We start from the raw sequence: 72,089 nt of genomic DNA, 5'->3' as shown, positions 1-72,089 counted from the left end.
GGAAACAGGTGTGTGTGAGCTGTGGGTGTTTGTCTCTTTCTGCGCGTGCGAGTGTCTTCTGGAACACCCCATCCAGGTCTTCTATGGAGTGCTCATCAGTTGAACGCTAAACCACCAATAGTGAGACCGGGGCACTTGTCCTCTGAATTTTTCTCAAAGTACTTTCACCTACTGGGAAAGAGCTTCAACAAACATTTATCAAGTACCTCCTTGGTGCCTGGGGCTGTGCTGGGGAATAGAAGGAATGTATGGCTAGTTTAGTAAACACGTGGCCTGACCCTCAGGGAGGAGTGAGGCTGCGGTGGGGTCAGGAACTGGGAATGCACTTCTGCGGGCAGTGCAGGCAAAGGGCAAAGCAAACCAGAGGAGGGTCCTGGCAGGAAGTCAGGCTATCTGGGCCAGTTATGTTATTTTGGCTCTTTAGGGAGGTAAGGAAGCGACATGGCCAGGTTACCAGCACTGTCCCTGAGTGGCACAGAAGCCCATGCCCCCAACATTGCAGTCATTCTGGTCCCCGTGTGGGTAGGAGGTGAGGGTAGGAGAGGGTTCATCACTCTTCATGGAAACCTAGGTTCCGATTTAAGGCCAATAGTTTCACCCTCTTTCTAAATGTCTAGAATTTATTCTAGTAGAGACAGGATCTAGTTATATCAATTTGCACCCTCACCCCCAAATGGAGCTCTCCTAGTGACCAGAAGTAGAAGATTTTTGTTGTTTTTGCCTGGCCAGCTTACTGCCCTCCACCCCCCACCCCCCATTTCCTGGAAATAAAACTGCTCTCTCCTCTGGGGAACCCATTCTATGTGGTTCAGGTGGGGCTGACCTCACCTTCCCCAACACAGGGAGGGTACCTATCCTCAGTCTGGCTAATGAGAATAGACCTCTCACCCTTGACACCAGTGACTGGCACAGAGTTGGGCACGTGATTCAAGCACAGCCAGTCAGAATCTGCTCCAGGCACTGATATGGAAGCAAGGGGAGAGCGGCTCTGCCCTCCTCTTGGATAACGATTCCCACCAGCAATTCTGGAGCTCCATTTAGCCATCTCTGCCAGTGCACAGGGGGCGCAGAGGAAAGCTCAACCTGGAGAAAACAAAGCCAGCAAGCAAAGAGAAACACAGCTGAGAGATGTAAAGCTAAAGGGAGCCTTAAAGACAGAGTTTCAGCCCCTGAATCCATCTCTTCACAGGAGCCAATAAATCTCCTACTCTGCTTATGCTCCTTTGAGGTGGGTTTCTGCCGCTTGCAGTAGGAAGAAAATCCTGCCTGTTGTAACAGGATTTGTACCAAGCCTCCTTGGAGATAGTCAGCCTTTCTCATGCTCAGCCTATCATGTTTTCCCCTGGCTGGAGCCCTGATTCTCGTAAAACTAATTATGGGCAGAGTATGGGGACCAAAATCACTCAGGGATTATCTCGCCAGTGACAATAACAGTTTACTTTTGGGTTTGGTTTGGGACTGGAGCTCAAGATCCACTGAGGGGAATGGCTTTTCCTCCAATTTTTGCTTTTGTTTAGGTTTGCAAAAATGAGAGCCTGTTCTGACTCCAAGGCCTTAATGAAGCTTTTCTAACTCAATTTTCAGAGGTAATAAACGGAGTCACTCCCTGAACATCTGATCTGCAGTCTCCTGTTTCCTTTTGGACAAGATATTTAAATTGTTTCTCCTCTGCTATGTAAGCCTGACAGTTTGGGTTTCTCTCCCTGCTGTGTGACACAGCATGAGGGTTTGGACAAGAGTCTGACGACGATTCTTTCTTTACTGTTTTTGTTTGTGTGGCTGTCAAATTGCACCGTCTTAAAGGTTGCTTCTTGTGCTTTGAAGCAGATGAAAAAAAAAAGTGGCTATGTGTCTTATGCCCTATCTGTATAAAGAGACCTTTATTATTAATGAAGGTATCTTATTCCAGGAGACTCACTGGCTTATTCAGGTCAAGAAATGGGCACCTTTCTCAAGGCCGTGTTAAGCCTCTAGTCCCACAGCGATGTGAATACAAAGCAATCTTCACTCCAAGTGTTTTGGTACACAGGCCTTACCCCAAGTGCAGCGTATCGTGTGCAAGGAGATGAGGTCTACTTTCTGCTTTAGTTCTGGGATGCTCGTTGACCCAGGGCAGGAACACCAGAAAAGGACCCAGACTAGTAACCCCTACATTCTACCCTCTTGTTCCTCCTAAGATTGATGATGATTATGACTTGCTGCGGATCTGATAATGTGCCAGGTTCTTTAAGTAAGTGCTTGGCATATGTTATCTCAAAAACAAACAAACAGAAAAACACCCCCAAAAGAATTGTATGGGGTAGAGAGTACCAGGGAGTATTGTTCTCATTTTGTTAAGTTAACAAGCTCAGAGATGTTGAGAGAGTACCTGAAAGAAATTAAAAGGCTGTTCTGAAGCCAGAGGTGGACCTGGGGTTTTGAGAGCTGGCAGGTGGCCAGCACACAGGTGGGACCTGCTGGGTGGCCGGCAGACCCCCAGCAGTTACGAGACAGAGATCCTGGGACAGGTTCCAGGAAGGTGGCCTGTGTGAACTTCCCTAATTCCCAGCTCCCACCCACAAAGCTGGACTCATTCCCCAGTGGGGTGGCAGGTGAGTGGCTGTATCACTTTCCTGAAACACCTGCTAAGTAACGTTAGATTTCATCATTTTTGTTGATTACTTTTGTTAATATCATCTCGTGCCCATGGGTCTTATAAGATGTGGGCCTGAGGTAAAACTATCAGTTGGCTCATTGTAATAGCTATTCCCAGGCATTACACATACTAAACAAAGCAAAATGTTTATAAAATCCTTAATCTGAGCCCCTTGGGCAGGTAAGCAGAGGTTACAGTTATTTCCTGGTCCTACTGGTGAGTTAAATTCTTAAAGACCTCTGAGTTATCAGCATGCCAATAAAATGTGGGTCAGCCGGGGGAGACGCATGTTGTAGTATTGACTCCTAAAGAGAAAAAAAAAAGTTGATCCTAAAGCCAAAGCCCTTTTTAATTGTTTTGCCAGGTATAGGGAAGCCAGTAAGTAGGGAGGGATCAGGTACGGGAGGGCCAGGGATTGCCACCGATCTTTATTTTTCAGCTTTGAGAGTCTTGTAGCCTTGCAGAATCCTTTTCCCATTCTCTTCACCCACAGAATTCATACCAGATTCAGAAACAGGAATGTGCAAAGGGAAATATCCAAGAAAACACCATAGCCCCAGGCTTACCTGGGTGGTGTGCTGGTCCGGCAGGGCCAGTGCTCAGCCACAGGCATTTGCAGTGTAAATATATTTGTGTGAACTAGTGATGCTGACTCTTCAACGTGGGGGAAGGGGAAGGTGCTGCCTTTCTTTTGTAAGCATGTGCTTTACCTGATGAGGTTCTTCAGTGTAGTGTAGAAATGAGGCCAGTGCAAGATAGTGCGGTCTGTGTTCTTGGAAATCGTTTACTTTCTCCCTGGAGTGACAATGGTTACCCTTTCTCTTTGTTTTAGCCCATGGATGTGTCTTGGATGTATTTATGGCTGTCTTTTTCCTGGGGGACACACTTGGGCAAGGATTTGAACACGTCTGCCCTTGGGGGCTTTCACGTCTTAATAACCTGGTGCCTTTTGTCCTCAGCCTTTTTTCTCTCCTTCTCTTTCATTCTACTTTTAAAAAAATTTTACTTTGTTGACTTTTTCTTTTTGGAATAGAAGTATAGTCAGTTACAATGTGTCGGTTTGTGGTGTATAGCACAGTGTCCCAGTCATGCATATACATACATATATTCGTTTTCATATTCTTTTTCATTAAAGATTATTACAAGATATTGAATATAGTTCCCTGTGCTATACAGTATAAACTTGTTTTTTCTATCTATTTTTATATATAGTGGGTAACATTTGTAAATCTCAAACTCCCAAATTTATCCCTTCCCACCTTTCCCCAGTAACCATAAGACTGTTTACTATGTCTATGAGTTTGTTTCTGTTTTGTGGATGAGTTCATTAGGGTCCTCATTTTTCTTTTCTTTTCTTTTTTTTTTTTTTTCAGATTCCACACATGAGTGATATCATATGGTATTTTTCTTTCTCTTTCTGCCTTACTTCACTTAGAAAGACGATCTCTAGGTCCATCCTTGTTGCCTCAAATGGCATTATTTTATTCTTTTTTATGGCTGAGTAGTATTCCATTGTATAAATATACCACAACTTCTTTATCCAGTCACCTGTTGATGGACATTTAGGTTGTTTCCATGTCTTGGCTATTGTATATAGTGCTGCTATGAACACTGGGGTGCATGTATGTTTTCGAATTAGAGTTCCCTCCGGATATATGCCCAGGGCTGGATCATATGGTAAGTCTATTTTTAATTTTTTGAGGAATCTCCATACTGTTTTCCATAATGGCTGCACAAAACTACATTCCCACCAGCAGTGTAGGATGGTTACCTTTTCTTCACACCCTCTCCAGTGTTTATCTTTTGTGGACTTTTTAATTATGGCCATTCTGACTGGTGTAAGGTGATACTTCATGGTAGTTTTGCTTTGCATTTCTCTGATAACTAGTGACATTGAGCATTTTTTCATGTGCCTTTTGGCCATTTGTATTAGATTTTATTTTTAATGTAGAATTTTTGTTTAATGGTTAGATTAAGATTTTTTCCTCTGTACTTTTATTTAAGATATAAGGTAATCTTCTGTACTTTTTGTTAGTTTCCAAGTTTTTTTTTTTTTATTGAATTGTCAGTTTACAGTGTTGTGTCAACTTCTGGTGTACAGCATAATGTTTCAGTCATACATATACATACAAATATTTGTTTTCATATTTTTTTCATTAGAGGTTACTGCAAGATAATAAATATAGTTCCCTGTGCTCTACAGTCAGTCCTTGTTGTTCGTATATTTTATATATACTCATCTCCCCCGGTACATGGGAGACTTTGTGCACACTAGAAAAAGAAGCCTTCTCTGGGCAGGTGTAGCCTGTGCGAGGCTGCATGGCTTAGAGAGTAGATAATGAGCTTCATCTCAGCCCCCAGTGTCCCCTACAGTGGGTGCTTTTGTGCCGTGAACACCCTGCACAGCTGGACATGGTGGCCTATTGATGCTGGCCATGTTCTTGCCTCTTTGTTAGCTGCAGAAACCCTTTCCAGGCAAGCCCAGGTGTAAAATGAATGAATGAACGAATGAGACATATCTGAGTAGGCTAGTCCCCCAGGGCTGGGTTGAGAGGAGAAGGGGCTGGTATGAGAGTGTCCTGTACACCTGGCGGAGGTAGGGCTATGTGATTGTGGAGGAGGCTGCTCAATTAGTGCGAATGTATTGAGCAGGGTGGGCTGAATGGAAACTGCAGACCAGGCGCCCGGGTGAGGGTGAGCCCAGGCCTAGGCAGGAATTCAGATTAGATTTTGAGAGGCCTGGATGTGACGATTTTGGTGCAGCACAGTGCAATAATTTGATGCTGCCAAATAGCAGCTGAATTAGACAGCAAAAGCTGTCATTTCCTGACCAGAGCCAGTGCCTTAGGAAAGGCAGGAGGGAGAGGAGAGGAGAGTAGAGGGTGATAGTGGTGTGTTTCCCAAGGTCTGGGGCATCAATTTTATCTATGCTGACTTTATTACCATTGCTTCCCACCTCTGTCGGGTAAATATTTGCAGAGCTGCTCCTACGTGCCAGGTGCTATGATATAGAGATCATCACGGAGAACACAAACGTGTAAAGCAACAATTACTGCGTGTCTGATCAGTGGTGTTATGGCAGCGCAGGGTGGGCTTAGTTCATAAGGAGTTAATCACGAGGAAAAGTGAGGAATGACACCATTCTTCTGTTTTAATTAACTACAGGCATAAGAGTGCTTTTTGCCAAGTCATGGGACACAGGCGCCACTAACTGAGAGGAAAAATACAAAAGAAGCGAGGCTGTGGATGTGAGAATATGAGTTTCACGTTGGATGGGTTGCACTGAGGTGGGACACCAAGAGATTAGCAGTAGACAGACGTGTCACGAGAAGCCCAGCTTTGTCTGACTCTGCAGCCCCAGGTCCTACAAGAGCACCTGGCACATAAATGTTTGTGGGGCAGGTGTATAACTCAGATGGGGGGACCCCCACGGAAGGCCTTGACACTGCTCCACACCCCTTGAGATGCTGCACCCAGCACTTTATCGCCCCCTCTGCCACCCTCACCCCCCAAACAGAGCCCACTCCGCAGTGCTTTAATTACCTGCCTGTCACATCGGAGTGCTCAATAAATGTTCGTTGATGATAAATAGTTATGTTAATGCATTAATGCATTCATTAATCTAGTAGATACTGTATTCATGGAAAATTGACATGATATATAGATTAATAGATAATATGCCAAATATTCCAAGGGCTTTAGGGTATAATAACGACACTGCCCACCGGATAGTGGAAACATAAATATTTCTTCATTCCTACCTCCTCTTTCTCTTTCCCCACGAGACCTCTGAATTCTCCCGTTAATGGAGGTATTCATTTTGGCTCTCAGGCTGCATCTCCTGCTGAGTATAACAGAAGCCTGGCAGTCCACCCAGCAGTGGTCTTCAAGACTTGTCTCTGTGGGACGCAGTTCATCCTGCCACATAGGGAGCTTGGGCTGAGGGAGGTCTGGGCTGGAAATAAAGATTCAAGCCAGGGGAGGATGTGGAGGGAGGGAGGGAAGGAGCCGAGGTGGAGCCCCTGCAGAACCCAGAGGGTTAAGGAGGGAGAAAGAGGAGCTTTTGAAAACAGAGAGCTTATATATTGGCCTTCTGGTCAGCTCACCTCCTGGCTTCACAGACTGTGTGTTGGGCCCATCACTGCAGTCCTAGGTAGCAGCATAGTATCAGGAACAAAATATGAAAGTTTTTGAATGAATAAAATCCCTGCAACTCCCATCAAAATGGATCCCCTGCTCTAGTAATCCCAAAGTAAGTTCAGTTCCCAGAACATACCATATTATTATTATTATTTTTTCAATGGAGGTGCTGGGGATTGAACCCAGGACCTCATGCATGCTCAGCATGTGCTCTACCACTAAGCTATACCCTCCACCATGTTCTTTTTTATCTATTTTCATCTATCCATCCACCCACCTGCTTGTTCACTCAACAGTCCCAGGGCCAAATCCATTCCCACATTTTAGGTTTTGGTTGTGGCAACACTCCGCTCCCAGGTACTAAAACTATGTGGACAAATTTTGAAGTCAACACGTGCCCCTCCAGACTGAAAGCCCCTGGAGCGCATAGGCTGAGTTTGGCGTCTGTCTTGGCCTGGAGGCCCCACCCCGGCTGGAGGCTGCGCCTGCCTGGGGCACAGCAGCCACAGCTTGCACCAGCTCGTCAGGCCTCCGCTTCCGTCCTGGTATCACGATACAGTTGTGGACCACATACCAGCCAAATCGGCAGCTAAAGAGGAGGCACTGCTGCAAAGAGGCAAAGATTGGAAACAATGGCTCCCGGCAAGCCTTGCAGGGAGTTTAAAAGGCTGCAGGAAACAGTTTCAGGGAAGACTGAACAGTGATTACAGAACCAAGTGCAGGATTCTCACCTGGATGGAGACTTAAAGATAATTAATTACTTTTTATTGCAGTATAGTTGCTGTACAATATTATATAAGTTATAGGTATACACTACAGTGATTCACAATTTTTAAAGGCTATACTCCATGCATAGTTATTATAAAATATTGGGTGTATTCCCCCATGTTGTACCATATATCTTTGTAGCTTATTTGATACCTCATAGTTTGTACCTCTTGATCCCCTACCCCTATAATGCCCCTCCTCCCTCTCCACTGATAAACTAGTTTGTTCTCTATATCTCTGTTTATTTTTTGTTTTATTCACTAGTCTGTTGTACTTTTAAGATTCCACATATAAGTGATATCATAATATTTGTCTTTCTCAATCTGACTTATTTCACTTAGCAGAATACTCTCCAAGTCCACCCATGTTGCTGCAAATGGCAAAATTTCATTCTTTTTGATAGCTGAGTAATATTCCACTGTCTGTATATACCACATCTTCTTTATCCGTTCATCTATTGATGGACACTTAGGTTGCTTTCATATCTTGGCTATTGTAAATAATGCTGCTATGAACATTGGGGTGCATGTATCTTTTTGAATTAGAGTTTTTGGTTTTTTTGAATATATACCTAGGAGTGGAATTACTGGGTCATATGGTAGTTCTATTGTTAGTTTTTTGAGGAACCTCCATACTGTTTTCCACAGTGGCTGCACCAGTTTACATTCCCACCTACAGTGCAAGAGGACTCCCTTTTCTGAGCAGAGACTTTTAAAGGACAAATTTCACTGCCCACCAAATGTAATTTCAGGGTCTCCATAGGGAAGACATTCCTTGCCTCCCCCTGTTCTCGTACTTTCTCTCAGATTACCTAACCCATCGCCTCCATAGACTTCACAGTTATAAATTCATTCCTTACTTGGTAGACTTTTTGGCTCTTGGAAAATATAAATATCTCTGGGAGGGGCACACACTAGGCCTTGTCAGCGTCAGGGGTTATTCATCTATGAAGCCCTCTGCTGGGGCAGGTTTACAGAAGAAAAGAAGAAGCCACTGTGAGGATAGTGGGAAAGATGCTGGCTGGAAGGGACAGCAGCACCGAGGGATGAAGGCAGCCAGGAATTGGGGAATTTCAGAAAAGCCAGCATTTTGTCCTTCACGACTCTGGGGGAGGCTGGCTGAGCACTGGCGCCTGCTCTGGGGCTTCTTGGCAGGTACTTTGCCTGTTGTGCTGTTTCCTGTCAGCAAAGTCGTGGCTGTTTCACAAGTTCAGCAAGGACTGTGGCTAGGGCAGGCAGCACCAGGGGCCACGGACACTCAGACCCAGAGGAAAGGACCAAACATCTGTCACTGCAGAGATCCAGGTCAAGCTCAAAGCCCCCCTCACCCCAGGCCCAATTGGGGAAGTACACAGGCTTTGTAGTGGGATAAAGCTGAGAAAAACCCAGACCTGCTCCTCTCTAGCTTTGTGGCACTGCACCAGTTTATCACCCACTCTGTGCCATGGCGTCTCCACTTGAAAAGTGAGGATCATCATCAGTAACCCAGAGGCTGCTATAAGAATAAATAAGAAAAGATTTGTAATATTCCTCAAACAGGGTCTTTGATGCTGTAGATGCTTCAGGACAGCTGTCTCCTCTGCCTTCCCTTTGGCTCTGACTTCTTGCACTGCATTCATCAGACCCTTGCTGTTTTCCGAGAACATCCCTGACTATACACCATTCACTACTGAAAATCCCCAAGGAGGGGTAAAATGTGTCATGGGGAATTTCTAGGGACATGAAAGTTCTATCATTTTTGTGTGCTCATGAAACTATCAACCAGCTTTAGTGAAAAGCAGGCTTGCATAGCTGAGCAGACACCACCAGCTTTCTGCTGCTTCTCCAGATTGAATTTCATTTTGATTAAGAGCAGAACAATGAGTCTGATTTTCCTCCTTCGATGCTAAAGAAGACAAATTAGCCCAAAGGAAACTCTTCTGAAACTGTAGTTAGTACTTGAGATCCTGAGCCCTAAGATGGAGCCTTGTCTGTGTGACCTTGAGAAGCCATCGACATGCTCACAGCTGGATCCCTGCCTGATGCCGTCACAGCTGGGTCAGCAGCATGGGTGCCCCAAGGCCACTCTGGGGTTTGGTCAGCAGAGCAGCCAAGCAGCGCTTGTAAAATTAGAGTGACCCTGGGCCTTGATGGCAGACATGCCGCCTTCCGGAGCAGCACGTGCTGCTTGGGGTCCCAATGCCACAACTGGTTGTGGGGAGTCACCCACGCTGGCCCAGTTCAAATCAGCAAACAGGCACTGAGAGCCGGGCGGGGTGCTGAGCAGTGTCACACGTGGAGGGCAAGAAGAGGACTGTGGCATGGTCTCCACCCTCCTGAATCATTAAACACAATCTGGAACAAGGATTCATCACTTTTTGTGCCTTTGGAAATCAGAGGAGGTATGGTCCTCTTCTTGGAATAATGTTTTAAAATATGTAAAGTGAAATAGAATATAAGAAGATCGATTTGATCAAAACATAGGCAGTCTCGAAAAAGAATATGAAAACAAATATATGTATGCATATGTATGACTGAGACATTGTGCTGTACACCAGAGATTGACACATTATAACTGACTATACTTCAATAATAATAAAACATATGCAGTCTCATGCACACATGGATGAATGTTCCGTTGCTGATATAGAAGGGTGAGCAGATCACAATGGTGGTAGGTGTCTAGAAACTTGTGGAGGAGGTGTTACGAGTTTCCAAGGACAGAGATGGAGGAGAGGCATTCCGTGCATTGGAAAGAGCATGAACCAACGCTTGGCGACAAAGGTATGCAGGTGTGTTAAGGAAACAATACTCAGGTGAGGCTGGGGCGTGATGGGAAACACAGAGCCCTTGTAACTGGGTCCTTTCTCTTAGAATCCTAGCCAGTAACGATTGTGGACCAAGTTTGCAGTAAATCGCCCGTCCTAGTAACAGGAAAATGAGCCCTTAGTATCTTTCCCGTAGCAGTGATCTTCTTGGGAAGTTCAGAGAAGCAGATGGAGGTGAGGGAGGCAGGGAAGATCTGGGAAGAGGGTCCCTTGCAACAGCTCCCTCTGCCCCAGGAGGACACATGCCGGGAGCTCCCACGTGCAGGGCTAGAAGGAGCCCACCACTGGCAGCTGACGGCACCCCTGGGAGATGCTGCTTCACTAGCCAGCCACTGTCACTCTGTTGGAACAAGTTTCTAACAGAACTGTCAGAAGGAAAGGTTCAATTCAACATTGAGTCTATGAGCATATTAGCCCTGTGTTATTTTAGGCTCTTGAGGAGACCGGAGTCTGTGCCCAGATTAGGCTTGTGCAGAAATTGGGGCCATCCTAGAATCCAGGCGAGCCTGGAATGACTGCAGACCTGGTGAGAGGGTGGACCTGCCACGGCTTACGCAGCTGCCTGCGGAAAAATATATCCCAGTGCAGGGGTCAAGCGCACAAGTTTGGTTCAAACCCAAAAGCCTGGTCAGCAAGAAGGGGTGATTTGGAGATCTGCCACGACACAGGCCTGAGAGACTAGGACGAGGGGCTGCAACCAACAAGGCAGGTGAGAGGAACAGCAGCCGCTCATATTGTGAAGCCCTTGGGCAGCGCCAGGCACCAGCCAAGCACTTTGCATGCATTGCGAGTGTGAAAGATCATCCTTTGCAGGTCTGGAAACAGGCTTAGAGCACACAGCTAGAAACAGGCAGAGCTGGCCGGTGCCTGGGCCTCTCTGCCAGACTCTGCCCCTGGGCACTAGGCATAAGTACTGGCAAGGAAAACAGAAGGAACCAGAACACCAAACAGCTGCTAGTGGTCAGATTCCACAGCGAGGGAAGCCGGGACTCCAGCAGCCTTGGGTGCCCGGGCAGAGGATGCCCGGGCAGAAGTTGCCCACTGTGGGCTCTGAGCATGCGCAGTGGTAACTGGACACTCCCCCAGTGAGAGTGAGCATGAGGAGGGGGTGTGGATGCCTCGGACCAGCTAAGGGGAAGCATCTCTAGCTGGCAGACCATTGCAGACACCAGCGAAGGACTTCCAGGACCACCTAGGAAACATCATAGAAGATGGATACGTTGGGGAAAGTTCATGGGTGCAGCGGAAGGGTCATGCACGGGTGCCTGAAGCAGGTGGGCGTGATGTCCGGCACAGTATTTAATTTCTCAGAGCCTGCTCTCTCATCCGTAAATTGAGGATGGTAATACTGACTTCACCTCTTGGCTCCAAGGATTAAATGAGGTGACATACATAAAGCAGTCCAACAGAGGTCTTGACAAATGGTAGGTGCTCAAGAAACACACATTTTTCTCCCTTTTCTCCTTCAGAAGAAGTTTTAAAGGCTGTATAGATTTTTGCAGCCTTACGTAAATTTATGTGAAGTGACATTCAATGAAATTGCTCATCTGTATGATCCCTTTAATTCTACCTACAGCTTCAGTAAAATTGAAATTTAAATCATACATTTTACTTAATGGTACAACTTAGATGTCAGGGAAAAAAGGAGAGAGGAAAAAAACCCCACTCTGTATTAAGAAGAAAAGACCTTGGCACTAAAAATAACTATTTAAGTGATGAAAGAGCTTTTGTTCAATGGACTCTCATCCTTAAAAAAAAAAAAAGGCCAAATTTTAATCCAAAGATTTAGATTCAAATCAGATTTTAAAGAGCAAATGGCCTCTATGTGGGTCCTGCCATTTCATATTAAAATTTTTTGTCTTATGATTTTTTTCCCCCACTATTTCTCAAGTATCTTATTTTTTTCAGTTGGTCTTATTTTACTACATGAGTTTATTAAAGGTCAAGGGTAATGATTAATATTATAAAACAGAACCATTGGACAATTTTGGAAAAATTATTTTGGGTTTTAGAGTTACATTTTTAAAAAGATGTCCATCTATATTTTTAATATGTATTTTTCAAACTGATATTTAACTTAATCTGTTAAAACTACTTACTGTAAAAAAAATACAGAAAACTATAAAGAAGAGGTAAAAATTGTCCTCAATCCTTTTATTGCTTTATAAAAGCATTTTGTATATTGAGGGCATTAACCTTATGTGGGACATATAAATTGTCCTCTAGGACTCAACCTTTTAAATACACATTTCTTTTTGGTGAGATTTAAATCTCATATTGCAAAATCTACCAATACTTTCTATTTTTTAATGTTAAACTTATATAAGTCTCTTCATCCCCAAATTATGAAAAATTTGATTCATTTTTCTACTATTTTATGATTTCCTTTCTTATATGAACTTTTGATGATATTTTGGGATTTTATTTTGATATAAAAAAATGAGGTTTGGATCCAGGCATATTTTTTTCCAAATGGCCAGCCAGTGTTTCTCACCACCCTTTATTGAATAATCCATCTTCTCTTGATTTGAAAAATGGCACTTTTATAATGTACTTAATCCCAATACATACTTAGAACTATATATGAGTTTTATAGTCTTGATCTGTCTGTGATTAAGTCCATCTAATCTCATTGCTTTAATGTCTGGAACTTTTTAAATATCTGATTAAGTCAGTTTTGCATACTATTTTAAAATATGTATACATATAGGATCAATGCCTTCTATGAACAAAGCACTTTACCTAATAATATTTTTAAAAAGATGCTGTCTATAGGAAGGAAGAAAGGAAGAGCAGGAGGGAGGGAAGAAAGAGGAAGAGAGAAGAGAGAAGAGATGAAGAAAGGGGAAGGATTTCTTTTTCTATAATTAAAGCAGTGAGTGTAGAAAGTACTGCCTTTAGCTATTCTATATCAGAATTACTAACTAAAGCTGACTTAAAGAAAAATGAAAACAAGAGAAGGCAGACAGATGTCCTTTAAGATGCAATATAATGTTGAAAAAGAACTGGCACAATTCTTCCCCAAAGAAAATTGGCCTTTCTGAAAATAAAGGAGCTAAGTTCTATGTAAGAGTGGCAGAGGAAAAAAACAGGATTATACCAAAAAGAGAGTCACCTTAGAGGTCAGTCTCTTCCCAGGAGCACATGCCTGAGAATCTCTGGACCAACTGCAGTTCCGTTACTCCTTGGCCAGCCCTGAGTATTTGGATGGAAATGTCAATCAGCAGACAAGTGGCTGGGTAGAGCCTCACTGCACCGTGGGCCACACACCTAGATCCTCACCTCCGGTGGACACCATGGAGACCCAAGCTTGCCCGAGCGCTAGGAGGTTAATTGTGTGCAGCCATGAGCCCAGGGGTATGGGAGTGAGCCAAGAGTTGGGAGAGGCCCACAGTTCTATTAGTGCAGCCAAACAGAACTGAGCTCCATGTTTGAATAATTTGCTCAGCAAGCAACCTCACAAGTCACTCCCTGAACACTGTTTTATCTTCTGAAATAATGAAGGGCAATCTTTCCTCTCTCGCTTCTGGACTTCTAACTCAAAAATGTCCAAATGCATTTCCCCTCCATGTGAAATGGGGACTTCGTGGGGTAGGTTGGACACAGTTAAGTCTCCAGTTGGTGACATGGTCATGATTCTCTAGCAGTCTTTTAGGGGAAGATGTACTTGGATGGAAAGAGCTCCTGATTTGGAATTAAAAGACCTGGGTTTGAGTCTAATCTCCACAATTTTTTTTTGAAGTATAGTTGATTTACAATCTTGTGTTAGTTTCTGGTGCACAGCATAGTAATTCAATTATATATGTATATATTCTTTATCATTATAGGTTATTACAAGTTATTAAATATAGTTCCCTGTGCTATACAGTAGGACCTTGGTTGTTTATTCTGTATATAGTAGTTTGTATCTACTAATCCCAAACTCCTAATTTATCCCTCCCCACTTCCCCTTTGGTAACCATGAGTTTGTTTTCTATGTCTGTGCGTCTCTTTCTGTTTCATAAGTAAGTGAAAACTACTAGAGCTGATAGAAGAATTCAGCAAGGTAGCAGGTTACCAGATTAACCTACAGAAATCTGCTGTATTTCTTTACACAATGAAATATCAGAAAAGGAAAGTAAAGAATCCCTTTTAAAATCACATTAAAAAATACCTAGGAATAAAGCTAATCAAGGAGGTGAAAAACTTACATGCTAAGAACTATAAAACATTGATAAAGGAAATTAAAAGTTATTTAAAGAAATGGAAAGATATCCTATGCTCTTGGATTGGAAGAATTAATATTGTTAAAATGGCCATACTACCCAAAGTAATCTACAGATTTAATGTGATCCCTATCAAATACCCAGGACATTTGTCACAGAAATAGAACAAATAATCCTAAAATTATATGGAATCACAAAAGACTGAGAATTGCCAGCTCCACCATTTAATAGCTGCGACTGTGGACAAGTCATGAATTGTTTCTGAGTCTGTTTCCTAAGCAGCAAAAAAGCATCCTAGAGCTTTTTCTACCTGCTTCCCATGGCCAGAGTGAGACCATTCATTTAGCAAATTTAAATCGAGTGCCAACTTTGTGCCAGGAGTGGTGGTAGACACTGGGGCTGCAACAGCTCAATAAGACAAACAGGGTCTAGTTCCTCAAGGAGATTACAGTCTGGCAGGAGAGGCATGTTAAATGAGTAGCCAGCAGTAAAATGAGAGTAATTACTATGGGAAGTACAGAATGCACTAAAGCATGAAGTTTTACATAAATGAAGAAGTGTATGAACAATGAAAAATTCTGGAAGTTATATCAAATTGTTAATAATTTTCTATGAGGTGTGCTGACAAAAATCTTTAACTTTCTAATTATGTATTTATATATTATTTAAATGTTTCATAAGCAGGCTATATTACTTTTTAAATTGACATATAGTCGTTTACAATGTTGTGTTAATTTCTGTTGTACAGCATAGTGATTCAGTTATACATACATATATATTCCTTTTCATATTCTTTTCCATTATAGGCTATTACAAGATATTGAATATAGTTCCCTGTGTTATACAGTAGGACCTTGTTGTTTATCTGTTTTATATATAGTAGTTTGTATCTGCAACTCCTGAACTCCCAATTTATCCCACCACCCTATTCTTACCCCCAGTAACCATAAGTTTGTTTTCTATGTCTGTAAGTCTGTTTCTGTTTTGTAAATATAAGCTCATTTGTGTAATTTTTTAAGATTTCACATAGAAGTGATATCATATGATATTTTTCTTTCTCTTTCTGGCTTACTTCACTTCGTATGTGCAGGTCCATCACATATTGCTGCAAATGGCATTATTTTATTCTTTTTTTATGGCTGAGTAGCATTCCATTTTGTGTGTATGTGTGTGTGTGTGTGTGTGTGTGAGTGTATACACATGCACACCCTACAACTTCTTTATTCAGTCATGTGTCAATGGACATGTAGGTTGCTTTCATGTCTTGGCTATTGTATACAGTGATGCTATAAACATTGGGGTGCATGTATCTTTTTGAATTAGAGATTCCTCAGATATACACCCAGGAGTGTGATTGCTAGGTCATAGGGTAAGTCTATTTTTAGTTTTTTAAGGAATCTCCATACTGTTTTCCATAATGGCTGCACCAAACTACATTCCCACCAATAGTGTAGGGGGGTTCCCTTTTCTCCACACTCTCTCCAGCATCACTTTTGTATTTATAAAAACAGACATTAAAGTTAAATTGGAAAAAAAGAATAGTATTTAAATGTTCTCAAGGGTATGAAAATACTGATTTTGGACCTGGGCTTTCATGCTGTGATTTATTTTTTGCTGTGGTGACTTAAGGAAGGTAAAGAATGAAGTATTTCAGTGGAAACCAGGAGGAGGCAGCCCCTTAGCTTAAGATCTGGCAGCAACAACAAGCGTGAGGGTGCCCTTCGGCAGCAAAGGTAGCCCCATGGATGGAAGGAAGTGTTTTCTGAAGACCTCACAGCATCCTTCCATGACAGCCCTGCACCAAGACTGGCAAAACTGACACAACAGGCATAACAATGAGTGAAATAGAACCAGTAGAAGGGATGGCAATGATGCTATGGGCAGTAGACCACAAAGCCAATGGCCATTTTCCATAGAGAACTGGCACGGGCTCAGAGGGCCAGACTTGGAGCCTTCTTCCCTGTTCATTTAGCATCTTCTTTATTAGTAGCAAAGAAAGTTCTGCAAGGCCACCATCACAATGCAGATCTCCTCACACCCTGTGTTCCCAGTTGGCACACACTGCCCTGTGGTCCCTTTGTCAAAGGCAGAGAGCTCACAAGCCACAGCTCTTTGTTTTAAAATGAGTAAGCAGGGCTTTCCCCCGCCTTCATTTTCTTTTTCTGGCTCTGAATACGTCTGTGCGTACACAGCAGATGGCTTTCTGACGAGGCTCAAATTCATCCCGTCTTTGGGGAAAAAACTACAGCAAGAAGGACTGTTATTGCAATCTGATAAAGTTTTCTTTCTATTTTCAGCTAGAAAAATGAGTGTCTGTAAATAGAAAGGGAAAAAAAGTAACAGGAAAGTGGAAGGAACAAAAGCAGTCAATACTTTACCTGAGAGATGGATCTGGGGACTTTTCAATGATGTAGACCCTTTCCACCTCCACACACGGTTCTCACTGGGGGCTCAGAACAGAAGATAATTCCAAATAGAAAATATACACTCAAAGGTGGGTGTGCATCAGCCTCAGGACAGTGGTTACGTGTGAGGATGGCTGGAAGGGATCTGAACTAGAAACGATCAAAAAAGGAACTTCAACTTTCTATAATTTTTTTCCTTAAGATATTTTTTCCTTTAAAAAAATAAATATGCCCTTCTTCCACTCTCTCTCCCCACTGGCATTCACTAGTTTGTTTTCTATATCTGTGAGTCTGTTTCTTTTTTGTTATATTCACTAAGCTGTTTTATTGTTTAGATTCCACATGTAAGTGATACCATATAGTATTTGTCTTTCTCTGTCTGACTTATTTCACTTAGCAGAACACCCTCCAGGTCCATCCATGTTGCTGAAAATGGCAAAATTTCATTCTTTTTTTAATAGCTGAGTAGCGTTCCATTGTGTATGTGTGTGTGTATATATGTATGTATGTGTGTGTGTGTCTCTCTATATATACACACACACACATTACATCCACTCATCTGTTGATGGACGCTTAGCTTGTTTCCATATCTTGGCAATTGTAAATAATACTGCTATGAACATTGAGGTGCGTGTATCTTTTCAAATTAGTATTTTTGTTTTTTTTTCAGATATATGCCCAGGAGTAGAATTGCTGGATCATATAGTAGTTCTATTTTGAGTTTTTTGAGAAACCTCCATACTGTTTTCCAAGTGGCTGCACCAATTTACATTCCCACCCGCAGTGTATGAGGGTTCCCTTTTCTCTACATTCTAGCCAAAAATTCGATACTTGTGTTCTTTTTGATGGTAGCCATTCTGACAGGTGTCAGGTGAGAGCCCATTGTGGTTTTAATTTGCATTTTTCTGATGATTAGCAATGTTGAACATCTTTTCACGTGCCTGTTGGCCATCTGTATGTCCTCTTTGGAAAAATGTCTATTCAAATCTTCTGCACTGCCCTGCAAGATATGTGTAGGGGATTAAGAGGTACAAACTCTTATGTATAAAATTAATAAGCTACAAGGATATATTGTACAACACAGGGAATATAGCCAATATTTTATAATGACTATAAATGGAGTATAACCTTTAAAAATTGTGAATCACTATGTTGTATACCTGTAGCATATAGTATTGTACACCAACTATACCTCAATAAAACAAAACAAACAAAAACATACAAAAAATTCATGTTCATGCTAAAAAAAATTAAAAAATAATAAAAAATAAATGTGGATGGTGGGTACCTGAGCATTGTTAGTTCTTGAGGACAAGGACTATGGAACCAGACTGCTGGAGTTCGGATACCAGCTTTCCCACTTACAAATTCTGTACCCTTAGCAAGTTACCTAACTGCTCTGTGCCTTGGTTTTCTCACCTTTAAAATGGGGACAATAAAAACAGATATCTTATGGGATTCTGGTGAAGATGAAATGAGTTTGTTTATCCATTCAACAGGTATTGCGGGCCAGCTATCTCCCAGGTACTGTCCTAGGTGCTGGGATATATAGCAATGATCAAAGCCCATACAAACCTTTGTCCTCAGGGAGCATACATTGTATAGAGAGAGAAGTCTGAAGCTAGATAATAAAAAATATAGTATATTAGACAGGGATGAACACTAAGGAGGAAAAATAAAGCAAGAATGACTTGGAAAGGTCAAGGTGGATGACATCTTAGGTAGTGTGGCCAGAGAAGAACTCTCTGAGAGGGGACATTTGAACAAAGCTCAAAGGAGGTGATTACTGCAAAGTGTCTAGAGGAGTGCCTGGTAATGTTAATAAATGTTAGCTTTTTTAAAAAAAAATCTATATTTGAAATAGATCTTATTTTTATGTTAATAATGAGACTTTTTAGATGACCAAGAAGAAGGACATACGGACATATAGAAATGACTGGAATAAATAGCAGAAACTGCATAACATTTTGGAAACGTTGCTCAGGAAATGCTTAGTTGTATCAAAAAATTTTATCAACAGGTAATACTAACCCAAAGAGGGGAAAAAATTCAGCCAAAACCCAAATTATTTAAAAGTAATTTATATTTTAAAGAGAAAGACATAGAAAGACTTCAGTCATCTTCCTTGAAAATTGGGAACAGAAAACAATTGAATATAGAACTAGAAATGGACAACTATTCAATATTACAGAGCAAAAATGTACATGGTAGAAGAATTCTATTATAACCTGTTAAAGAAGAGGGAAAGAAGGGTGGAAAAACTAATGGGAGAGAGAAAATGAAAAGGAGAGTGAAACTGGTGTGTAGAGTGAACAACACAAATGGACAGGCTGACACACACCTGGAAACAGGCAGAGAAGAGGAAATGTGAAATGACAGAAACACTCAGAAAAAGAGCAAGGAAAAGGCATAGAGAGTTTCATGGAGTCTATTCCCCATCTTTTAGCTTTTGTGGTGTTATCACTAAAAACTAAAATTAGTGCTGTGTTTCTGTGACTTCAGGTAGTAAATGGTACAGTATTGGTGGTACTTCCTTTACTGGAAGAATAAACGGAATTCGGGGCACAGGAGCCCCCACTTCAGAGGAAGACTCTCTGGCTTATTCAGATTCAGGCTTTAAATGTGCTAGAATGTCCTTGAGGATTCCACATGTGTCTGAAACCAGGAGAGGGTGAGCCCAGTACTGCCCAAGGACCTTGTCTCCCTGCCCCCAAAATTACTCAGATCAGTAAACTTACTCAAATAGACAGTGAAAAATATAGCAGCTTGAACACTTTCCTCTGCAAATTTTTGGCGAGAAAGATTATATTTATACACAGAACTCATCTAAGTTTTTAAGCACGCTCTCTTTTTACTGAGAGTAGACCAACAAAATCATAGGCAGATTTAGTCATGCAATTGCCTAAGAGATTCTGAGATACAGACTAATAAGACAACGGCCCCAAAACTCATCCCACCAAGAAGATGAACAGAGAGAACAGCACAGCGTAAGCTGCAGAGGTAAAAGGGCTGAGGAGCAGCATCCTGATGAATCTTACTATACAGAGGAGCCAAAATGGAAATTCAGGCAAAATGCAAAACGCAAAACACTATTGGAAGAGAGCCCTGCAGAGTGTTTCAGGAGTACATTCTGATCCTGGTTAGGTAAGCTTGGAGCAAGAAGCTGATTCCCTGAGGCCCAGAGGAGCTACGTGTAGGAAACAGCAGCCACACAGAAGGAAAATCAAACAGAACTGAGGCCCGCTCTTCAAGGAGAAGCGATGGAAGAGAAAGTGGAGCATCAGGGGAGAGAGCAGGCTGGCGGGGACAGAGAAGAGAGCACTTCCATACACCTCTGCTGGAATATAAGCGGACAACCTTTCTGTGTGAGGAAGTCCCTGCAGAGGGTCTTCACGTTGCTCTTTTTCCTGGGTCCAACAGGTCCACATGTAGTGTTTTATCTTCAGGAATAATATAGGCAAACATGTACCGGTAAGGCAAGGTTAAATAAATTACTGCACATGTATCACAAAATTAGGGGGAGGGTATAGCTCAGGGGCAAAGTGCGTGCTTAGCATGCACAAGGACCTGGGTTCAAACCTCAGCACCTCCATTAAAATAAATAACTAAATAAACATAACTCCCCCTCCAACAAATGTTAAAGAAAAATAGTAACATGTTTTAAACAGAACACGGGCACTCCTAGTCAACGATGGCAAGTTGAACCTCTACTCCCTTGGAAAGCCCTACAAAGTCACATTAAAAGGATCAAAAGACAAGCACATAAGGGTGAAGAACAGGAGGAGGTAACACGTTAGAGGTGTTGACAACATTTTAGAAGCTTGAAAGCAAACAGGAGAGGATTGACTGACTTGACATACGAAACAGATGACCGCTAAGTGCCCAGGGGGCCCTAGAAGCAGCCAGGCCCCTCCTCAGAACCCCAGAAAATGAGGGAGGTGGCGGCGGGGATGGGTGAAGCTGAAAATGTGGACTGGTTGACAGATTAAACAAATTATCTAGACCCTAAGTTACCTTTTCCCAGCCACAGGTCCATCCTTTCTTTTCCCTCCCACCCCGAGGAACCCGGAGGGTCCTTCCTGGGAGGTGCTGAGCAGAGTTCACTGTTGACTATGGCTGACCAGGTACAGCCAAGGGCAGGAATGGCTTTGAGTTTCTGCTTTTCACTTTTCTCTATTTTACAAATTACCTACAGTAAACATCCACTATTTGTAATCACAAACATTTTTTTTAATTACAGAAGTAATATATTCTTTTTAAAATTAGTTAATTTTTTTAATCATAGTATAGTCAGTTTACAATGTGTCAGTTTCTGGTGTACAGCATTATACATACATATATTCCTTTTCATTATAGATTGCTGCAAGATATTGAATATAGTTCCCTGTGCTATATAGTAGAAACTTGTTTATCTAATTTACATGTAATAGTATCTGCAAGTCTTGAACTTATCCCTTTTCTCTCTGGTAACTGTAAGTTTGTTTTCTATGTCTGTGAGTCTGTTTCTATTTTGTAAATAAGTTCATTTGTGTATGAGTGTGTGTGTATTTAGATTCCATGTATGAGTGATACCATATGGTATTTTTCTTTCTCTTTCTGGCTTACTTCACTTAGAATGACAATCTCCAGGTCCATCCATGTTGCTGCAAATGGTATTATTTTATTCTTTTTTTATAGCTGAGTAGTATTCCATATATATATATATATATATATATATATATATATATATATATATATATATATATACCACAGCTTCTTTATCAGTCATCTGTTATGGACATTTAGGTTGTTTCCATGTCTTAGCTATTGTAAACAGTGCTTCTGTGAACACTGGGGTACATGTATCTTTTCAAATTAGAGTTCTCTCCGGATATATATATGCCCAGTGGTATTCTCATTTCATAGCAAAACAAAATTTTAAGAGTGCCAAAGGGAGCAAAGTTAAAGGTCCCCTCTTGCCCATCCCTATTTCCACAGAGAAAAACCTCAATTTATTGTTGCTTTGTGTATCCTTACAGAAAAAAAAAATGTTTAAAAAAAACCAAAATGAAAGCAAGACAGAAAAAAAAAATGGTGGGGTGAAGACCAGGAGATTTTGGTTTTATTAAAACTCAGAAAAGGGGCAGAGATGAAGACTTCCTTAGAGATTCCAAGAGGCTCCACAGCATGAAGGAAGAGAGTAGGGGGAAGGAGACAAGAAATGAATTCTGTCTTGTCTTCAAAGATATTGGCCAAGGTGAGGGGGCCTAAGATCTCTTAATTTAACAACATTGTTCTATCATTAAAGAAACAACCTTTGGCACAAAAATAAAATTAAAGAAATCGTGTACAGCTCATTTCTTCCCTGTGATTCATACGTTCACCCATAAGCTTTTGACTTACTTAGATTTTTAATAAAAACTCCAAATGTTTCAGCAGAACCATTTTTGTTGTTGTTAACAATTTGGGAACAATAGAGCCAGAGTTAAAAAAAAAAAGAAGATTCTAAAACCGAGACTCTTTACAGATTTCTAATTCATGGTGGGAAGGTTGCTCTCTGTCTCTCCGTCTAATAATTAAGTTTTGGGATTGCACCCAGGCCTGGTTCTGCCTCCGCAGTAAAATCATAGCTCTTCTCGCCTTATGCAAATACACAGATTTGGTTTCATCTGCCACTGCTGGCTCCCTTGCCAAGGTGAATAATCTTGATTAATAATTTCCAAGGTCTTCTGTGCACTTCAGGAAATGCACCACATATGAAGTGGAGGTTTGATGTGTCTTCTACGTAGGTTACCCAGGCTACTTCTTATATCAAATTAGCAAATCCAAAATGCTTTCATTTGCCAAGGGGTTCCCAGGGACTTTTGTACTGAATCATGACATTTTGTTAAAAGGAACTATGGAACAGACATAGAAAAAAAAATCCTATTGTATAGTGAGCTGTACTTTAGAAGACCATTTTTCTTAGAATGTTCCTGGGAAGTGTTTTTAATACACTCAAGAACCTTGAGAGACTGTAGGAGACAGAGAATGCGAGACTTACCAGATATATCGTTCTTGACTTTGCTCTTGAACATAAAACAGATCTAGCTGGGGGAGTTTGGGGGCCTGGTAAACGTGTTTTTACTTTACCAGAAAGCAGCAAATCCACTCGTAGGGAATCTGCACAGACATCACTAGACTGCGCCCTGGTTGGTTTGGGGGGTTTTGCCTCAGAGTTTCTGAGGCCAGGGCTTATTTCTGCCCGACACACTGAATTTTAAAGCTCTTCTCTTTAGAACTTGTTGCACATGAACGTGCTTCTGAGAGTCCACACACTCTCACATGAGCTTTAGGGAGTGAGGGAGAATCTTCCGTGGGGGGCCTTGGGGGTGGGGGCAGTGGGCACTGCCCTTCCTCTGCAGAATCGCGATTTATTTTGAGAGAAAGGGTGCACCGCATGGCTCACGCCTCCTGCACACGTGAGAGGCCTTCGCTCTTCACCCCCAAAGTTTTCTTTTTTACTTCTTTTTACCCAAGTCTGGTGGAATTTCCTTTCCACCTCTTTTTGTGGTCCCTAAGAGAAGGTCACTTTTTGTAAAATAATCCAAGTTTGGAAAGGAGATAAGACATTCTTTGATCTAACAAGGTGTGAAAGAAATCAGAATGAGGTTACATTTAGCAATGAGATAGGTCCACTGGTCTTCTAAACGCTCCATTCTGAGGCCAGACCTCTGCAAGAGCCTCTACCCTGCCTTCTTCCAGCCTCAGGGTCTGAAGCTCCACATTCTTTCTCCCTGTCCAGCTGCACGATTAAAATTTGCTGAAATGACCAGTAACTGGTGCTAGAGCCGGGTGGGGGAGGGGTGTTGGAGACAAAGAGACCACAGATGGCCAAGGGAGTCGGAGGAGGGAACTGAGAGAGGGTGGGAATGAGGGGGTGTTGTCAGAGATGGGGTGGTCGCTGTGACTGAGGGATGATGATCTTGTGGTACCGCCAGGAATCTGGGACTAGCTTCGTGCACCAGCGGAGGGTCAAGACTGAGATGCAGGTGAGTCACTATTAGTGCCCCAGCTACCGCTGTGTAAAGACTGTGCCTGTCGGAGAGAAGTATAGGCCTGACTGAATGTTCCCTGAGTGTTCACACAGCTAAAAGTTAGGCCTTTTATTTACTTATTTATTTTTAATGGACTGTATGCCCTCCTCCCTCTTTCTCTGATAAGGGACATAAAGATGGCATAACAAAATAGGAAGTGCGGGTAAATGAAAAAATTATCACATATTCTGAAATCTCAGCATCCTATAAAAGTCCACAGTTTAAAATTTTGGAATATAGACAACATATGTATTTTCCCATCCAAGTGGTGCAAAATCAGCCTAGAGCACACCAAATTCATATTGGAGCTGGCAGAGAGTCCCAGGAGAGACGTCACCAAGAGAAAAACAGAGCTGGGGTTTCCTAATGTATTTGACCACAGTTTTGACAGTCTGGGAAGAACCGGAAGTAGGTAAATAGCAAATCAAAGCAAACAAAACGTGAGGCAATTTTTAAATCTAGAGGGAAAAAAAAAGTCACACAAGAAAGGAAATGTAATCATAACACACTATGTGTCTCAGTTATGAGCTCTATTTAGACTTTATGATGTAAACAGTAAATACTATTTTTTAAATGTTTATTTTAAAATAATTATAGATGCACAAGAAGTTGCAAAGATAGTGCAGAGAGGTACCACCAACCCTTCACCCAGTTTTCCCAAATGGTTACATTCACATAACTATAATACAATATTAATCAGGAAAGTGACTTTGGTGCAATGTGTATGTGTATTTCTATACCATTTTATCACAGATGTAGATTCATGTGACCACCACTGCAATCAAGATACAGAACTATTTCATCATCCCAAATTGTCCGTCATGCTACTCCTTTATATTCGGTTGCATACCCCACTCCCATCATCCCTAACATTACCCTGACAACCATGAGTCTGTGCTCTATTTCTGTGATTTTATCATTTCAAGAATATTTTGTAAAGAAAATCATACAGTATGTGGCCCTGTGAGACAACAGAGTGAATCATTAGGCAATGATCATCAGTGGTGTCTGACATTATAAAAGGCTCAACCATGCATTCTGTACTTCCAGCGCCACTCATGAAAGGTTCCCAAAAGAGGAACTGAAATCTGACTAAACCTCTAGATCTAATGACCAATATATAGGAGATAAAAAGAACAGAGTAACATGTTAAATAAATCATAGGATGTAATCAGCAAAATCCAGCCTGTGGGAAATTCTACAGGATAAAAAAATCTAGTTTCTTGAACAGAAAAATTGTAAGAAAAAAAAAAAAGACTTGGAGAGAGATTCTATGAATTAAAAGTCACTTAAAAGACATATTAAGAAATAGCAATTTGGATCTCCATTCAAATGAATAAACCATTAAAAAAACAAGGCTATTTATTGGGCAGTTGGGGAAATGTGAAAACTGATGAGACATGTGATGCTATTAAGGAATTGTTGATTTTGGGGGAAGTGCAAGCAATAGAATGGAGGTTCTGATTTTAAGAAGGAAGTCTTTAGAGACACACATTATAATTGATGTGATGACTGGGATTTACTTCTTTATAACTATAAGTTTGTACCTCTAATCCTCTTCATCTATTTCACGCATCTCCCCACCCCATCCCCTCTGGCAACCACTAGTTTGTTCTTGTATCAATGAATCTGTTTCTATCTTGTTGTGTTTGTTCTTTTGTTTTTCAGTTTCCACACATAAGTAAAATCATAAGGTATTTGTCTTTCTCTTTCTGACTTATTTTGCTTAGTATAATACCCTCTAGGTCCATCCATGTTGTCACAAATAGCAAGATTTCTTTCTTTTTTTTTTATAGCTGGGTATATTCTTTTTTATGGATGAGTAATATCTCATCTTCTGTATCCATTCATTGATGGACACTTAGGTTGCTTCCATATCCTGCTATTGTAAATAATGCTGCAATGAACATTGGGGGTGCATATATCTTCTCAAATTAGTGTTTTTGTTTTCTTTGAATGAATACCCAGAAGTGAAATTGCTGAATCGTAAGGTAGTTCTATTTTTAGTTTTTTGAGAAAACTCCATACTCCATGTTTCCCATAGTGGCTGTACGAGTTTACATTCCCACCAACAGTGTACAAGTGATTCTGACAGGTGTGAAATGTAACTTACAGCAAAGGGAATGTAGTCAGTAATGTTGTAATAACTGTGTGTGGTGACAGATGGTAACTAGACTCATAGTGGTGCTCATTTTGGGATTTATAAAAGTATCGAATCACTACGTTGTACACCTGAAACTAATATGTTGCAAGTCAACTATACTTCAATAAAAAAAAATAAATAAGAAGAATATATGTATCAAGAAAACCCCCACAAAACCCAAAATAATCTATGAGAGGAGGAGAGTAAGCGGGGGCCTAGGACAGACAAGAAGCCATGAGATGATCATTGCTGAAGCTTGGCGATAGACGCGTGGGGCTTCATTGCACTATTTTCTCTTTTATGCATGATTGAAAGCTTTCATAACAAATGTTTAAAAATGTGAGAGTAGCCATGAAGGAAGGAAGAAGAGAAAACACAGGGGAAGTATAATATCCAGGATCCAAGAAAAGAAATGCTTCAGGAAGGAATATCAGGTGGGCCAGGTGCTCCTGGAGGTCAGGTGGCTGATCACTGAGGATGGTGCCAGGTGTCTCCAGGAAGGAGCCCACACACCTCTGTCCACTGTCATGCTGGGGTGACTTCCGGGCCACTCAGGACGGTGCCCCAGGAGCAGGGGTTTCCTCAGTCTCCTCACTTGCCAGCCTCAAACTTGTTTACCCAGAACACTTAGCAATCCTCCTGCAAATGGAGCTTTCGGAGTCCCTGAGGCAGATGTGTAGGTGACACTGCCCTCCCCTCCAATTTCTGTCATGCCAGGGGGTCAGTGTTCAAAGATCTGTTGACACAGGGGTCAAGGGGGAATTAGTGAACCCACCGTGAGCATGCCAATTTAGTTTCCTGAATCTAGACCAAAGGTTACTGACTTATTAATTATGAGCTTGTGAGACCCTCTTATTTGTTTCCTAAAGATTGCCTCCACCGTGTTTTAGGTGTAGGTGGTAATTTGGTTTTGTTATCAGAAGGGAGGAAATTTTCTGGGGAAGATGTTAACTGCCTGGGCCACAGTTTGTCAGCTCTGTGGTACTCTCTTAAATGGCCTCCTTCCTCTCTCTCTCTCCCCCTCTCTCTGCCCACCCCACACCCCCTCTCTTTCTCCATCCCCTTTTCTCCCTCTCCCTTAATTATCTGTTGCAGGCCATGAAGGTGGTGTCTGGAAGTTCCTGGTTGTCAGCCCACCCCCACCCTGGCTCCTTTAGGTGGCAGCCTCCAGGCGTAGACTGTTTTCCAGACACAGACCTGAACAGTTCGGCTCTGGAAACCTAGCACTTTGGCGTGTTGTCCTCACCCCTCCTAGTTATCCTTGCTGCTCAGTTTTGCTTATCACCTTCCCCAGCCCTTTTGCTGTGATCCATTCTCTTGCATCCCCAGTGACGACCCTGGCTCCCTTTCGGCCTGGCCTCTGCCTCTCTGTTCCCACAGGACACTCTGGGGACACTGGTCATCTCCTGGATGGATGGCAGCCCCACCTGCCTCTCCCCAGCCTCATGTGTGAGTCCAGGCCAGTTGTTGCAACATCCCTGGGGGCCAGCAGTTTTGAGTCATGTGTGATACACGGGGAATATATTTGTCCACTGTCTTCTGACCTTAGGTCACCCGCCTTATGGTGTAAGAACAGGGGTCAGAGGACCTGCAGCAGGCCTCGTGCACCTCTGTGGGGGTAGCAGAGCACCCACTGAGCCACATTCTCCAGAACAGGTGAATGAGCCTTGGCCTCTTGTTTGGCTCCTTTCTGTGACTGTCAGCCTCTAGTCGCTTTCTTCCCCGTGGGGCTCCCATGGGAACATCTGTCCAGCTGCGCCTCTTCACATAGGCTGTCGGAGGACCTCCTGGGAATGGTCACACCCCGCCCCTCCCTCATTCGGTGCGCCCCTTACACACACACCCAGAAACTCACGTAACCAGGAGCTGTACGCAGGTTGTAATTGCTTAATTAAAAAAGAACTTAGCAAGACTCAAGGGCTTTCTTCTGAATGTTTTACATTTTCATCATGTAATCTTTGCTTCTGTGTGATGGGTTGACTATTTGAGCTAAAATAGGATGCTGGTCCTGTATTTTGCATAATTATCAGCTATCATTTTTTTCTTCATACACAATTGTCTTTTGTGTTAATATTGACTTTGTGCCTTCATTTCGAATTCTGTTATTTCTCTTGTATGGTGAAATGGTTTGTATTTTTCCACTTGCACAGGGTCTAGAAAAGATAGAAAGTGACAGTAACAACTCAGCTCTCAAGAAATTAATTTTTACAGTTAGCTTCTTTTGGATGGGAGAAATAGAGACTCTCTCAAGTTGCCTCAAGAAAACATGGTGGGAGTAAAGATACACATGGACAGAAAATGGCCATCCTCTCTCTCTCTCTGTCTCTCCCCACCGCCCTGCTGCAGAGCATCTCTACCTCTCTCCATGCGCTTGCTTCCTTTTTCTCTTTCTTCTGACCAGCTTCCTAGAGATTCAAGTTCTTCATCATTTCCGATGGCTCATGATACATCGTAGCTTCACACGCCATGACTACCTCATGAGCTTTCTGTTTCAAATACCACCTCTTACCAACTGGCCTCAACTCTCTCCCAACTGAAATGCCCCAGAGTTGGGTGAGCTAAGCTCAACTTATCTTTTTCTCATGGTTCTTGGCCAGTCTGTAGTCTGGTTGCCCTTGGTCAGGTGCTGCACTCACCAGTCTCATGCAGTGTGTGTGACTGGGGGGAGATCATGACTAAATAGGGCAAAGCATGGTCCCCGAAGAAGTCATAGGTTGTGGTCGGTTGGCGATTTCCCTTAAAGGAGACTCGAGGCAGGGAGGTCCCAATGGATATGGCTAGTACATTGGTTAACTAATGATCTCATCGATGCATTATTGACCCAGAGAATCAGGAAGTTAAAATAGATGTTATAAATGCTATTCACGAAAATTCATGTTCCCTACTCACAAGAAATCCCCTTAGCCGTTCAATGAGTGTTTACTCTTTTTTTTTTTTTTTTTCAGACAGATCATGCCTAGATATCTTGGTTTCACATCAAGCACAGATTATAAGTAGCAAATCTAAGAGGGCAAAGAGGGACTACTGCGGACAGATACTAATAGCATTGAGTGTCAATAACCAAGAGGCTGACAGCAGGCAGAAAATCTATGAAAAGCAGACACAAGAACTCAAATAGCACGGTAGTCTGGGACCACTTAAAATGTAGGTTAAAAACAGCTCCATGTACTTCAGCAGTCCCCAGGGCACTGCTGTCTTAGAGCCTTGTTAACTGCAGCTAATGTTCACACTGGTGAACCTGGAGTATATAAGGAAAGGCTAAAGGCTAAATAACGTTTAGAATATCCAGCTAAGAAGGCAAAAAATTACATAACACACTTAAGAAGACTTTCCATGCGCATTTAAAAATTGGTGTTTAAATTAGTAAGCCCTTGGCTATCCAAAGCAAGTTATTTGCTAAGTGTTCCAGCACAGCCACAGTCACAAACATGTGCTGTTTTTAATATTGGCTCTCAGGCATCAGGATGGTAAAATGTTCTTGCTCCTTCAGGTTGCCCAGGAAAGACTATGCTACGAAATCTCTCAAAGCCAAGATATATAGCAGGAGGCCGGGAGGCATGGCAGTTAAGAGCATGCACTTTGCAGCTCAGTCAGTCTGGGTTTGAATCCTGGGAACTCGAAGCAACCTCTTGACATGCTTAAGCCTTCATTTCCACATCAGGAAAATGGACACAATCATATACCTCTCAAAGAATCATGGGAGTTTAATGCCCATAGACATTTTAACCTTGTTTGGAATTTTTAATTTTTATGTAGTCTTCTAGATAAATAAAACAATGAAATTCATTTGCATTTAATTTATCTGGTTCTCAATTATTTTCTTCCTCTAGGGCAGTGGCTCTTAATGGAAAAAGATGACAGTAACACCTCAGTTTGAATCTGTTGATCAGATTAGCCGAGGAGTCACAGTTTTTCTGAGGGGTGGGATAGGAGAGGGAAGCTCTTAAAGAAACAGGGGAGGAAAAGGACCGCTCCAGGTATCTGGTGTCCGAATGAAAACAGGAAAACAAAGGGTTTGTTTGTTTGTTTGTTTGGAAAAGGGATTGAGAGGAAGCAGGGGGTGTTTTGAAAGTGAGAAAGTCCTGTGTCCATAGGAAAGCAGGCAGGGAGGTACAGAAAACAAGTTTTAATGATCTCAAAAATATTCCTAGGGTTATTGCCTTGCTTAAATTATGATTTTTTAAAATGTTCTCAAAAGAACAATGAGAGAATTTCAGTCAATATTACTTTTACTTTCTGTCCCATTCCTGCCCCCCTTTATAGGTGACTCAATTTAATGTTCAGAAAGCCACCATGAAAGAATAAGCTGAATGTGATGTCTCCAAAATCCTTGAAATCTTGGGTTAGAAAGTACCTTCGACACCACAGACGTGGTTTGTCTGCCTGCCCAGGAATTCAATCACCTCAAGTCATTTTCTTCAAATAACCATTATTATGTTCCTTTTAAAATAAACAACTTCAGGCTTCTCAGAATCCCTGATAGATGAGAGAGAGAATTTAACTGTCAGTTGCAAGGTGAAGAATCAAATTCACAAACCAAAAATTGAGAAAGAGAGGGCATATTCACTTCATGCTCTTCCCTAGACCTGGTATTAACAACACACGTTGAACGAACTTCAAAATAATACACGTACCAAGGCCCCCTTTCATCTTGTGCTTGACTCATCAAACTAAAATTTAAGATTCCACCTCTGAACTGTTGCATAAAGTTGACAATCTTCAATCACAGACTAGACATATGGATCCATCTTATCATATTAGTCTTCTTTTTTTTTTCTTTTTTAGGGATTCTTCTACTTTTTTTAAGCAGTCAAACATTTTCCAATGTACTAGGGATTTGAGTTTGTTTACTTTTAATAAAAGAGGCTCTTGACATCAGTAGATTGCTATTTTTGTTCTGTGGCCAAATTCTCGAAAATCATGATCAAAAAAAGATTCCCCCATATTCATCTCCTGAGCTAATATAACAGAATTTTTGCGAACAGGTGCTGCACAATCATACATTCTTTTTTGTGCACCTGATTAAACAATAGATAAATCCTTCTGTCTGGGAATAAGCCAGGGGCAACCAGGCTCAACCCTTACAAAAAAAGATTGAGGATGGCAAAGAAGTTTCAAATTGTGTGCCAGTCCCAATCACGTGATTGCTCACATGCTTTGCTGAATTCTTTGTTGAGAAGGGTTTTAAGACTGGATCCTTGCTCACTAAGAAACAGTTCTATGATTAATTAGTGATGTCTGCCTTACGTATAGGATAGTAGAGTGATTGCATGTTTGCCACTTAGTTACCATTTTGGTAGAAAATCTTTGACATTGAAAATTTAGAATTTGTTGTTTTGGCCACGTATCAAATTTCCTCCCAAATCGATGATGTATAGTAATTTGCAAGCTTTATTGCAGGATAAATTCTACATATATTTGAGGAAGACTTACGGTTGCACTTGTATTTTACTACATAGCAATTATTCCGAAACTTTGTGACTTAAAATAACAATTTGATTATACTTATGGATTCCGTGGATGGGGGATTTGGAAAGGGCATGCTGAGAACAGCTTCTATCTGTTTTACAAAGACCAGACCCTTAGTTGAGAAGGCTGGAGGACTGAGGGTGACTCAGTGGCTGAGGCCAGAAACCACCTGAAGACTTGCTCACTCACCTGTCTGACTTTCAGCTGGGACCTCAGCTCCTCAACTGGGGCTCTTGGCCAGAACGCTTACATATGTGGCTGCTTGTGCTTCTTCAGAGCATGGTGGGTAGGTTTCAAGAGAACCAAGAGGAAGCTGTATTCCCTTTATGACCTAGCCTCAGAAGTCATGTAGTTTCACTTGTGCCATAGTCATAACCTCTCCCAGACTCAACGGGGGGAACAGAGGCCCCACCTCTTGATGGGAGGAATGCCAAAGTCACATTATTAGAAGAGCATGAAGGATGGGGGACACTGAGGCTGTCATTGTCAGAAAATACAATCTGCTGCAGTCACTTAGTTGGTGAATAAGCCAGCCACTTTATCTCAAGACACTTTGTAGTTTTTCTTCTGTTTCCTCAATAATTACTCACTTTGAGTAATAAGAAAGTGATTTATTTGTGGAAAATGGTTAATAGTGAGAGATCAAACGTTAGGGAAAACTTAAAAACAATTTTTTTTAAACTTAAAAATTCTTAAATCATGCTGTAAAAGCCTGTATGGTAAACCAATGATAAGGAAATAAAATTCGGAAGAAAGTCATTTGCCTTTTTATACAATGTAATCTTTGCAAATATTAGGTTTGTTAATGGTCTCTGAATGTTTCCCTAGATAATATCATAGTGTTGACACACAGACTGCATATATCCATCTAGTTTAAGGTTTCTCAGTCTCGGCAACACTGACGTTTTGTGCTGGATCATTCTTCCTTGTAGGAGATAGAAGGGCTGTCCTGTGCGCTGTAGGGTGTTCAGCAGAGTCTCTGGCCTCTGCTCCTCCCTCCCAGTCATCAGAACCAAAAATGTCTCCAAAAATGGCCAAATGTCTTCAGGGAGACAAAACTGTCCCCAGCTGAGAACCACTAATCTAACTTGAATATGTGGAGCTGCAGAAATATTCTCTGGAACCCATTTCCCAGGCCACTTTTAAAAGGTTTGCATGGGCTTTATGCTATAGAAAGTGTTCCAGTTCACATTTAGCATGTTCCATTCATTCAAAACATTTAGTCTCTAATAAAGTGTGTCCCACCCTACCCCCACCTCCCCAACAACATTCATTCTGAAAAGCAGAAACCTCTCCTCTACTGCTAAGACTAGAGGGTTGAGCCAGGCGGGATCATTTCAGTGAACAGTAGAAAAAGGATATTTGTTTATGGGCTCCCGCTCCTTAAGAAGGAGTGGATGTGCTGTGGAGGGGTGGGGTGGGGGCTGTGAGCACAGCTGTACACATTCTCCCCCATCACCCACCCTTCACAGGCCACCCCTCCCACTTTCCTGGGAGAAGGTGTGAGTAGGAAGTAAGTCTCTCCTAAGAAGCAATGTGGTGATTATTTCTTGCATTTGCAATGTACTGGGGGCTGACGGTGTACATTGAGAAGAAGGTGCGAAAATAAGGAGCGATTTGTACCCTAGGCTGTTACGGCACCTAAGTTACAAGGCACAGGATGGAGTGTAAAATCACTGCACATGCCTTGGGTGGAGGGAGATGACGGAATTCATGAACGTGAACCCTTTCCCATATACTCACCAGCATATGGACACACTTGAATTTTGGGGCTTGCTGACAATGGGGGTGAATGTGTACAGCCAGTTCTCCATTTATAAATAAGTTAATTCCGAAAGAAAACTTGCTAAATTTTGTAATGTATATCCCACAGGAAAATAGGGTTACATATGCTCATTATGTCCCTAGTAGACAAAAGCCTACTTAACTCCTTCAGGGCCGAGCCATGGTACTAATGGGAGCGTAGTCACCATGTGGAACAGCACTTCTAGGGAAAGTTGCATTCAGATTCCCAATGTGGGATGTTAGAAACAAATCTCTCCTCACTGCAGGCCAGTCAGCAGGCTCTCCCTCTGACTCCTTTTCAATTTAGCAAATTTGCACTGAGCATCTGTAAATGTGCCAGGCAGGATGTAGGTGCTGGGGGTTTGGAGAAAAACAAGTCCCTGCTTTTAAGGAGCTTAATTCCCAGTGCATGCCACCCCCACTGCTTGGACACACCTTGTAATATCAGGAGAGCAAAGACTCCCTTTCCAATGTAGAGACGACTTCCATGATGGCCTGGGGTTGGGGGTCCTAACAGAGGAGCTGGAGAAGGGAACGGATCTGGGAACTTCTGCTCGTGTTTTCTTTTTTTGATCAGAACCCCTGACTAGGGTACCTGTCCTTCCTAAGAACCAACTCCTGCAGGACAGAAGATAATTTCACAGTTTCTCCCCAGTCCTCCAGTCCCTGAAAAACACAATCAAATATATATGGAGAGTTTTATAAGGAGAAGAATAAAACCCATTAAGCCATTGATGGAGAGGAGGGTTTTGATCCTCCCATTCCCATCCACACTGCCCACAAAGAATAAAAATGGATGTGGCTTAAGGTGCAGAAAAATGTCATTGCAAAGCTGATACCAGGTGTTTGGGTATCGTAGTGTGAGAAATTACCTTAGGCAATGGTACCTTCCCAGTCCACTACCAGGTAAGTTATCCCACAGGTCAGGGAAGAAAAGGCTCACGGATCCAATGAACAAACTCCAGTAACACTTTATTAAATCCATTTAAAACTTACAGGAAGCAAAGGGAAAGAAATAAGGCAGGTTAGCACACTTAGGGGAGGGTGCAGATGGGGTAGAAGGACCATCTGTCTGACTCCTGGTTGTGCAGTGCTCACACTTCTGTCTCTTTCTCAGCTTCTTCAGCCTTGCCCAATGTTGGAGAAGTTATGGGAACCAGAGGTGAGATTCATGATAGTTAATCATGTCAACTTGGCTAGGCTACAGTACCCAGCTGTTCAGTCCAAGAATATTGTAGATATTTCTGTGAAGGTATATTTTGAAGGAGATTAACATTTAAATCAGTGTAAACTGACTATACTTCAATAAAAAAAGAAGAAAGACATTTAAATCAGTAGACTTTGAACAAAACAGATTGCCCTCCATAAGGTGGGTGGGCCTCATCTAATTGGCTGAAGGCCTTAAGAAAAAGACCTCTCCAGACAGAGAAGGAATTCTGCCTTCAGACTCAAACAGCAAATTTTCCATGGGTCTCCAGCCTGCTGGGCTACCCTGCAGATGTTGAACTAGCCAGCCTCCATAATCACATAAGCCAATTCTTTAAAATAAATTTCTCTCTCTCCACACATATGTACATATATATATCTACATATCTATAGTACATCTCTCTATATACAAATATATATATGTACACACACATATACTTCATTGGTTCTGTTTCTCCAGAGAACCCTGATTAATACAAGGTTGAACACATGGCCTTGGCCTGGAGCCAACACACACATGCTCTATCAGTCACAGGGCTGAGGACACCTGGCCAATAGATGCAGCTCACTGATCAGCCTGTTCTATAGCCAGGGGTTTTTTTGTTTGTTTGTTTGTTTTGATTCTTATTTTTTACTGAAGTGTAGTTGATCTACAATGTTAGTTTCAGGTGTACAGCAAAGCAATTCAGTTTATATATATATATATGCATACATACACACACATTTTCAGTTTCTTTTCAGTTTCAGAGCATATATTACAGCTCATTACAAGAAGTTGAATATAGTTCCTTGTGTTATACAGTAGGTCCTTGTTGTTTATCTATTTTATATATAGTAATATGTGTCTGTTAATCCCAAACTCCTGAACTATCTCTCCCCACCGCCTTTCCCCCCTGGTAACCACAGTTTGTATTCTATGTCTGTGAGTCTATTTCTGGCTTGCACATATAAATGACATCATATGATGTCTTTCTCTGTCTGACTTGGTAATCTCTAGGTCCATCCATGTTGCTGCAAATAGCATTATTTCATTCTTTTTTATGACTGAGTAATATCCCATTGTATATGTGTACCACAACTTCTTTATCCATTCATCTGTCAATGGACATTTAGGTTATTTCCATGTCTTCAGCCAACAGTTTGATCTTCATTTCTAGGGCAGAGCACACATGAGGCTGAAGTGGGACCAATATGGGGGTCTTCAAATTGGCCATTTTGAGGATGACTTAGCTATCAGCCTGACATGCTTTGCATCTTATGACTTGGTCTCTCCATCCCTTTCTATCTATCTTCTTCCCTCCATGTTTACGGGTTACTAACTTACTATCTGTTTTAAATACATGTGTTTTGCTCATAGCTCATAAACTACTTGCTTTCTATCTCTACTTAAGACTTCCTATGAATTGCACCCATCCCATTTGTTTTTCTTATTTTCTATAGCAGAATTGACTATTATCATATAGTACAGCAAAGTGCATGTTGAATTCTGTAGGCTCAGAGGCCTAGAAGCCAGGTTGGGGGAGGGGGAGCAGCCCAAGGGACGAACACCTCCCTACATGGTGACTGCTGGATCCATCGCAGGCAGGGATCTGTGCAGATGATGTTGCACTTAGAGCAAAGATTGCCTCCCTTCATGTGGATCTAGACTGTACCTTTTCTGAGAATTAAAGTTTGTCTTAGGAGACATATTTGTATCTGAATGATGGTTACCATGCTGATGCACAGGAAGAAGCCACATTCTGTACCAGCCACTGAGCAGGAGCTCTCAGTCCCAGCTGGTGGGTCACCCGTTACTCCTCCCCTACAGCCCCAACCCTATCCCAGCTTTGGTATTAGTGTAGAGGGAGCAGGTCCAGCTGACTCTGGCAGAAGTACCTCCAGGAATGACCATATCCACCTAGGGAGAAGAAGACGTGTTCTAGGGCGAAACCAACCTTGTGGGTAGGAAATGGGACTCCTTAAAAAGGAGGGTGGAAATTTGCACTGTGGCCTGGAAGAGGTGGGAGCTGAAGGTAGGAGAGCAAGATGAGAAATTCAGGAGTCCCTATGGGGCTTCCTTATGCAGGGTTGGACTTCTCTGATGCCTTCCTCTTGGATCAGGTGGAGAATCATATGAAGTGGATTCCCTCTGATGGACAGTTGCCCCTGTTCATCCCCAGCCATTCAGATAAGTCTGACACATTAAGGACCGATGGTGCAGTTATGGTGGGGTGGAGCGTTAGGAAGCAGGACAGAAAAGAGAAGGGCAGCATGCCTCACCATCGCCCCCAGTACTGCTCCTGGGGAGGGAGGGGTGTGCTATCAGGGGACCTCTGCCCTGGAGATCCAGGCACAGATGTCAGCAGAGACATGAACAGAAGAGGCATCTGCCGCTGGACACCCCTGGGAAGAAGAGAACCAAATGTCCTGATTCTTCAAAGCAATGAACTTGATGACATTAACAACACATTTTGAGTTTCTCTTGAGGCCAGCTCCTTCATCCCTCCACATCCTAGAACCTATAAGGAAAAGGGGAAAACACACACACACACACACACAGAAGCCAATAGTGGTTGGTCTTCGATTACAGAGGGTCTACGTGGGGTCCATCTGCATATGTGAGGAAAGTCAAGTTCAATGGGATCGCTAGGCATTTTGGCAAAGAGAGGAGATGAGGCTTCATCTCGGCCTTGCATTCCAACTTGCTGTCGTTAGTCCTGCCACAGATGGCTCAGGCCAGCTTGTCCCCTCCCCCGTGCTGGAGTGGAACCCCGCATTTGTTCCCTTCAGCACCTGCTGCAGTGACCTGATTCCCATCTGTCTCCCCCACTGCCTTGTGTTTTACTTGAGGTCAAGGTGCAGGCCTTACTCACTACCTAGTGCAATGCTTAGCCATGGTCAGCCCTCAAAAAAAGATTTGTCGGATGAACAAATAAATGTCCCAGTATTGGACCAGCCTGGAATGAGGTGAAAAGCAGGGCCTGTGGCAGAGGGCTCCAGGCAGAGTCAAAGTCCGCTAGGGAGTAAGGAGCAAAGAAAAGAATCTTTCCTTTCGAGGTCCCTGTGAACATTATACGCATGTGGATCCCAGTGGGGGCCACTTCTATTGGAAAATAAAAATTCTAACTCTTAGGTGGAGAGACAGGCAATCTTATTAAGCAACCAAATGTCAGATCACAAATATTTACGCACGTCTTGCCATGAAACATGTTTTTCCACCAGGGAACCTTGGGAAACTCCGTTCTCCCATGCACACCGTTGCCAGAGTGATAGTCCCAAAACCTGCTCAAAAGCCTCCAACACAGGGTTTGTTTACTGTTTGTGGTCACAACATTTCTGAGGATCTGATGAAAACTATGGTCTTTTTCCTAGAAAAACATGCCAAAATTTGTGTGCAATTTTGCAAAAATTTGCAATTATAGAGGGCAATGGTTGCAGCCCACCTCCCCCTGTGGTGGTCTCCCATGGCTTTGGACAAGACCTGTCCTCTGAGCTGGCCTTCCAGGCCACCCCCCACCCTGGCCTCTCTGCCCCTTCCTTCACTGTTTGCTCGCTTTCCCATGCCCCAAACACACCTTGGACTTTCCCACCTTTGAACCTGGAGTCAGAGGTCCTGAAGTTCCTTTAAGGTGCCCGGGGGACAGGAGCTGGGCCCCCGCGGCCCCCGCACAGCCAGGACCATCAAAGGCGGCAAAGCTGCCGCAGCCTGTTCTGCAGGACCGTCCGGCCCCACCCCCCTGGCCAGGCAGGGCCAGCTCTGACTTGGTGTGGTCTCCCGGCCTCTCTGACTCATATCTGTCCTTGGACTAGCATTTCCTGCTCTCCCCAGCCCCTCATGGCTCAGATTCCTGGAAATTCTTGCTACAGAGCCTGCCAGAGCAAACAGAACTTGACCTCAGGAGAGCTGGCCTTTGCTTCTCTACCTATTCATTTAATAAAACTGAGGCATCGCAGGGCAGCGTGATGGTCTGGGAAGTAATTCAGGCTGTCTGGACTCTGGAGTACCTGGAGAGAGCGAGGCAATGTTGGAGAGAAACCAAGGGCCAGGTCGGTGAAGGGGTCTGTTTCGACTCCACCCTGAGGGCAGGAGGAGCCACAGGAGGGGAGGTGCCAGTGGATCAGACCCTCCTCTTAGGCCCAGAGTCTCGCTGCCATCATCCTGTCCTGTTAAAGCCGCTGCCTCCCACTCTGTCCCTGGGGCTTTGGGCCCCGCAGCACCGGCTACAGGACAGGACATTGTCCTCCGATCTCCTTGCTGCCCCTGCAGACAAACACACAAGTCCTCATTGTTTAAGAGGTTGGTGTGTATTTTTAACTGTTCATTTCTAAAAGGAGGCAGAAGAGAATAAAATAATAACCTGCGGGGTGGGTGGGGCTGTGGTGGTGACAGATTCCAGCACCTTCCACTCCCAGGCCCTACCCTTAGTCCTGACTTTCTTAGCCCTAAAAGCTCTCCCTTCTCTCTTGTTCCTTGGGGTGCACTTTATAGATCCCCCAGACCTCATTCTATCACATGCTGCAGAGAAGGGGCTCTTTAAAATTTTTGACTTCTGACTGTAGAAAGACATTTTACAGCATGACCCAGTGGACACACACACACACACACACACACACACACACACGCATGCAAGCAAAATAGATTTCCTGAAACAATATTTTTCTTTCTACAAATGATGCCATCTGATATTTTCTGTTCTAGTTCAGTCTATTTCTTTCTTTTTCCTTTCTTTTTTTGGGGGTAGGGGGGCAGTCATGACCAACTGTGTTGATTTCAGTATCCATTAATGGGCTGCAACCTGCAGTTTGAAAAGCACACGGCTTAGCAGAAGGACATGCTGAGACCTTCCCTCGGCACCCGTCTCCAGCCGAGGCAATCCAGATGAAGCGCCAAGCGCCCTCTGTCTTCTAGGGTTATTTTGAGCTTTGAGCTGCAACCTGGGCCTCAGCCAGCTGAGAAATGCCCCCCTTTGGTCACTGCCTCAAATGCTACAGATCCTAGAAAAGTGTTAGATCTGGGTGTTATTCCACCCGTGGTCTGCTGGTGAGTGAGACCAGCACGGGAAAAAAAGGAGCGGCTGTGTTGTTTATGCCTGGTAACAACAACAGCACCACCGACAACAGTAATGATACCACTGCCTGTGCTGGGCTTTGTCTCACTCCGTCCTCACCACCACCTCTGTGTTGCATGTTTCCCCCGCTTTACAGAGTGTAAAAGGGAACACAGAGGGCTCAGAAAGGTGACAACACTAGTAAGAGGATTAATTAGCCTGCGTCTGCTGGACACTGGAGGCCTGGCTTGGACAAGCCTGAGTGTTCTGGGTGCGCCCACGCATCTAAAGGTACTGGGGAGACCCGTCTCATATCGCTGAGACAGCTGTCTTGGCCTGTTCAGGCTGTAGTAGCAAAGCTCCATAGACTGGGTGGTTTATAAACAAAAGAAATTTATGTCTCAGTCCTGGAGGCTGGAAGTCTGGGATCAGGGAGCCACCGTGGTCAGATTCTGGAGAGGGCCCGGGGCTTTCCTCCAGGTTGCTGACTGCCCACTTGTCTCCTCTCATGGCAGAAAGAGGGCAAGAGAGCTCTCTGGGGTCTCCTGCACATGGGCACTAATCCCACTTGTGAGGGCTCCACCCTCATGACTTGATCGCCTCCCAAGGCCCCACCTCCAAATACCATCAGGTTGAGGCGGGGTTAGGATTTCTATACATGAGTTTTGGGGAGACAAAACATTCAATCCATAGATCCATAGTAAGTGTGTCTATTCCACATGTTGCCCTGCCTCGGGGATTCCTCATGTTTTGTTCACAGAGGACTTGCTGGCCCTTGAAATGATGGAACAAGAATGTGTGTTGTTAAATGTGTGTTTTTCTGGCTAACTTCTCAAAGTGGTCCTTGACCCACTGACCTGTCTACTAAGCTGAAGGACCTGAATGTAATGATAGATTCAAGTGTGTGTAGGTGGGGAGGGTCAGAACAATAAGAGAGCTCCCTGTGGACAGGAAATCCACATGGGAAGGAAACGTATGCAACTGGAGTGAGTGGGTGACGGGGAAGATAGTGCCCAGAAAGGGGGTGGGGGCTGGGCAGGGCTGCTTCCTGGTCTATAAATGCGGGATTGTTCTAGACTAGGCTTCTCAGAGCCCTGCAGAGTCCCGCAGAGACACCCTGAGGCTCTCCCGCCATCACTTCAGGCTTTAACCAGCTGCTGTTCTCTCCTTGTGTTTGAGGGGAAGGGAGGCAGCCTCTGCTACTTAAAAAAAGGGGGGGGAGGAGAGGAAAACATGAAGTGAATCCCAACTGAGGGCCATTCTACAAAATTCCTGACCAGTGCTCTTCAAAATCTTCAAGGTCATCTAAAATAAGGAAAGTCTGAGAAATTGTTAGTCAAGAGGACACTAAGGGACACGATGACTAAATGGAAGAGGATATCCTGGATAGGTTCCTGGACCAGGGAAAGGACAGGAGGTAAAAACTAAGGAAATCTGAATAAAGTGTGGATGTTACTTAATAATAATGTATCAGTATTGTCTCATTAATTGTGACAAATATACTAATGTAAGATGTTAATAATAGAGGAATCTGGGTGTGGGGATCAGGGAACTCTGTACTGTCTTTGCAACTATTCTGTCAATCTAAATCTATTCTAGAATTTAACATTCATTTAAAAGAAGGAGGGTGCTTTTGGCTAGCTGCTCTGTAAGATCCTTCCCACACTAACATCCTCTTAGCAGTTTGTGAAATTGGCCTGGGAGGGGGTCTGGGTGAGAGGCAGTTTTCTGGAGGTTCTGAGCATGGAACCCAGGGGTGTGTGCAGTGCCTGAGCCCTAAGGACTAGCAGAGGGATGTGATTTCAGCTTGATCCTGGGTTCCTACCCCTGGTGTCTACCCAGAAAGGAGGCTACCCTAAAGCATTGAGTGAAATTTACAGAATCATAGATGTGACATACACTTTAATCTCTTTCCTTTTTTTTTTTTTTTTTTTTTGGCCTTTGACCATCAAGCAGACCTCAAAAATAAATTGAGCTCAAGATCCCACCAAGACTGAGCTCAGGGTCCCATCGCGAGCCCCTCACCCCATATGGCTCCTCGTCCTGTGTACAGGTAATGGCACACCTTTCTCCAGACACCTGTGCAGCGGCCAGCAAGTCATCCGAAAGCCTTCCCCTTTCTCACCTCCCGCACTCAATCAGTCCCAGCATCCTGGGGATTGCAGGCCCTGCACTGCTGGTACCCACCTGCCCTCTCCAGCCACACTGCTGTTGTCTTAGCCTCTCCTGCTGCACTCTTGTGATAATAACCAGCCGGTGTCCAGTTGCCCACCCTTCAAATCCAATCTTTAAAAAAAACTGACGTGAAATATATCAGGCAAACCAAAATGTATGGATGATAATGTAATAAACCCACTTTCTAGCTCAAGACACAAACCTTACTGATAAAATTAAAGCTCTCTGGGTACCCATGTCTGCTCAGTCCCCACCCTCCAGCCTCTTCCTTTCCGGTTCTCACACGGCTTCTCTTTTTCTGTCTCAGTGTGGCCTACTCTGACCGCCCAATGTCACATTGCAGTCTATACCCCTGCTTCCCAGTAACCTTGACCTCTTTTCTGCTCTTTTTCTTCCCCACAGTATTTTGTCACTTTCTGATCGTGCTGTATAATTAATTTATTTTATCTGTATTGGTTTGCAGGGATGGCCACAACAAAATACTGTAGACTGGGTATCTTTTTCTTTTTTTTTTTTAATTGAAGTACAGTCAGTTACACTGTGTCAGTTTCTGGTGGACTGCACAACGTCCCACAGACTGGGTCTCTTAAACAACAGAAGTTTGTCTTCTCACAGTTTTGGAGGCTGGGACGTTCAAGATCAAGGTGTCGGCAGGTCTGTTTTTCCCTAGGGCCTCTCTCCTTGCTTTACACATAGCGCCTCTGTCCTCACAGGGTCTGTCCTTTGTCCCCGCCACCCCACCCTCTGTGTCTCTTGTGTGTCCACATTTTCTCTTCTGATAAGGACACCAGTCAGGTTGGATTAGGACCCACCCTAACCCTCATTTTCACATAATCACCTCTTTAAAGATCTTACTGCCAAATATAGTCACATTCTAAGATACTGAGGGTTAGGGCTTCAACACGTGAGTTTTGGGGGGGAGACAGTGAAGCCTATAATAACATCTATTTTAAAAATTTTTTTTTATTAAGTATAATCAGTTTACAATGTTGTATCAATTTCTGGTGTACAGCATAATGTTTCAGCTATACATATACATATATTTATTTTCATGTGTTTTTTTTTTAATGGACGTACTAGGGATTGACCCTCAGACCTCCTGCATGCCAAGCGTGTGCTCTACCATTGAGTTAATATCCACCCCTCTCTGTTTTCATATTTTTCATTTTAGGTTACTGCAAGGTATTAAATGTAGTTCCCTGTGCTATACAGTAGAAACTTGTTCATCTATTTTATACGTAGTAGTTAGTATCTGCAAATCCCAAACTCCCAACTTATCTCTTCCCATCCCCTTTCCCCTTGGTAAGCATGTTTGTTTTCTATGTCTGTGAGTCTAACATCTATTGTTTATTTTCTGCCTTCTATCACTACAGTGTACGATCAATGTTGTTTTTCTGTTTTGTATTTACTGGTGAATCTTAAGAGCCTAGAACTGCTCCAGCACATAGTAAGCACTTGATAAGAATTTGTCAGAATGAATTTTCACCTTGACCCCGACTTTCAAGACAATTTGCTAACTTGAAGCAATGATAGAAGTTACCTTTTTTTCTTTCTGATTTCAGTGGAAATGGTTTTAAGAGTTTGACCATTAAATATGATTATGTTTGCTTTGGTATTTCAGTAGGTATACCTTTGATCAGATTAAGGAAGTTCTCTTCTGTGTCTAGTTTGCCAAGAGCTTTAATTTGAATTTTATTGAATGCTTTCTCTGCATCCACTGAGATGATCATGTAGTTTTTTTTCCCCCTTTAATCTGTTAATATGGTGTTTTACAGAACAAGATATCCTTGCATTCCTAGGATAACATTGCAGAGTTTTAATCAGGCGATTAACATGATCTGATTTACATTTTGCAAAGTTCACTCTGGCTGCTGTGTGGAGCATGAATTGTAGGAGTGAGAGTGAAAGCAGAAAGATCAGCCAGGAGGCTATTAGATAATCTGGGCCAGAGAGGATGGTAAAAGTGGACGTGGAGATAAGGGGGAGGATTAGGAATATATTTTAGAGATAAATCTGGCCGAACTGGCTGACAGATTAGAAGGAAGGCTGGAAGATGGGGAACTGAGAATGACTACTAGGTTTTGATGTGAGCCACTCGGGGATCTCACTTTACTTAGTGGAGAACAGAGCAAGGGTGGGAATCAAGCATTCAGGTTTCTATAGGGCACCCCAGTGGCGATGTCCTCATCCCCAGAGGCCAGTCTGAGCTGAAGATATAGATGAGGGAGGGGTCAGAATAGAGGTGGGACGTAAAGTCATGGCCGTGGATGCTGTCACCAAGGGAGAGAGTGACACAGACAAGATGAGGGCCCAGGACCAAGCTCAGGGCTTTCTGGCACAAGTCAGGCAGTGAGCAGAGGGCCCACAAAGGAGCCTAAGAAAGAAGGCTGTGAGGTGGGAAGAGAAGCCCTAGAGAGGACATTGGTTAGGGAAGGACTGGTGGGCTGTGCATGTGCTGATGAGAGGTGGGGGAAGATGGGGACAGACAAGTGTCCAGCGGTCACCACCGGATTTTATTAAATAAATATTTCCAAATGTTGTTATTTCGTGCGCTCAGCTAAAATAACAAATGTGAGGGAAAAGCCAAGGACCATTTGCATGTGGTACTGAATAAGCCACACACACCCTCAGCCCCCTGGAAGATTTTCTGGGGGCAAGAGGGGTGGATTTTCTGAGTGCCTCCTCCTGGAAAGAGCATCTCTGGGTTCATCTCCAGGTCAGTGGTTCCCGGCGTTTCTGTAGCTGTGACGCACCACGCTGAGTGTGAGTTTGCCAGACTCACAGAGCTCTGGGTGCAAGTTTCTACACACGTTGAACTCATCCTCCAGGTAAAGCACCCTGAAGGGCTGCAGAGTTCACAGAGAGGAGTGCCACCTCACCTCTGCCCCGAAGGTTCATTTTAGAAATTAAACTGAATTTAAATTACCTTCACGGAGGCAGTTTTACGACACACCCTTGGAGATAACATTTACAAATAACATTGGGAATCCTTGCTGGAAGATGCCGAAATAATCGCTGGCACGGGTTCTGGAAAAGCACTCTGGTTACAGAGTCCAGAAAGACAGGATGTTAATGCCTTAACTGGGTGGCATTCGAGCTTCCAGTGTCTGCCTTTGGGATTCATGTCTGGCTGGGAAAGTGGTAAGGACCTCCTCCCAGCCACGCTCATTTAGCTGTTCCAATTTCAACAAGGCCTCCCTTTCTTAAACAACCAAGATGATTCTCCACAAAGGTAATTTTCTGCTTCTCTGGTTCAATTCAATTTCTCTTTTTAAAAGCAATTAGTATCCCTTTAGAGTTCTTTCTATGCCCGACTAATTGTGCCTTAAGTTCAAGAGTTAAAGCCTCTCTCTATTCATTTAGGCAACTACAGTAATATCTAATTAAAGTCCAGACCAGACAAAAATGCATATTTTGGATAACATAATCTCCTTAGTTTTTTAAGTATCTAAATTTCCACCAGTGGGGGAGGGGGACCCCATTTTTATTTTAAAGCCATTCTTAAGAAGGGTGTATTTCCAATTAACCGAATTTATCGAGGGAACTGGAAACTAGCACAGCTAGAGGACTTAAATATGCATTAAGAAAAATTCCACGACTCGCTTGAAACTAGCTGGTAGGCCCCAATGTATCAGAAACACCAGTAGCTTGTATTTTTCCTTTGTAAACCACACTACCTGTTTACTTAAGCCTGGTAAGCCAATTTGGACTCACCAGCACACTGACCCAATTAGGTCTTTTTACACTGTAGGCACCTTTAGAGACGGTCCAGGTGGTATGGAAAAACAGCTAGCCCTTGTATGCTCTTTGTTTCCAGGAGAGAGACCAGTTGAAAGAGAATCATAGACTTTTAGGGCTCAAATAATCTCAGAATAGAGTCATTTGTAATAACCCAGCCCACTGGTCTTTTTACTAGAGTGGTGGGTCTTGACCCTATAGCCCTTTGGAATCACCTGGGGGGTTAAAGCAAAAACAAAAGCAAACCAAAAAAACAAAAACAAAAACAAAAAGAAAACCCTCCCCAGAGATAGAGATTTAATTGATCTGGGGAGCTGTCTGGGCATTGGTTATTTAAATACCCCGTTCCCCTATTCTGGGCAATGCAGGGAGGGAAAAAGGCCACTGAGTTGCAGGGCACCTACTCCGCACTTGCAAGGTATTTGCTCTAATCCACTTGATCTCACCTATCGCTCGGATGAATTTCTGAGTTAAAAGAGGTTCTTATTGGAATTCAACTCCCAGACATCCCTTTCGATTTACAGCATATAGCGGTCATTTCTTCTTTAAGTAGAAAGGGCTTGGAACAGATTTCTTCTTGGCTCCTGGATGGCTGTGTTCATTTGGTAAACAGAGAATGGTTTGCAGAAATCTAGAGGTTGTGGGAGCCAAAAGAATCATCTCATCTCTGAGGAACCAATTAGGATTCCTGCATGGCAAAACTCCCATTAAAAAAAAAATTGCAAAGCACTCCAAAGAGGCACACTCAGAATCACTTCGGAACTTTCCACTGAAGAGGTAAGGGAGGGAGGCTCTGGGTCAGTTTGGCAGGAAGTCCAGCAGCTTGGCACTAAGCAATGAGAGGAGATGGGGTGACCACCAAAGCCCAATACCATGACGTAACCTGTGGCAGGCAGAGGCACAAACTCAATGTCAGAAAACCATTGGTAACCTAGGTCTAAAGCTGAACCGATAGCTAGTGAACACCCTCCCCACCTCAATGTCCGCTCAGTTCTTTTGCCTTGCCTCTGTTTTGGGGTCCAGCACCGAACTGAGAGGATGAAGAGGGCTGGAAACTAAGCCCCAGCTGCTAACCTTTCCCAACAATTCCAGGTAAACCATTCACCTGATGAAGCTGAAAGTTTCCTGTGTTCGACTGAGTGGTGAGAAATAAAAAGAAACCCAACCTGCCCTACTGGTTCTGAGAAGTGAAACTCGTCCAGCTCCTTTATATAATGTATAACCCAGGCCGCCCCTCCCAGCCCCACTCCGCTCCCTGTTCACAGCAGCACCCCGAATCCCACAACACACACCATCTCCCCAGGTAGATTTGCCTCTCTTTAACAAACCCCAAAGATTTCAGTGTTGCTCATTTTTCTTCTGGAGCCAAAGGAAAGCAAATCATTTTAAAAGAAGCGTTTTGTAGCAACAAAGAATAGGGAAGAGCGCCCAAGTGAATGACAATCAGAGAAACAGCCAATTAACTGGTAAATCCCTGTTGTCGGCGAGCTGAACCAGGAATGAGTGCAGGAGGAGGAAAAGCAGCTGCAGCCCAATTACTCAGTAGCTCAGGTGCCCCGGGAGGATTCTCGCTTCTGGTCTACCTAAACAGACCTGCTTTCTTAGAGATCTTGGGGGACTGCTGCACAGAAGCACAGGCTCTGATGATTTCTTCTTTTACTGCTGTCGGTACATGAGCTAAAATGTGCGTCTACGCAAATTGAGAGGATGGAAGGCTCATAAGCCTCAGAAAACATGCTTTTTCTTGGCGTCTGGGGAGGAGAGAAAGGGAGACTGCCGGACCCTGTAACAAATCAGCCCAAACTCGGCGCTTGCACAGCCCAGCAGCTGGAGGAAAGAGAATTACAGAGGTGGCACCCATTTAGGAAGTCTTTGGAATCCAGCTGATCCTTCTATTAATGAGTTGGGAGAATCCAGAACAAACACCCTGTTATAAAATGGGCTCCGACAAAGATGTGACAGACTACAACCCTAGGAGGTGGGCATCCTTGGTCAGGCCCATGAAATACTTCTCTTTACGAGTTCTTATTGCATTTGTTCTTTCCTGTATTTTTTTCCATATGGAAAGAATTTCCCAACTTCAATTTCTGATCAAAATCAATATATCAATAAATACCTATGGAGGGTTTATTACCTAGAGCAGTGTGACGTTAAAGCAGATTCCCTCAATTTGGTCCTGGACTTGATGGGTCAGAATCACCTAGGCTGCTTGTTTAAAATACCCCCAATCTAGAATCAAAATCCTCTTGGTGCCCCCAAACACGCACCCTTTTTTTTAATTAAAAAAGATTTTAAAACTATTTATCATCAACATCTTTAAATATACACAGATTTAGAGAGAACAGTATAGTGAACTCCATGTATCCACCCACCACTGGATTCAATAACTCAACATTCTGGATTTTTGTTTCAATTCTGTCCACTTTTTTGGAGGAAGTGCGGTGGAATACTTGAACGTGAATCCTACACATCTTATTTGTTCACCAGTATGTTCCTCTAAGAGACAAAGACTTTTAATTATTTTTTAATTATTTTTTCCTAATTTTTTTATTGAAGTGTAGACAATTTACAATGTCAGTTTCAGGTATACAGCAAAGCAATTCAGTTATACATATACATACATACATATATATTTTTTTCAGTTTCTTTTCCATTACATTTCATTATAAGAAATTGAATATAGTTCCCTATACTATACAGTAGAGGACTTTTAATTTTTTTTGAAACATAACCTCCATTCTATCATTGCACTCAGCAACATTAACTATAATTTCTTAATATTATCAAGTTCCCAGTCCATGTTCAGTTTTCCAAAGTAGTCTCAAAAATGTCTTTTTTAAAAAAATTCACATTTGGCTCCTTCGAATCAGGATCCAGTGAGATCTACACATTGTGTTTGGTTGCTATGTCTCTTAATTTGTAACAGTCCTTTCCCATTATTTTAATGCTATTTATTTGTTGAGAAGACTGTATCATTTGTTCTGTAGAATTTCCAACATTCTGGGTCTGACTGAGTGTATCCTTCTGGCGCTGTTTTTGTTATGTTCCACCCATCTCTTATTTTCTATAAGCTGATGGTTAGAAGCTTGATTAGATTCAGTATTTTTCGGTAAGAATGTTCCACAGGTGAAAAACATTGTAGCCAGCTATTTCACTTTCAGTTAACATTGCTCAGTGGGTTTAAGTGTTGTCAGTCTGGTCCATCTGTTTTAAAGTTCTGCATCAACGTTTTATTCAATGGTTTTAGCAACCAATTTGATCATTGCCTGGTTCTACTATTTCATTAGAGGTTACAAAATGGTGATTTTCTTTAGTTCTGTCTTTCCTCCTGCATGTATTAGCTGTGATTCTTCTGCACAGAAGAAATTTCCCTCACAAAAAAGCTATTTGGTTATGAAGAAATACAGTCTGTACAGGAAAGGCAAGATAAAAACTTTATTCTTTCCTTTTATTTATCATTTTTATATTATCAGAATGATTGATACCCTAGTATTCCCAAAAGGTGACCAGTGAAGTTTTATTTCTTGGTTGGTTGTTGGTGGGGGAAGGGATATTGTGGGCTCATAGATTTTCATATATTTGATGTGTTTTATTTATTTCTTTATTTTTCATTCACTTTCTAATTGAAGTATAGTTGCTATAAATATATATTACAGGTGTATGATATAATGACTCACAATTTTTAAAGGTTATACTCCATTCATAGTTATTATAAAATATTAACTATAGTCCCTGTGTTGTACAATATAATGTTTTATTTGTTTTAATTCATTGTAGTTATTACTCTTTTTCATGTTCAAACTGTTCTATCTTTGGCCAGTGGGAACCACTTCAAGTTGGGTCTTGTATTGATGGTTTTTTTTTTTTTTTTTTTTGACATGACCCCATAGTCTCCATTATTTCCTTGCTTTCTAACAGGATGCACCAGGCTCATCTACCTCAGAACTGCAGTTAGCCATTTCCCCAAGAAATCGTGATTCCTTTTTTTGGGAAAGGGTATTTTAGAATCTGGGTCCAAGTGTGCTGGTGGCTCATCAGTCCTGGGCAGAGTTCCCATGTGTCCCCACATCCACCTTCCCCTACTATGAACACTTTACATTAATATGGTACACCTGTCACAATTAATGAACCTTTAGTGATACCTTGCTCAAGTTCACACTTTATTTAAACTTCATTAGTTTTTAACCTAATGTCCTTTTTCTGTTCTAGGATCTCATCCAGGATTTCCCATTACATTTAGTCACCATGTCTCCGTAGGCTTTTCTTGGCTGTGACTTGGGTTTTCTTTGTTTTTGATGATCTGGACGGTTTTGAGGAGTACTTGGTCAAGCGTTTTGTAGAATGTCCCTCAATTGGAATTTCTCTGATATTTTCTCATAATGAGACTAAATTATGTGTTTTGGGGAGGAAGATCACAGAGATAAAGTGCTGTTTTCTTTGCATCATGTCAAGGATACATATGCCAACATGACTAGATCTTAACATAGATCACCTGGCTGAGGTAGTTTTTGTCAGGTTTTTCTACCGTAAAGCTACTCTCTTTTTCTCCCTTTCCACACTCTACTCCTTGGAAGGAAGTCACTACTCGAAGCCCCTACTTAAGGAGTGGGGAGTTATGCTCCATATCCCTGAGGTTGGATATCTACATAAATTATTTGGAATTTTTTTTTAATGGAAGTACTGGGGATTGAACCCAGGCATGCCAGGCATATGACCTACCACTGAACTATACCCTTACCCCGGAATTCTTTTCTATGGGAGATTTATCTCCCCTGTTTTTTTCATAATTAACTGATTAATTTCATATAGATGCATAGATATTTATTTTATACTTTGTTACAACTATTTATTTTGTTGCTCAGATTGGTCCCATTTTGGCCATCGGGAGCTCTTCAGTTGGCTTTTGTGTTCCTTTCACATACTTCCCTATAATTTTTTTGAGCACTTCCTTACTTTCTGACACTACAAAATGCTCCAGGATTATCTTGTGTGTTTCCTACCCTAGTCCTAGAATTGGCCATTTCCCCAAGGAGCTCTGGTCCCTTCTGTTAGGGAATAGTATTAGAAACCAAGATCTGGGTGTTAGCTGTCTTGTTGCTATTGGGGTGTTAATTGCTTCTAAGCCCTCTCAGTTGACAGACCAAGGAGATATATGGATGTATACTAACCAGTGTAAATACACGTATCTATAATTATTTCTATGTGTAATCATTTTGTATATTAAGCTAAGCATGAGTTTACATTAATGCCTCCAAATCTAATTTATTACCTTGTGGATCATTCTGGCTTCCTCTTGCTTATCTGCAGTCCCATTCAAACAGTGAGAAACCTATTGTTCAATTCCAATATATATGTAATACATGTTTCAGTTTGTTTCTAACATTTTCTTTTGGTTTACTTTTGTTTTGGAATGATGTAAAATACTTGGTTCCAAGGTCAAACCCATAAAGCAAGGTTCATTCAGGGAGATCTACCTTCATTCCAATTTCCGCCCTACTGATTTCTCCCCATCACGCAATTTTTTAGTTTTTAGTTCATTCTTAACAGTGTTTCCTTTTTAAGAATAATCAAATATATAAATAGTCATATTCCTACCTTTCTTACACAAACGGTAGCGTAAGGTACACATTTTTCTTCCCTTTGTTCACTTAACAACAGATCCTGGAGCTCATCCAAAGCAGTCTAGCAATTCTTCCTTGTTCCTGCACGGAACTCTTTTATGTGAATGCACCATAGTTATTCAACCAGGCCTCTACTGATTGACATTGGTTTTTCTCTGGTCTTTTACTTTTACAGACAGTACTGCAAAGAAAAGCGTTGAACATACAGCATTTCAGATTTGTGCCAGTGTATCTTTAGGATAAATTCACAAACGTGGGATTACTGGGTCAAAGGGAATGTGCATGTGATATTGCTAGACTGTCAAATTCCCTTCTGTGAGAGTTGGATCATTTCGCCCTCCTGTTAGCCATGTATGAGAGGTCCTGTTTCCCCACAGCCTTGACATCAGAATATGTTGTCACACTTTGGGATTTCTGTCGATCTGACAAGTGATCAATAGGAACTCAGTGAGACTTGGCAAGTTTCTTATTATAATGAGGTCCAACATCTCTTTGTGCATTTAAGTATCATCTACATTTCTTAGCCTGTGAACTGTTCATTGCTCTCTTTCTGTACTGAAGCTGGAGACCCACTGCCCTGGTGAACACAAGATCAGCATGGAACAGGGCTTATCCCTGAAGGAGCTTACAATGACTTACCCACATGATATGTCCAAAACGATAATAGAGAAACAAACAGCAGGAGTTCAAGCTTTAAAGTCCTTGACATGGATTGAATGTTTTGGGAGTTCAGAAGATAGAGATAACTGAAAGATAATTAGGGAGGGCTTCACAGGAAAGGAGGAGTTTGAGCTGGGATTTGAAAGATACCTGGGATGCCATAAGCCAGAGGAGAGGAGGGCAGGGGATGTGCCAGAAGTAGGCTGAGGGCAAGGAATATATGGACATAGAGGAAGCAGTGTCCTTAGCTGTAAGCATCGTGGGCTCTGGAGTCAGGCTGCCTGGGTCCCAATTACAATCTCACCATTTATTACTCCTTTCAGATTCTCACCATTTATTACGCCTTTCGGATTCTTCATCTGTAAAATGGGGTTAATAGTAATAATACCTATTTCAAAAGGTTGTGAGGATTAAATGCTATAATGCTTAGCATAATGAACATCCAATAAATATTAGCTGTTCTTACAAAGCACTGAAGAACACAGGACTGAAGTCAACTGTTCTGTTTGGAATTGTGGGAGGTTTAGTTGAAAAATGTATATTTGATCAGGTAATAAAGGACATCAAACTCTATGCTTAGGAGTTTGGATTTAATCTCAAAGGTAAAAGCATTGAGGGAAGTTCTTAAAGCAAGAGAGTGACAAAGTGAAAGCTTCTTTCATTTGTGTGTAACCAGAATGTTGAATGTGGGGAGAGGGGGCTCTTTAAATGTCATGTGAAAGAGATTTTGAACTTCAACTGTGTCTTTAAAATGGGGCAGGTTCTTCCCTTGCTCAGCCTTAGAGTCTCTTTCAATCATAATCACAGTTTGAACTCTGTAATTAATAGTGTGCAGGTCCCTGTCATAATCAGAATTTCAAAGGTGAACCTCCTCCTGTTTTGCAGCCAGGTCCTTCTGCAGGAGGAGAGGGAGGGGTGTAGTTTCTCTTTTGCTCCCCTACTGCTTTGACTCCTCCTCACCCTTATAGCTAAGGGTGATTTCTGGCCTCTCTGTCCTTGAAGAGGGACAGGGGATAACAGCTAAAGGAAGCAGGGGAAATCTTATTTGACTAGTACTACCAAGTGAATATGGCTTCAGTCTTTGGGGACCTGTTTTAAAGCTGACTCTCTTCTGGGCCTTTCTGTAGGTTCTGGGGAGGCTTCATTGGGAGGGTTCAACTGCAGCTCCTGTGACACAGGGGATGCAGTTTCCTCTGAATGACACCTTCCTCAGCCCCCGTTCCCTAGCAGCCCTGTCCACACAGACCTCCAGGTGGTTCTCTTGGGCAGAACTCAAACTGGCTCCAAGCCAGCCCCCATCCCCACGTGCTCCACCTGCGTTCTGGGAGAAATAGCCGCACGTTCTTGGCCCCCACACACTCCGCTTAGACGGGCTGCCAGTGAAGCCACTGCTCCTGCATCTTGGCCATCAGAGCCACCAGCCAGCCCACCTTTACCTTTTAGACTTTCTAGGCAGGAGTCAGTCACCAGTCTCCAGCGCCCCCCTAGCCCTGCTGTTCCCACGTCAAACTCGCCAAATGATCCCCTGAAGCCCTTTCCTCTGCACCTGAAGTGAAAGGGAAAGCAGCCCTCCCCTGACCCTCGGGAGGAACAGGGCTCATAGCCACGTCACACGTTGTCCTTTGCACAAATCTCTCAATCTCCATTCTCAAGTCTTATGGATGAAAGACGTGGGCAGAGGGTTTAAGGATCTTCTCAGCTGCTAACTATGAAATTTCTGTGTGGTAGTGTTTTTTATGATACAGCACCTCTTGTCTTCTTGCCTTAGCAAAACTGAGACAGAGACATCTAATCTTAGCACCTATGACATATGTTTTTCCCAGGACAGTGCCCGGCCCTAAGTGGCTGATAGCTGGTACAGGCAGAAGGTGGATCTAGCTGCATTTTGCCTGATAGACTGGTATGGGGTAAAAAGAAGACTAGTTTGAATCTGCAGTGGTCCAGGAATAAGTAAAGAATTGAGTAAATTAGGGATATTTCGCTCAGAGAAAACTTGAAGAATTAGGATAAATGAGGGAATTTGCAGGGAAACATTTGGACTCAATAGAAGACTTTTCTAATATCGGCAGCATGAGAGCCTGTTCCCACAGGGACTGTCCCATTACTAGGAACATGCAAGCAGATATTTGATTTTCTCCAGCCACCAACCTATCCCACCTGACTTCCCCACCTCATGAAATGACATCGCTGTCCACCCATTGCTTGAACCAAAACCTAGGGGTCATCCTTAGTTCTTCCCTTTCCTTTATCCCCGCATCTAATTCATCAACACATCCTATCCTGTCTGTCTCCCAAATATTTTGTTTTTTGTTTATTTTGGGGAGGATGGGTGGTACTTAGGTTTCTTTATTTATATTAATTTTTTTAATGGAGGTGCTGGGAATTGATCCCAGGACCTCATGCATGCTAAGCATGTGTTCTCCTGCTGAGCGAGACCCTCCCCCTATCTCCCAAATATTTTGAACAGTTATTTGTCCACTTTCCTCCACCTCCACTGCTCTCACCCAGTCCAGGCCACCGTCATCTGCCGGCTGGACTCTTGCAACAGCCTCCTAATTACTCTCCCTCTCATAAGTAGCCAGGGGGATCTTATTTTTAAAAAAGCAAAACAAATCACATCACTGCCTTAACCTTCCTATGGCTTCACCTTGAACTTAGAATAAAGCTCCAACTCCTTTCCCGAACCTTAAAAGCTCCACGTGGTCTGGCCTCAGTGGCCTCTCCAAACTCATCTTTTATGGTTCTCCTCTTAGCTTACTGCACTCGAGCCACGCTAGCCTTCTTTGGTTTCCCAAACAAGCCAGGTTCATGCCCAAGGGCCTTCACACCAGATGTCCACTGCCTGGTTACCCCTGCACCTTAGCTTGGTTGTCTCCTTCTCCAGGTCTGTACTGAAATGTCACTTTCTCAGAAAGGACTTCCCCACCACTCAGTCTAAAGAAGAATTCCATCCTGCCTCCTCCACCATCACTTTCTACTACATTACAGTGTCCTTTGCTTTTTTCTCTAACAGTTAATCAGGATCTAAAATGATTTCATTTATTTACATATTTGTAGTCTACCTGCCTGACTACAGTGCACACTTTGTGAGAGCAGGAACCTTGCCTTCTTTGCCCAGCACTATATTTCCTGTTTACATAATAGATTCTTAATAAATGAATGAATGATTGAATCATCTTGGCCAAGGACATTAGAGAGGATTCCAGTCATAGGAGGAAGGGGAAGCTAGACCTCTGACATCACTTCAAAATCTGCGTCTTAGGTAGATGATTCAACAGGAATGAAGAAAGAGTTGTGACGTGCTTGAAGGACGAAATTGATGAGACACATCATGGTATGTGGAGGGTAAGGGTAGGGCACAGTGAATATTAACTCCACAGTTGGGAGCATGATGGTTTCAAGAATAGTGAAATAGAAGTTTGGAAACTGAAAAGAGATTTTTTTTTAATTATTGAGAAATACACATGCCATTAAATTTTTACCTTTTAAACTATTGTGAAAGTGTACCGTTCAGTGGATGAAGTTCACCCACATTGTTGTGCTGGCATCACCACCATCTTTCCACAGAACTCTCCCACCTTGCAAACGTGAAACTCGGCAGCCGTTAAACACTAACTCCCCATTCTCTGCTCCCCAGTGTCCACCACCATTCTTCTTTCTGTCTCTATGAATTCGACTATTCTATGTACCTACTATAAGTGAAATCATACACTATTTTAATGTCTTTTTATGATTGATTTACACTATTTTAATGTCTTTTTATGATTGATTTACTTCGCTTAGCATGATGTCCTCAAGTTTCATCCATGTTGTAGCATGTGTCATAGTTCCTTCCTTTTTAAGGCTGAAGAACATTTTATTATTCATTCATCCATCCATCAGTGGGAAGCAACGTGGATTGCTTCTACCTTTTGGCTATTGTAAGTAATGCTGCTATAAACAGGGGTATACAAATATTTCTCTGAGTTCCTGCTTGCAATTCTTTTGGACATCTACCCAGGAGAGGGACTGCTGGATCTTATGTTAATTCTATTTTTAATTTTTGGGGGAACCTGGAAAGGTGTTTTGCAGAAAAACTTTTAAGCACATTTTTGGAGATGATAATTTTAGGTTAGAAATAGGACAACAGAATCTGGGAGAGAGAAGTTTGGATGAAAGGTGTGCTCAGGAATCGTACACCAAGAGCTGATCATTAAGCTGAGAAGCCTTGTTCATTGAGGTGGCTGATGGCAGAAAAGGAGATGAGCTCCCTAAGGAGGTGACTGGGCCAAGCAGTGAGCTGGAGCTGAGTCTTAGTCAGGGCCCACGATGAGAGACTGAGAGCTACCGAGAGCTACGGGGAAGGTAAAGGTTACTGTGATCAGAGAGGGAGGAAGATAGTCATGGAAGATCAGTGTCCAGCAAGTTAAGAACAAGAGTTTTAAGTGAGAGGTGGAGGTAAAATAAAAAAGAAGCTTTCACAGATTAAGTGCACACACACACACTACTTAAGACAAGAATAGAGTGAAAATCATAGGTGATGTTTAAGGGAAATTTCAATAATGTGATGGAATAAAATCATATGGCAGGAAATGAAGGAATGAGTCAGGGGAGAGCAGCTGAAGAAAGTGCTGTGGGTTTAAAGCTATGGGGGAGAGGGTAATAACTCAGTGGTAGAGCACGTGCTTAGCATGCACGAAGTCCTGGGTTCAATCCCCAGTACCTCCACTTAAAAAAAACTTAATCAACTAAATAAAGATATAGATGGCAGACCAGGCATAAGAAAATAACTGGAACGGGGGCATCACAAGGCATCTTGTGGTTTAAAAATTGGATATCTGTGCATTTTTAAGGAGTGCGGCTTCAGTGTGGGAGAGCCTTCAGGAATGGTAAAGAGCAGGGTCGAGAACTTAGGTGAGGAGGTTCCTTTCAGAAGGGAGACGGGTTTCTTACCAGGGCTGGGCCATCTGTGCTGCCGAAATCCTCTCCTCTTGTCCCCAGGCAGCTTTCTCCTGTTCCTCTCAAAAGACGTTCCAGACCTCTCTTCCTTCCTCAGACGCCCTCCCTCAGCCACCTTCACTTCTAGCACTTGACTTTGCTTCTCACGCCACAGAGGAGAATGCAAGCCTGGGACTCATTCTCACTCCTTCCTGCTTCCACGCACCCCCCAGCTGCCCCTGGGTCTCAGGCATGGGGGCTCACCCCACCCGTGTCTTCCCTTTTCATGGTGCTGAGGCTCATGCCTCTGTCACTGTCCTCATTCAAGGTCACCCAACCCCTTTGATGACAAGATGGAATAGGAATGAGTGAATATATTAATAAAGTAAAAATAAGATTAATCTCACCATCTCCCAAAAAAAACAGCCTTTAAAAACTTAAATCAGACTATCATTTTCCTGCCTAACATGCCCCCCCAGCTTCCGTCCAGAAGGCAGCCTCCTTCTTGTGACCCAGAAAGCCTCACACCCTGGGCCCCTGGCTGCATCTCTGCTCACCCTCCCACCCTCCCACTTGCTGTCGACGCTGCAGCCATGCCAGCCTTCCTGCCACCTCGGCAAGCTTGTTCCAGCCTGAGGGCCTTAGCACTTAGAGCTTCCTGCTTGGTGTGCTGACACCCACACCTTCCCTCCTTTCAGGTCTCTGCTCAAGTGTCTCTCTTCAGAAAGGCAGGGCCGGCTACCTAATTTGCAAGGCCTAGTGCAACATAAAAAAATGTGGGACAGGGCCCCCTGTTCAAAAACAAGAAGAAAAGCTTTCCCCCCTTCTCCATGTTCTTTCTGGGCCTGTCATGGGGTGTTTTATTTGCCATTTAATGTCATGCTCATTTGGGTCCCTGGGACACGCACTGAGTGCGGACCTTCATAGGAGCCCCCACCTTGTGTCTCCCTGACTCTTGTGCCTGCCCTCAGGCTCCCACTGGGGCAGAGGGTGGCTGTTGCTGCCGGGAGCCTGGGGAAGTGGGCAGCCCGGAACCCAAGGAGTCCAGGTGATTGTCCCATCAGACTGCAATGGCAAATCACAAACTCAGAAACAACGTTCTTAACAATATTAGGATGGTGACCGCAGAGGATGAAACCCCAAACGCAGAGGCTGAGCTTGACTTGTGCAGTTACACTGGTCACGGACTCATGAAGCTGGCCCTGCAGAGGGGCTTTCTCGACCCGTGTATCCTAGTAGGTTCTTTATCTTCATTCCTATTTTTCCCCTTACCTCAATCCACTTTATTTTCTTATCGCACTCACAGCTACCTAAAACTGGAATGCTAGCTCCATGAGGACAAGGCCTGGCTGCCAGGCATGTAGTAGATGCCCATTAAATTGTTGTTGAATGGACGAATGAGCAAAAAGTTTGCAGAATCAATTTACATATTTAATCTACTTTCAGTCAGATGTTGCATCCCTCATAAAACCACTGTGTTTTTTTTAATAACATTCACTATGCACATTTTTCTGCACTAGAGCTAAAGGAGGAGAATTTTTAATTTTACAGGTGTAGAAAATGTTGCATCTTTGCCAAGTTCTCACTTTTATCTGTCAAAAGAGAGATTAAAAACTGAAGTACTGGGGGAGGGGATAGCTCACGTGGTAGAGCGCATGCCTGGCATTCACGAGGTCCGGGGTTCAATCCCCAGTACTTCCTCCAAATATAAATAAACAAATAAACCTAATTACCCACCCCCTCATTAAAAAAAACTGAAGTACTTACTGAGTCAGGAAATAATAACAAAGATGACCACATTATTTTCTGTTTATGGATCGCTGATAGTACATCAACAGACAGGCCAGGAAGTTCTCTCTCTTGCTGTTGTTCCGTGGTGTCACCGTGCTCATCTTTGCTCTTTCCTACACTGGAGCCAGGGGTTCAGTGTCAGACGCAGGAAGGCTCACCCTGCAGGAATCCATCCACAGTCTGAAAGCACATTACATCTCTCATACAGCACTTAGCAGTCAGTTAAGGGTCAGAACTACTTATCCATGTCCCTGGCTTCCAGCTCTATGAGGAGATTTTGGAGAAAGAGACCATACTACCTCCCACCTCCCAGTGTGCCCCCATCCTTACTTACTTAAGTACTTTGGTTCTCAGCTTAAACATCACTTACTCAGGGAAGCCTTCCTCCAGCACTCAGACCAGACCCGCATCACTTTTTCATAGCACCTGGACGTCTCCACCGATTTCCACAATTTCAGTGAATTATTTAATTGTGTGATTATTTGTTCAATGACTGTCTCCCTTGCCAGGCTGTAAGTTCTATAAGGGAAGGTGCTGTCGACCTAATATTTGTTTCCCCTCCCCTCAAACTACGTTTGTGGAAATCCTAACCCTCAGTGTGGACGATGAAGGAGGCAGGGCCTTTGGGAATGAGTGGGTCATGAGGGTGAAGCCCTCATGAATGGGATTAGTGCTCTTATCAGAGACTCTGGTGAGAGGAATCCTTAATTCAAAAAGAGACCTGCACCCCAATGTTCATAGCAGCACTATTTACAATAGCTAAGACATGGAAACAAGCTAAATGTCCATCAACAGATGACTGGATAAAGAAGTTGTGGTATATTTATACAATGGAATACTACTCAGCCATAAAAAATAATAAAATAATGCCATTTGCAGCAACATGGATGGCCCTGGAGATTGTCAATCTAAGTGAAGTAAACCAGAAAGAGAAAGAAAAATAGCATATAAGATCACTCATATGTGGAATCTAAAAAAAAAAGACAAATGAACTTATATATAAAACAGAAACAGACTCACAGACATAGAAAACAAACTTACGGTTATCAGTGGGGAAGGGATAAATTGGGAGATCAAGATTTGCAGATACTGACTGGTATATATAAAACAGATAAACTATATATAAAATAGAACTATGTTTGATGTCTTGTAGTAGCTTAGGGTGAAAAACAATATGAAAACAAATATATGTATATTCATGTATGACTGAAACATTCTGCTGTACGCCAGAAATTGACAACATTGTAAACTGACTATACGTCAATAAATAAGAAAGAGAGAGAGAGAGAGAGAGACTCTGGTGAGCTCCCTCCTCCCTTCTGCCATGTGAAGATATGAGAAAACAGATGTCTAAAAACCAAGACACTGGCTCTTATCAGGCACTGAATCTGCTGGTGCCTCGATCTTGAACTTCTAGCCTCCAGAGTTACGAGAAATAAATTTCTGTTGTTTATAAGCCTCCCAAACCATGGTATTTTTGTCACAGCAGGCTGAATGGACTAAGACAGAGGGATTGTCTTACTCATCACTGTGTCTCCAGTACTGAGCCTACTATCTAACGAGGAGCGGGCACCCAGTAAATATTTGATGAGTGAACGTGGATCCCCACCAGTGTCTAGTGATGGTATTTGATAGAAGCTCTACAGGCATTTGTTGAATTACGTGGGAGAAATATTTTTTATCTCACCAGTTATGACTTGCTTAGTTTGGGTTGTTTTCCCTTATTTTCAAAATAAAAGACAGATTGGATAATTAAGCTATTTGCCAAAGAATAGTCTTTCCTACCTGGAAGGTCGGGCTGTTAAACCACATGGAGGTAATAAGTCAGCAACTCCTTGGAAAGAGGCAAAGCTCTTAGGTCCACCCAGGTGAGAGCATTTTCCTTCTCTTAGTCGGACCATCGCAGACTCTCCTTTCTCTGCTTCCGGCACAGCTGGTTGTGAACTGTTTTCAGACCTATTGTCTAAGGCCAAGCTTTGCAGCCCTCAAAATCATTGTTCCAGCTTTTGGAACCATTTGATCCTAAAAGTAATTATAGGCAAACTTCTGAGACAAAACCCAAATTCCTTTATCGTTTCTCCTATCAGAATAAAGACTCTCGAGGTAAGGATTCAAATGAGACTGATAGTTGCAAATTGTATTGGAAGGGAGGATAAATCATTCTTTGTCTCGGCAGCTGTGGGGTGAGGGAGGGGAGCTAGTCCGCTCTCAGAGGCAAAATCGATAGTGACAAATGGTGAAGCCAGAATCAAATGCGTGGCCCCAGTGGCTAGGCCTCGTGGTAAATCCCAGTAGAAGATTTACCTTTATTTGGCAATTGTGATTTCTGGTCTTTTATGTTTTAATCTATTGATTCTCTATTTAGTGATAATGGAACACGGCACTGATAAATAATGCATGTCAACCACGATACACGGGACAGAGGTTAATGCTTTCCTGAAGGCAGGTTTGTTTGTTTATAAGCCAAGCAGGTGTCGTCCAGCAATCATGAAGTCTGAGGTCGGGTGCCGAGGAGGCTGCTGCCACCTTGTCCCTGTGTCTCATTTGCTGCCACCCCTCCTTCTCTGTTTCCACCATCATCATGCCTTCCCTAGTGTGATATTAATCACAGAGTGCCTTGCCAAGTGGCTTTGTTGGGAAACCACACTCTACGAAACGTAATTTATAGCCTTAACACTGTTAACCACGTGGCATCCTTTACGTTATTACCACGGATTGGGCAGCAGTAAGGCGATTTGAGGAGGAGGGTGGAGAGGCTAAATGAAACAACTTACTCTCATTTGCTGTTTCCATTTTATCAAGGTGAAATGGATCACTCTCCTCATCAAATGCAATATATCCTGTTTTTTTTCCTGAGAGATATAACCACGTTTCCTTCCCTCGAAAAGGCTCATTTAACAGTTTTCCTCTGATTCAATATCCAGATAATGGAGCCACAGCTGAAAGGTTCAAGGATCTTGGAGGGGACGGTTGGTGATGAGAGAGATTGCATCTGTGCTCAGATCATTCTGTTAGGAGAACTGAAAGACTTCAGTAAACATCCTTAGCCTGTTTCCATTACCCCCTGAAGGTGACAGCAGAGTCAGTTGACAATAAGAATGTAATATAATTTGGGTTGGAAGGCGCTCTGAAATGAGAAGCACTGATGTGAAGACAGGTGATACTCAGTCTTATTTAGGAGTCAAGTCCAGGTTTAAAGAACACTCCTCCCCACTGTAACAGACTTGGGCTGTAGCATGTCCTTCAAGACTCGGCCCAGGGACCATCTCACTGGTGCAAAGAACAGGCAGTCCCTTCACTACTGTACAACCCTTATTAGCATGTACCACCCAGGAATGCACTTATTTGTTTTTACAATCTCTCTGCTCCTGCTGGCTTCCAAGCCTTGGGAAGGAGCAGCCTCTTTATGGCCATATCTTTAAAGCCTAGCCCAGTGCCTGGCACACTAGGTGCTCAGATGGAAGCCACTTGCTTTACTGATAAGCAGATAAGTACCTTGGAAGGGTTTCCTTGGAGACTCAGCCTTCTATTTATTTATTTTTTTATTTAAAAAAATTTTATTGTGGGGAATTTTGAAAATACAAAAAAAAAAAAAAGTCTATTCCAATGTACGTCAGTTTCACACCTACCTGTGGCTCAGCTTACCCAATCACCACCTTGTCCTCTTTTCCCCTCAGCACTGCTTGGAAGCACATATAGATATCACATGGCTTCAGCTTTAAATATTTTGGTTTGCATCTCTAAAAGACAAGGACTCATTTTAAAAAGCATAATCGCAATACCATTATTGCATCTAAAGAAACGAGCCCTAGAATTCCTTAAGGGCAGCAACCACATGGGCAATGTCCACATTTGTAGTCTCTCACAGAAGTCACCTGTCTTTATGGTTTGTTTGGATCAGGATCCAAATAAGAAGCACATGTTGCAATTAGTCGATAAGACTCTTAAATCTTGTTTAATTTATAGGTTCCTGTCCATTTCTTTTATTTTTTAACTTTGAGATAAGTGTAGATTCACATGCAGTTGTAAAGAGCAATGCAGAGAGATTCCTATACCCTTCACCCAGCTTCTCTCAATGTTAATGTCTTGCACAAGGGCAGTGCAGTATCACAACCAGGAAATTGATGTTGATACGCTCTACCAATCTTACTCAGATTTCACCAGTTTTACATAGTGTGTGTGTGTGTTTGGTTCTATGCATTTTTATCACATGTGTAGATTTGCATAACCACCACCAGTCAAGATACAGAACGGTTCCATCACAAAACTTCCTTGGACTACTCCCATAGGCATAACCACCTCCCTCCATCCTTCTCTCCCTAACCTATGGCAACCATTTGTCTGCTCCCCACCTTTATAATCTTGTCATTTCAAGAACGCCATATAAATGGAATCATCCAGTAGGGAACCTTTTGAGATCATCTTTTTTCCCACTCAGTATAATTTCCTTGTATACATTCAAGTTGCCATGTGTATCCATAGTTTAGTTTGTCCTTTATATTGCTGAGTAGTGTTCCATGGAATGAAGGTACCAGAATTTGTTTGACTGTTCACTCACTGAAGGTCATCTGCATTATTTCCAGGTTTTGTCAATTGCTAATAATGATCCTATGAGCACCTGTGGACAGATTTTTGTGTGAATTTATTATGTGTCTAGGATAAATCTCCAAAATTGCAGTTGCTGGTTTGTTTGGTAAGCACATATTCTGTAAAAAACTGTCATGCACTTTTCCAAATGGGTATACCAGTTTACTTTCCCACCATGTGGGTGATATATGAGTGGTCCAGTTTCTTTGTATTCTCAGCAGCATTTGGTGTTATCATTGTTTTTTAAGCCAGTTTGATAGTTGTGTAGTAGTATCTTGTAGTTCTTCTTAAAATTTTAAATCTTAGCATAAAAGCTCATTTTTCCCTAGTATAAATGCTTATTATTAAAAACATAGAAAATAAGACAATTATAAAATTATAAAAAGGGAAATAAAAATCACCCATAATCTCTCCACCCAGACATATACAGATCACATTGGTATATATCCTTCTGGGGTTTTTTTCTTCATAAATATCTATCTGTCCAGCTACCTATATTTTATAAAACTGGAAACACATGATACAATTTTACATCTCACTCTTTTTCATAATGTTATCTGAGAAATATTTCCCTATGTATCCAATGAAATATTTTTGAAAACATGTTTTTAATGGCTGTATGATATTCCATCATATGGAGTTAATTTTTAAACTATTCTTTTATTTTTGAACACATCTGTTATTTTCAATTTTTTCACATTATAAATACTTCTTTGAATGTCATCCCCATATGTGGATTTTGACTACATTTCTAGCTATTTTTTTAATGTCTAGAACTGGGATTCCTAGAACAAAATATATTAAACACTTTTTAAGACTATCTACATAGACATATCCAAAATGCTTTCCAGAAATATATTTCCTATTCACCAGGTTGCCAATCTTACTAGACCCTCAACAACACTGAACATTATGTTTTTATCTTTGCCAGGTTGATAGAGGAAAAATATGTTCTGATTGTTTTAATTTGCATCTCTTTGATAATAAATGAAGTTGTAATGTGTTCCTAAGTTTTATTTACTATTTGTATTTCTTCTTTAACTAATTGTCAATGTTTGTCCTTTGCCTGTTATTTCATATTTTTCTTATTATTTGAAACACATCTCTCTATATTATGGAGAGTAATCTTTTCTTGTATTTGTTGAAACTGTTTCCCCATTAGTTACCTTTCATTTTTGGCTGTGGGGTTTTTCATTCATTTTTCTTTCTGTAAACACTTATTAGATATCTTTTTTTTAACATTTTTATTGATTCATAATCATTTTACAATGTTGTGTCACATTCCAGTGTAGAGCACAATTTTCAGTTATACATGAACATATATATATTCATTGTCACATTCCTTTCTCTGTGAGCTACCATAAGATCTTGTATATATTTCCCTGTGCTCTACAGTATAATCTTGTTTATCTATTCTACAATTTTGAAATCCCAGTCTATCTCTTCCCACCCCCTGCCCCCTTGGCAATCACAAGTTTATATTCTATGTCTGTGTATCTATTTATTAGATATCTTTTATATGACAAAAAGTGTGCTAGTAATGGAATGTTCTTTTAGAATTGAGAATCAGATTGTATGTCCTCAAGGAATTTGGAGTTTGTGAGAAACCTATACATGTAAATATTTGCACGACACCAGTTTGATAAGGTTTATAGTTGAGAAAAATACATGGGACTGTGGCTTCCTAGAGGAGGTGATATTTGAGTGGGACCTGAAAGGATGAGTGTAACATAGTGCAGGGTGAGAGAGGGGACCCCAAGTGGAACGAGAGTTTGCAGAAAGGTGTACAGTCATGAAGGCACGTGGTGTTTGCAGGTGGCATGTTGGGGACAGTGTCACTGGAGCACAGAAGGGAAGTGAGATGAATATTCCTCTTGTTTCTGAAAACACAAAAACTAAAGAAATTGAGGCAACACAGTCAGTGATTCTATATCAAGGATATAGTCAGAGTCTGTTTTTCCTCTGTGGTAAAATACCTTCCTCTGTGGTGTAAGATTCGTTACCTGAGAACGACCCCACTCTTGCCCTCACCCCATACCCCACTTTGGCCAAGGAGGACCAATGCCGAGGAACCCCCAAGAGATCAGCAATAGCCTGTGCTGCATGGCTTCTGTTTCTTTTACATGGTTAAGGATGTGGGACAGACAGCCTGGAAGATGGTTAACGGGAAGGGGAATTTGAACCCAGCTATGGGATTCTTCTCTCCTCTTGACCATGTACCTCCTTTCACTTAGGCTGAAGAACCCAAGAGGTTGCTGATCTTCACAGAAGCAATGAATGGCAGGCATGCTCTTTCCCTGGTGACATCCAAGGACCTCAGGAGCCGAGCTGTCTCGATCCTCATAGCATGGTGAAGATTTTGGGGACAGGTAGGACACCTGAGGTGTGTGGCATTGTACAGCCTTCCTTGCTTGCTTGTCTTCTCCTCTGTGTGTATACTCTGTAACTCAAACTGCTAGCCTGGTACCCAGAATGCCTGCAGTCCCTCTTCCCTGTACAATTAATTCCTTTATAAATCAAGCTCCAGCAGGTTCACAATTGGCAAAATTGGTGTATGGCCATATACTGAGGATATATTCAATGTATAAAATGTATTCAGTATCTGTCTCTGCTTGTCATTTTGTATCTTTGTCCTCTGTACTCAAAGAGGCCAGTGCTGACTGCATTCATAATATTAATGAAGAGAGCCAGGGAGGAGGGGGGAGACCAGCAACTTCATGGTAATTTCATTGGAGTAACTCTCAACAATCCAGGTGTTACAGTCCACTGTCTGTCCCTGACACACTTGTCCCATCCACCTTTTTACAACCTCCGGGACTCAACCTAATTCACTGTCCCTGACTTGAAGTTCAGTTTTTTGGGTGTTTTTTTTTTTTTTTTAATTTTAATCATTTAAGTTGTTCTTTTTATGCTTTTTAGACATCCAGATAGCTGTAACTTAAATCCTGGTGACTTGTTCCTGCAGCAGTGGTCACACAGAGATAGATTGGCTCATGAATGGGTAGAGCTGAGTGATATTTACCTGCCTGGTGAATGAGTCTGACAAATTTTGTATGTACATCTCTTGGGAGCCTGGAACTCAGTATCCCCATCAGTGAAAGAGGGAGTAGAGGAACAATTTCACCATCTCTAAACTTCTCCCCCTGCCTCCAGCTCTAACCATTCTAGGTCCTTGTGAGGACTTTGGGTTGGAATTTGTTGGGAACACAATGCTACCCACAAGAGCCCTGCAGGAATGCCTACTTGGGCTCCTTCACATCAAACAGGAGGGCCTTGGTCATTTTGACAGTAGACAGTCTCAAAAGCACATACCTGACAGTCCCAGGTCTTTCTTTACAGTGAGCTATGTTTTCAGAAAGCTTTTATTCTCAGGAATTTAATATCAGGATGTCAGTTGCAAGACAGTGCAATAGAAGGACAGCTGCACTGAGATCTGGGATTTAAAAAATAATCTAGGGTCTTTAAAATTTTTTTCGACTTACGTTTCCTCCTGAAAAAACCTTGGCTAAAAACAGAGCCTCCTCTCCTGGAATGCTGTTTCATATGGAAATGAGCACTTAAGATTCTCCAGTGAAACCATGGAAAGTAAATAGAACAACCCCAGAAGCTCTGAATTGAAAGTGATAACCCACCACGTTGGTATTTCAGAGGCTTCTGAGAAAGACAATCTGGGCTTTCTCAAGGAAGGAAAAAAAAAAAAAAGGATGAAAATCATTGTAAAAATTCAGAGAGGAACAATGCCAGGTACTTCATACCAGTGATTTCAAGTTCTCCTCGTGGCATCCTAGAAGGAAGGAATGATCCCGTTTCACAGAGGAAGAAACCAAAGACCCAAGAAGTAAAGTTACCTGCTCAGCGTCACACATCTAGGAAGAGTTGAGGTCGACCTAGGACTAGGCCCAGCTAATAATACCACAGCCTCTCTCCACTCCCTTCCATTGTCTGTTTGACAGCACCGCACCCACAACTCTGATCTGAGGGGAGCTCTTTGATCAAAGTGAGCTCCAGGCTCACGTTGAGTTCATGGCTGGATTATCCTGCAGGGTGTGGAGCGGGGAGTGGAGAGTCACTACAAAAACTTGTATCCATTTTTATTTCTCTTTAGATTTTCCAATTTTCCTTCACTGATGGAAACTATTTCCTCTTGTTCCTCTCAACAAAATTCTGAAAAGCCCAAGAAGAGGGTCCTATCATTTTTTTCCCCCAACTGCAATATCTGAGTAGTCGGGGAAAGTTACCTGTCAATGCGAAACCACCTTCATCTTCCCCAGGCTATTTTGGGACAATATGATTTAACTCTCAACTTCAACCCCACATTTATTAAAAGAGGATTTAACTGTGGATAGTTATAATTTTCATTTTGTCTTCAAAGCACTTTGCCCTATTAACTAATTAAGCCTCAGCAACACCCTTGATTAACTCCTTTTTATAGATGTGGGAAAAGTGGCAAGGAAATAATTTTAAAAGTGCCATTGGCCATGATGCAATCGGCATTGCAAGGTAGGCTTAGGATTTGAAATTTCCTATCTTCACCTTTCATAAAATCGGCAGACCAGCCTCTTACCCTGATACTTTGGTGGAAAAATATGATTTGGCCATCTCATTCCTTACATTCTTTTAATAATAGAGCTTTTTCAAAAGTGCCTATCATTTCTCCAGGCCTCTTCAATATTCATTCTGTATGGCATTATGCCATGACTTTATTCACTTCTTAAATCAAAAGAATTATTGGAAAAAGTGAACAAAATGCCCAGTTCTTATGGCTCCACTCAGCTCTCTTGCCTCTCCCCTTGGAGTCTATTCTTAGACATACCGTCCGTTTAGGAATCCAAGGTAAGCCAGCTTCATCTGGCAATGTCCCCAAAGAATTCTTCTTTCCATATGTCCAGACAAAAGCTAAGCAGCAATTCAAAGACAGAAAGGGGTCAGTCATAACCATCTTCACAACTACCAGGCAGAAACTCGTTGTCAGTTTCATCTTCAACACAATGTCCCAATCTTTTTAATGTTGGAGGAATCACTTGAAATGTGACATTTATTGGCAGCTGTTCCAGCCAGGTGAGATTCTTGCTGACAGGTATCAGACTGTTATTAGCATTCTGTGTTCTAAATTAAAGGAGAAGACCTGTCTCCTAATATATACCAGGGCCTTGGAAGTTTGGCGGGGGTGAGGTGGCCGGTGGAGTACCGAAGCCAAACAGACGCTTGGCAGAGACTAAATAACCTTCAAGGATCCTCCTCTCTAAGGATTGACTACTCACTGGACTTGACAGCTTTGGTATATTTCAAGTAGGATTATCACTGTGGCAATAAGACCCTTACATCAAAACCCAGTCCTGAAATGTGGTGCTTAGAGGTTGTGTGGCTGGCCCCTTCCATCTCGCTCTCATCCCCCATCTAAATCAGACTAATCAGCAGGTTTAGAAGCATAGCATGGGACTGGGTGTAGAAAACCTGGATTTGAGTTTTTGCTCTCTTGCCTCCTAGTTAAGTTAACCTTGCTGAGCTATGGTTTCCTCGCTCTAAAATGGGATAATAATAATCACATAATTGTTACCTTACATCATTGTTGGGAAAAGTGAATAGAAATATTTTCTGCACTCTAAAGAATTTTGATCAATTTTAGTTATCAGTGATAATGGCCAATATTTACTGAGCCCTTACCATGTGTCAGACATGGTGTGTGAGGGGTGCTCTATGTCCATTATCTCATTTAGCCTCCCACTGCCCTATGAGATAAGTACTACCATCACGTCCCTTGTTAGATAACAGAGACTAAAACCACTGGTCTAGTGGTCACTGGTGTGACCAGGATTCAAACCCAGTCTGGCTAGACCTCTGCTCCCCACCAAGACACAACGTTGTCTTTAATCTCCCGTTGCCTGCTGGACGTTTCTTGTCAGATATCCCACAGCTCTCTCAAATGTAGCTAGTCTTGAACAAAATTCACTATCTCCTCTCAAACTACAGTCTTCCCATTAACTTTTATCCTTTTTTCCTCCCTGACTTAGAGTCTCTGGGTCATCTCTGTCTCTTCCTTCCTACCTGAGGAGGCACCCTGGCCATTCAACTCCATCCTCAAGATTATTCTCTACCTGTCTTTCTAATTCCCTTTGTCACTCCCGTGGATGAGACCGCATCGCCTCAAACCTGGATTGTGTAACAGCTCCTAACTTGTTTTTCTAATCTTAGCCCACCCTGCTAATGAATCCTAAAATGTAATTTTCAACCGTTCCTCCCTTAGGCAAAACCTTTCAGTTGCCTGCGGGAGAAAGTCCGTGTTCTTGAGCCTGAACTTGGCCTTTCATGCTCACAGCCTGGTCCTCCCAGCCCCACCCGTCCCAACCCTGAGCGTGCCCTGTGTTTTCTTGCCTCTGCCCTGTGGCTCATGATCTTTCTCTTTTCCTCTGTGTCCCAACTCTTCTTCCTCTCTACCTGCTGAAGGACAGCTCTCCAAGCTCTGAATCGCATCCTTCCTTGACTCCCCATTTCCAAATAATTTCTCTCTTCTCGTCAATCTGTGACACTATATCACTCACTGGCCTCTGATTCTTACCACACATGGCTAGTTAATTTTTCACAAATAGTACACATATCTTATCACAATTTTTTTTGACTGGAGGGTGGGGGTGGACAGGAAGCATGCTTTCTATTTTTCTACCTCCCACACAGCACCAAGGGAGTGTGGAATGCATTCCAGTGCGGCTTACTGGGAATCCAGGCAGAAAAAGATACATTAGGAGCTCACAGGCTGAGAGTGCAGACTGACATGTAACAGAGTCATCATGGCTGGGTAGGAAACGAGCTGGAGAAAAAGCCTCAAGGACTCTGGGAGAACAGAGAAGAGCATTAACAAGTACCTGGAGAAACCAGGGGAGGCCTCACAAGGTGACCCTGAGCTGACTCTTGAAGGATGAGCAGAAAGTAGTAGGTCTCTAAGCAGAGAAGGCAGAGAAGGGCTTCTGAGGACCAGAGAACATCGCGGTCACAGCCCCTGTGGAGGGGAAAGGACGAGAGAGGAGGCTGGAGAAGTGGGCGGCGCCGGTCAGAGGGACGTTGTCATGGAGGGAAGATGGGAGTTGGTCCTCCAGGCAGGGAGGGGCCACGGGAGGTCTGTAAGCCTAGAAGTGATGGATCAAATTTGTATTTTAGAAAATTCGCTCTGGCAGCAGCACACGGATGAATTGCAGTTGGAGCTTCCTGAGGGAGAGTCACTGAGAGATTCTGAGGGCTGAGCCAGGGTCAGGATCAGCTTGTCGACTTGAGGTCGGTTAAGGAGGCAGCTAAATGGTCAGACTTGGTGGATCGTTGGAACACTGGATGTGGTAAGTGCAAGAGAGAGTGAGGGGCTGAGACTCCTGAATGAGGCTTTGACCTCCAGAGACTAGAGTCAGGTGGAGAAGGCACAGGTGAGAGGGGAAGTCTTTCGGCTGTAGCTGTGCCGGTGTCATTCCTGTGGTTCGGGTGGGGTCGGGCATGAGATTAGTGGCAGTGTTTTAAGATAAAGGTGAGGTGGTGCAGCAGGTAAATATTTCCAGGGCCTATCTCAGTGCCTGGCACGTAGTGAGTTCCTAACCCATGTTTGTGGAGAAGTGAGGTGAGGACCTTATAAAGCAGACATGAAGCGATACATGAATGGATCAATCTCTGTGTAAGACCGTGCCCTTATTTTCAGCAACAAAGAATACCGTATGCACCGGTGCTCCCAGTGACGTGAGGTGGCACAAAAGACATGCGAGGGTCCTCAGTAGGTCAGTGCATGGCCTGGTTGGCACCGAGACTCTGCCTTCTGTGACAGATGTCATCTGAGGGATGGCAGGAGTGGGGAGGCCTCAGACTGCTGTTCTCAGATGTGACGTTGATGTACGACCGCATGAATGTCGCACATGGCCTGTGAGCTTTGCCTCAAAGACACTGAAAACTATGGATTTCTAGGGCAATAAATGTAGATTTCCCATGAATATTTTAAATGAGACATGGATATTTAGTACATCTGGGCTTTTTTTCCCCTATGAAATATGAAATATATTCTGACAAATCGTAACCTATTCCATGTGTATAAACCTTTTTTGATCTCTTTTGAGTACCATTCTCGATGAATCCCAGGAAACTGGGAATGAGGTAGGGGAAAAGAATAGAGGGAGGGAGAAAAGAAGGGGAAGAGAGAGAGAGAAAAACAAATACCCAACAGGGAGAGACTTGAGAAATGGCCTGATCCACCTCGCAGATCCTGGCCGTTCAGCTTAAGTCAGCAGATATGAGTGATGTCCTGGGACACAGGATTTTAAATATCAGTGGACATGTTTCAGTGGTACAGCACAAAGCCATTAATTTCCTTGGCATTTTCAGTACTTCATTGTGGCTAAGCATTCCCAGTATGTTCAAGTTAATGGAAAAATTGCAAGACAAGAATATTTTATGCCTGCATAGCTCTAGTTAAAAACATAATATTGGACGATATTTATAAAGGTATGGGCTACATTCACACAGGTCAAACAAATGCTACTTAAAAAATGATCATGCACTTTTCTCACTCTAATTGCTTTTTCTGCTACTGGATTCTAATCAGTTACCAATATTATGCTCAAGGGCACATTTCGACCCCTGATGTAAATGGCAGTCAAGGTGATTATCCACGTTTACCTTCCACGGTGAGGCAGAAAGGGAGAAATGACATGTACTTAAAGTAGAGTGGGCACTCGATAAATTGTATTGAATTGATTACAAGCATGGAATGCAGTTTAACAGGAAATACCTGTTTTGCTTCAGAATAGTATTAGGCTTCTACTCTCCCAATTATTCTCTTAAGATCAGAATTACAGGCTGCAGATAGATAGTATCTTCTAGCAGAATTCTCCTGTTTTATAGGTGAAAAATCTGATAAGGGATGCATAATTAGTGCTCTCTTGGTTGCAAGTGACAGGAAATCTAATCCAAATAGACTTCAGCAAAAATG

General features: G+C 42.6%; 1 long non-coding RNA gene across 1 annotated transcript; it reads right to left on the bottom strand.

The window, feature by feature from the left end:
- Nucleotides 1-45,480: 45,480 nt before the first annotated feature.
- On the bottom strand, nucleotides 45,481-59,817 carry LOC116665871. The gene is made up of 3 exons (XR_004322622.1): nucleotides 59,681-59,817; nucleotides 55,426-55,431; nucleotides 45,481-45,492 (listed from the first exon to the last, which is right to left on the bottom strand). It is a non-coding gene; the product is annotated as an uncharacterized LOC116665871 (long non-coding RNA).
- Between the last annotated feature and the right edge of the window lie 12,272 nt (nucleotides 59,818-72,089).

This window comes from Camelus ferus, chromosome 9, assembly GCF_009834535.1.
Source record: "Camelus ferus isolate YT-003-E chromosome 9, BCGSAC_Cfer_1.0, whole genome shotgun sequence".
Classification (NCBI taxonomy): Eukaryota; Metazoa; Chordata; class Mammalia; order Artiodactyla; family Camelidae; genus Camelus; species Camelus ferus.
Note: the sequence above shows the minus strand (reverse complement) of the source record. Positions and strands in the feature narration are given on the sequence as shown.